Here is a 72,089-nt window from a genome sequence, read left to right as displayed (position 1 = left end):
AATGCTATCAGTGCTCGAACAATACAATTTTGACGCGCATGGGGGAGACGCTCCCTTCCGAATACAATTATTAATAATGAAGGAGACACGTATCCCTGACTTGGTGAGGCCCTCCATATACCATGGCCAGGTGTTGCCATGCCAGTAGGAAGCCAGCCATAGTTTTCCAAGAAGGCCTAGGGGACATTTACATCATGCACATGTGATATAAGTGATTCAAGAGGATATATATACATCTTTATTCTCTAGCAGTATCAAGTCAATTTGTTAGCATAGTTGGCTTATAAAGAAAATCGCCTTCCAAAGCTTCTGAAATAGCTGCTCAAGAAAGCAATTAAAATTACTCTACGAAAGAAGTAATGACAGATGGTAGGCATACTTCACAATATTTGTTATATTAGGCTTGTGGACTGAGCTCTAGGGATTGGAACGTGTTAAACAAGCACCAGCGACTTTAATCAAGGTCAAATTCATTTTTCATAAGTCACTGGTAAATTACGTAATTTTGCCCAGGATAACATGATGTCTAGCCGCTGCCAGGACTCGAACCCGGGTCCCCAGAACCAAAGTGAACATCTATGGCATTAATGCCAACTCCGCTCCTCCTTGAAACATCCAACGTTCCCACTAGTAGTGGGACAAAGGGGAAAGGAGCGACACTTTAAAAAAAGGAAAACAAATAGCTATTCCCTCTTACCTGCCAGAGAATGGAATCTTCACAAAGGATACAACAGTTGTAAATTCCTTGCAGTCAAATGCTGCAGCTGCGAGGGTACAAACCAGGATAACCTTGAGGGGGAAGGGTTTCAACAGAGAGGCGAACGGCAGCAACCAGATGTTAAATTCAGCAACCACGAGGCAAAAGGCAACAGTGAAGAAATGCTGTTTCATCAGCAAAGTTGAAGTATTTTGCAGCTTTATGTATACAAAATTTGCAAAAATTCTATTGAATGCTGTAAACAATTTTGTGATGGCATCATATTCTGTATACTTAGTAACAATCCCTTTGGGCATTTTAAGGTCAAAGTTCCTCTTTGTCCCTAGGAATTATGTTGCTGCCACCATTGATGGGTCCTAAACCCATCTCTGCCCTTTCCTTTTCTTTGGCTAGCATCCCTTCCCCCCGGGCTATTCTGTGGGCAATCTTTCCAGAAGGATCTCCTCCTCCGAGGACCTTCCGTGTACCATGCGCTACCTGAACCGTCCTTGCTAAATGCAGGTACTCTTGGCTCAGTGGGTCGTGTTTGAGGTAGAGGTACGGTGTCCTCTCTTTCGGCTTGTGGCATATTCGGGTCATCTTCCTCACTAACTCCACCCTGGTTCTCGGGGTCAGCGGCATCATCCGTAGTATGGGCCAGCTCATATTCTCCAAACAGCTTTTGAAGCATTATAGTACTAGGGTGTGAGCCAGTTTTTATCTTGCTTCCTTTGCAGAGGAGCCTTGACTTCTTAAAAGTATGCTACAGATATGGTAAGCCATATTATCTGCAAGACACATTATCACTCTAACATTAGGACCTTTTTGGAACTAGAAAAAATCCTAACTCAAGTTTTACAGTTCTAACTATAGTACGTTTTTCAATCGTAAACAGTTTTAAACTTCGGGTGCTTAACCAAGGCCTTAACAGATAGTTTTTGAAATTTTGAAAAAATTGACAATTGGAATAAAAATTCACTTTTAACTAAAGGCAATTTTTTTAGAAAAAATCCTAACTCAAGTTTTACAGTTCTAACTATAGTAAGTTCAATCGTAAAAAGTTTTAAACTTCAGGTGCTTAACCAAGGCCCTAAACGATAGTTTTTAACATTTTGAAAAAAATTGACAATTGGAAAAAATTCACTTTTAACTTAAGGAAATTTTTAGGTAGATCCTAGCGCAGCGCACATGCACTGCATTAGGAGATGACCTTTATGAATTGGTCTGCACTTTTCAAGCACTCGTGCTTGTGGCAGCATCCACCTTACCTTTATGGGCACGTGTTTAATGGTGTAACCAGGTGGCTTTTTTTATTTTGTTTTATGATTTTTCTCTTGTATTATGCTTCCCAGCAGTTTTTATTATGTTTGCATTTAGCACACAAATATTCTCTCTTTAACTCTCTCATGCAAACGGGCGAAGCAGTCTGAAATCTAGGTGTGCTTAGCAGCTGTACTTAAAAAAATTAGAGGCAAGGGGGAGGGGTTCACGAAATGACCAACACAATTTTGTAAAAAAAACAAATACACATTTTTTCACAGAAATTGCATCTTCTTAGAAACTTTTTTTTTCATAAAGCAACTTACCCTGAAGCACCGTGATGCGCCGAGGACCCCTGCCCATCCCATCAGCCGTTCCCATCCACAGATAGAACAGAGACCAGCAGTTGCTCGGGTATTGAGAGGGACACAATTAATGTGTAATTTTGTTTTCTGGTTTGAAAGAACAAAAACTTCTAGACCTTGCACGCTCCACCTGTGTTCTTATCTGTAAATTGTCAGGGGGAGGGGCTCACAAAAAGTGAATTATTTCAGTTCAAGGAGGAAGAAAGAGGGGTCTGGGAGGGAATTAATTGTTTACGGTGACATCACCAAGGCAGGCTCATAAAATGAATAGCTGAGGAGCTCTCTCCAGCAGAAGTCTTAAATCAGCAGGGAGAGAGGAAAAGGCGTGGAGGCCTCGAAGAAGGGAAGGCTTGTGCAAGAGCAGGTTTTTGCTTCATCTTTCGTGCTGCCCAGCTGATTCGCTTTATTTATTTTTGCACATTTTATTCTGGTGTCTGTCTTTTTCTTTTTTATCCACATACAACCTGTGCAAAGTACGCAAACCGTCCTGAGTAAAATACGCAGGTGAACACGTGCACAACAATGCTGAGTAAAGCACAGCACTGGCCACATGTACCCCGCCGAGCAACCGTGACAAATATGTGCAGAGAAGTGAGAATGTGCACATCTGTACATTTATGCGTCATCATGCGGCACTCAATGCTCACTTTAAATGTTGCCTTTCTCTCTAGCTTGTAAACACATCACATGGCGCTTTTAGAACTAGCCAAATAATATTTGCCATACGTTTGTGTAGATTTTTCTATACCATGATGGTATTCCGGAGGCTGCCCGAAATTCCTTTTCATAGGAAAACATAACAAGCATTGGCATAGCCAATAGGACTTGCTTTGGGGACCTTATAAGTATTTAGTTATGCAGTACAATATCCTTGGTGCAACAACATCAACTATTGCATGGCTAAACACATAAGGTCCCAAAGGCGAGACCTATTGGCTATGCCAATGCTTGTTTGATTTACTCATGTGGTCAATTATTGACAAAGTGTGTCAGCAAACGCACAGTCGTAGACCCCACAGCTGATCCATTGATGTAGGAAGCAGGCTATCCATTTAGTGTACTAAAAAGAAGTACACTGTGCAGAGTCCAGTGGGTCTCCAACTGATTTACAGAGGCAAAAGTAGATAACACTAACGCTCTCTTTTGTGGTAGTGTGGGGGCGCAGTTAGGCTTATCAGAGGGAAGTGCTAAGCATTTTTGTATTCACAGAGGCAATAAATAAGACACACTCTCAAAGAAAAAATCTGAGACCAATTTAGAAAAATAACATTTATTTTTATTTATATTTCAAACTCAAATACTTCATTTCAAGGTAAGTACAGTTTTCGATAAAAAATATTCACAGGTAAGTAAACGTTTCAAACCTGTGTGTCTTTACGCACAATGCAATGCTATTGGAGGAAAAGTGAAAGATGCATATAAGGTAGATACAGTCAGTTTCAGGGGTTCACCTTCTGGAATCGGAATAGTGGTTGGCCAAAGTTCAAAGTCTGCCAACATTTCTTCGGGAACTGCCCAGGTTCTACCAGGGGCAGGGTGCTGATGAAGCTGGTAGCTGGTGCTACGGAGAAGGAGGGGCACCTGAAAAGAGGCAGCACAGAGGAACTTGTGGGCAAGTCCAAGGGCTCCAGAAACAGGGCCTCAGGTTGAAAGGGTTCTTGGAGCACGAGTGCACAGCTGGTTTGTCGGGAACCGGGCCAGAGGGCTTGGGAGGAGAGTGGTTTGGTTGGCTGGGCTAGAGCTCAAAGATGCACCTCGCGGTCAGGGACAATCAGCTGGAAGAGAAGACATTAATGCAGCTGGGCCAGTCTCAACGTGGGTCTCAGTGATGCTGATGTCCCGCAACAGCTGTTGGTCCTGGTGCAGTGAGGGTCCAGACTGAAACTCACAGTCAGTGTTAGGTGCAGGGGTCCGGTGCCCCAGGGGTTTGTACTGCACGGCTCAGGTTGGTCCTGGTGTCTTCACACTCGGTGGGGCGACAGATCTTACCTTCCAGAGCACAAGTACCATCTCCTTATCGTCTAAGGCTTCCGTCGGGCCTTGGAACTGCAAGGTGGTGGACTGGACTATGCTTGTCAGTGCCTGCGGGTTGCAGGGGAATAGTTCCTCTAATCCAAGGAGACTTTTGGTGTTTGCTGAAATGCTGGCAGGATATCAAAGTCTTTGGTAGTGCTCCAGCTCGCAGGAAAAGTCACTCTGTCACGATTGTCGAGAGGGGGCTGATGACGGCAGGGTTTTCATCAAAGTTCTGCTGCAGTTCTCGCCAGGCAGTGACTTTTCTTCGTCCTTCTTCTGTTGATTCGTCAAATATGAAGTTCGGGTCCAAGGGGTGCCACATAAATACTCAATTTATGGGTCTTTAGAGGAGTTCTGGGTAGTGGCCAATGGGCTGCCTTCCTGTAGGGCGACTACACCCTCTACGTGACCACTTTCTGTGGGAAGTGGGCATAACCCCGACCCTAATAGGCTAATTCTTTCCAACACAAGCTAGAGTATTCTAAAAATTGGGGGTCCATGTCAGCTGGCCCATCCTAGGGGTGGTGCTGGCTGAATGTGGGCACACCACCTAATCTAAATAATGTTCCTGCCGTTCTTGTCGCCTAAAGTGGAGTCAGGACAGGGGGTGGGCACCTCCACTATCTGGAGAGGCTTGGGGTCACATATCAAAGGTGGCAGGGCCTTTGAAGTTTCCCACCCTGGAATACCCATCCTGCTTGGACGAGGTATGAACACCTCCACCCAGAATAGGCTTTGTTCCTGTCCTCCTAGAGGGAAGGCTCTTACCTCGGGAGGTCAGAAATTTTTCTAGGGTGGCTGGCTGGTTGAGACCAGTCAGTCAACACACTAGTAGTCGGAAGGTTTTCAAGGGCACCTCTAAGGTGCTATTTGGGTGCATCTGTTAATAAATGCAGCACTGGCATCAGTGTGGGTTAATTAAGACAAGGTGTTTGATAGCAAACACCTTGGGATACAGTGAGGCCATCATGTAGCTGGGGAACTCGTAATGACGAGTGTCCAGCCCATGTGCTCATTATCGTTACACTGTGCACTTGCGATATTTAAGGGTGAACTAAGATATCACAGGGACACACCCACTCATGCAGATATACCCACATATGGGTATAGTGCCCCCTGCCTTAGGGCTTTAATGCCTGCCGTAGTGGGGTCTTACCTGCACCACATGTAGTGTTGGCAGATATGGCACGGATGTGTGTCATGTTGACTCTGAGTCGTCTCTGCACCAGGACACGCAGCCTGCAGAGGCAGCTTGCATGAGCTTGCTGATGCGTCCCTTAGGGCGGCACAAGGTGTACTGCAGCCTTTAGGAGCCCTCGTTAGGTCCAGCGCCCCAAGTACCAGGGATGCCCCTTACTAGGACTTAAGAGGGATCCAAAGGGTTAATGGAACAATCCTACAGCGGAGGGACAGAGCAGGGGGCCTGGCAACAAGTGTGTGTGGAGGGGTGACCATGTTAAAAGGGGTTATTTTCTAAAATCCTGTTTTATACCCCGTTAGCCTCGCTTACCCGGTCCAACAGCTCCCTCATAGGTGCAGCCCTTCAACTGACAGTGTGAGGCGGGGGCCGGGGTGGCGTCGTTGGGCTGCAGGGTGTCCTCACCTCGGGTGTCCAGGGGTCTTTGTACACCTCTTACTTTGGACCTCGGCCGTGTTTCCTGCCGGGTGCGGAGGGAGCCGCAGGCGTGTGACGCCCGGTGCCCCGTGTGAGGTGGTGGCGGGTCGGTCGGAGTCTCCTCTTGCCTTTACCAGTGCTTGTTTGTTTTCTTCCATGTCGATTAGAACTGTGAGGGTTGGGTGTTTTTTATTTACGTAGTTTCCGGACGTGACGATGACGTAACCCGGAAGTCGTCCTCTACCTCTCGCGACATAACCGGGCCTCGCGCGAGATCTGTCCTTTCCCAGCGCTGCTGTCAAAATGGTGGGTGCAGCCGCGGCCCGGGGCCCGGCCATCCGCCGCCATCCCGCCCCGAGCCGGGGCTGAGGGGCCCGGCCATCCGCCGCCATCCCGCCCCGAGCCGGGGGGAAGGGGCCCGGGGCCGCCGCCGGCCTCTCCCCGCGGCCCCGCTCTCACGGGGGGGGGGGGGGTCTGGAGGGCTCACGGGGCCGGAGGCTCCCCCCGCCCGGAGCCGAGCCTCGGGAGAGCCGGGCCCTGGGAGGGGGCATGGAGGACCAGGGGGGCTCTGGAGCCGGGCGCTGGGAGGGGGCATGGAGGACCAGGGGGGCTCTGGAGCCGGGCGCTGGGAGGGGGCATGGAGGACCAGGGGGGCTCTGGAGCCGGGCGCTGGGAGGGGGCATGGAGGACCAGGGGGGCTCTGGAGCCGGGCGCTGGAGGACCAGGGGGGCTCTGGAGCCGGGCGCTGGGAGGGGGCATGGAGGACCAGGGGGGCTCTGGAGCCGGGCGCTGGGAGGGGGCATGGAGGACCAGGGGGGCTCTGGAGCCGGGCGCTGGGAGGGGGCATGGAGGACCAGGGGGGCTCTGGAGCCGGGCCCTGGAGGCGGGCGGGGGGGGGGGCTGGCTGGAGCCTTGGGTCTGGGGTGTGAGGGGCCCCCTGGGACCCCCGCTCTCCAGGTGCATGTCCGCGTCGCACCAGGGCCGGGTGGAGGTGCCGGGCGGGCTCTGGGGGTGTCGGGGTCTGGGGGGGTCGGTTGGTGGTCGCCCTTCGGTTGACGGTGTCTCTCTCTTGCAGGCGGAAGTCGAGCAGAAGAAGAAGCGAACCTTCAGGAAGTTCACCTACCGGGGCGTGGACCTGGACCAGCTGCTGGACATGTCCTAGTGAGTCTGACGTGCCTTGTACCCGTGCGGGGCTGACCCAGGGGCGGTGTGTGTTGATGCATTATGTGGCAAGAGCCTGGCCGCCCCTGCAGGGACCGCCGGACGGTGCCAGACATGTTCCCCCCCCTCTAGCCCTGCATGTGGCCTTGCATCGGCATCAAACGCCTGCTTCCCACATGTAGCCTTATCTCTTTGAATCTCGAGTTGGTGTAATGTGTGGCCCTGCCCCAGGCGCCTTCCCCCCCAGCTCCCATCTGCAGTCGCTTCCCCAGCAGTGACTTCTCTTGCAGGTCGCCCACCACAGACCTCCCCTTCACAGTATTGATTGAGATGCTTTCTCCCCCCCACAGTGAGCAGATCATGCAGCTGTACTGCGCCCGCCAGCGCCGGAGGCTGAACCGGGGCCTGCGCCGCAAGCAGCACTCCCTCCTGAAGCGCCTCCGCAAAGCCAAGAAAGAGGCCCCGCCCATGGAGAAACCAGAGGTGGTGAAGACTCACCTGCGCGACATGATCATCCTCCCGGAGATGGTGGGCAGCATGGTGGGCGTCTACAACGGGAAGACCTTCAACCAGGTGGAGATCAAGGTGAGCTGGGCAGCTGTCATTCGTGTGTAGTACAGAGTGGGTGGATTGCTTCAGAGGTACCTCGCCCGATGAGTGTTTGAGGTGGCAGGAGTCTGCCCTCCCAGGGCTTGCTGCAGGATTCTGAAAGTGTGGTTGTCAGTTGCCTTATAGGCTGATTTTGAATGTGAGAACCTGGTGGTGTTTGTGGTCTGCTCGTTATTAAATGGTGGTGTGGCCATGGGATCACCAGTGGTTTGTGCTGGTAATTTGTTCAAGATAAGCCTAAAAGTGGGGGACGTGTATATGCAAGGAACACCCCCCACAGATGTCTTGTTTGGAGAAGTAAGAAAACTAGTGAGGGCTACCACCTTCAGAGGAGTGTGGCAAAATGGCAGGTCTTCGTGCATGTATGTCATAGTCTGAGACCATGAAGATAACTAATGCTGGAGGCAAGCTGTGGTTCATACACTTAAGGAATTATGGAAGATTAATAGAAATCACAACCTAAAAATTCTGCAGGCGATGATAGCTTTTTAGTCTCACAGTAGCAATATGGTAACACTAATTTTATGAATGTCCCACTTGTAAATACCATGCACCCTCCCCTGTAAACTACAAGGCTTACGTTTACATAGAGGTGCCTTTTTTAATAAAAACGAAGGTTTTTACCTGTCAAAAACGATTGCACTGCAGCAGTCCGGCTACTCGAGGTAACCGGAAGCAATGGCAATACATACTTATGCCACAGTAGTGAATGGCACAATGAGTGCAGATGTCTACATGTTGGGTGTCGTAATGGCTTGAGTGTATTCCCGCACCACGTGTTGCCCTTGTGGAAAAGTTAAATCATTCAGTAACTTGGTTTTAAACAATGCTGTATCATGGGCTTCCACTACTCGATGGAATCTGAATGGCCACCTGCATAATATGGGTGATGTGGCATCTCTGGGTGCATCATGGGTGTCCCATTTCTTGTGTATGGATTGGGGTGCCGTTAACAGTGGTTTGAAAAACCAAATTTGTTTCTTTAACTACTTTCATTTATAAAGCTAGGATATCGTTTAGCCTAGTGTATGTTTGTATGTACTGTGATGTGATCATACTTTATATTAGAGTTGTATAGCTTTTCACCACATCAACCATCAAAATCTATGCTGGCATGTTATCTGCTATTAAGAAAATGTATCTGAGCTTTTCAGAACACTATCAAACCTCTTGCTCTCACCTCCTAACTTCTTTGCTTAATCGTTTTACTTAAACCCCCCACCCCCCTAGTACCGACAAATCTTGTTATACGTCTACTGTTTTCCTTTCACCAGAACAAAAAATCGCATAATTCTTACATTTCTACCAACCATTCTTTGCCAAAATACCTTTTTGAAGATGCTGATAGATATAGTTTTCACCTACCTGTTTGTTGTACCCGCCTTTCAGCAAACACAATTGATATGCTCCAACATTGCGTCTCTGTATTTCAAAGGGAAAGACACGCTCACACAACTTCATGTTCTTTAATCCTTCCATTTTTCATTCTATCTTGTGCTGCTTTTGACCTGATAGGTCACCTAAAATGCTAGGTAACTAGGTTTAGTCAACAAATAGCTATCAAAGCATCACAAAAATCACTTGCTTCTCCTGGGACTCGAGGCTCTTGTCCATTTCCGCCTCACTACCAGTTGGTGTATTGCGGCTTACTTCTAGGTTATCTCCATTTTTATGCCCCCACCCCCCCTTTCGTGCTAAGCCATGTTTTTTTAGCTATTTGGGATAGTTCATGCTTAAGCCTCTTAACATTTTGTCCACGGTAGCCATCCACACAAAGTTTGCGTCCCCCCCCCCCAATATCGTAGGTAATCTAATAGGACCCAGGGTTTGTTGAGTCTGCTGGAGAGTGCTTGTTTTCCCCTGCAAATGGCATCAACTGAGGGTTTCGGGGACAGGCGTGCTTGAATCTGAAACATTTTTTTTGTACAGTTTTGATATTTTAATGGGAGATGGCCAATATCTTGTGATTTCAACCTCCTTCAAGTTTGTGGTGGAAACGAGTACCAGTTGCAATAAGAAAATAATTTAAAATGGATTTGGGGGAAAAGAAACCATTTGTGTGTATTTTCATCTGTCGTCTTACAATGGCAGATTTTCTAATGCAATATACCGTTGTGTCCACTGGACCCTTCTCGTTTTGTAGATACAGAGGACATGTATGCTCTCGAAGATCTAGAGGTACCTACAGCCAATGGTCTTTCATTGTCTACTGACTATAGTTATTTATATGGTAAATTATAAAGAATGGAGAAAGTATTTCAAGAAACCATTTCTGAAATGTACACCAGATTCTGAGTTCAGGTGCAGTGGTCGTTTATGCATCTCTGAACTTATGGGCCATCTGAAACAAAAGCCAGTATGAGTGCGTTTTTCAAATCTTGCTTCACTGTTCCTTACATGTGAAAAGGCACAAACGTAGAGATGGTCAGTTGGTAATAACACATGGCCTACTGTTCTGTATACATTCCCTCATTGCTCCTGAATAAGAAATGGTACACCACTTGTGTGACGGGCCATGCAGCTGCAACATGAACCCCTCAAAATGTGCCCTAAGAGACATCCTTTTTCACCCAGCAGAATGATAGTTTTTTTGTTTTATCAGGTTGCAGGCTGTGGATTGTCAGTCCCAGCTCAGCTGCCACCTTGGGAAACCATCAGAAACCCAGGGGAGAGTCCAGGGAGGTGTGACTGGTGTGGATTCTAACCATTTCTTAATTGGAATACCCTTCAAAGCCCAAATTTAGAAAGTCATTTTCTTCACATTTCTATTTGGGGAAGCTGTAGGACGACCGGGACAAAATTCCTTCCATCCTGCGTTCTCCTTTGTGGGAGATACTTTCTCCCAACACGCTGGAGGAAAATAGCTTCCTGCACGTCCCCACGTGCGTCTCATGATTTATCAGACCGTCAAGTGGGGCTTGGGGGTGGCAACGCCATAGCTGCTCTCCCTTTTGGCCTGTAGAGGGGTGGCACACGGGGTGAGTGGCTGCACATCCGCATGCGTGGATATTAGGTCAACGTGGAGCCATATTTTTCACACCTGCCGTGCGTGGTGCGAACCGGGGTAATACACACTACCTTCGTTTCTACATTTTCTCGTTTGCTGCTTTGTCATCCTTCCTGTTATATAGACTCTGCGGTCCCTTGTAGTACTAGTTTCTTTCATGTACAGCTAGTGTGTAATTCAGTCCAGTCCACTTTTCTTCTGAAGCTCTGACTTGTTCCTTCCTGGTGGCATATTTAGTCCCTGCAATTGGTATCCTCTAACTACTGCAGCCAGCCCTCTGTCTAGTATTACAGTTGGAGAACATGCCTGTGGCTTGTCTTCTGATATCTGAATGTTACAATTCCTATAATAATAATAATAATAATAGGGGCATTTGTAGAGCGGTGAGTTGCGCACATCGGCGTGTCCCCGCGCTAAGGTGAGAGAGGCAGAAGATGGAAGTTTAGCTGACGGGCGGGCAGCCTATCTGATATATAGGTATTTTTTTTAATTTAGCGCGGAACTTAGTTTCTGCCGGTTCTAAGCGTAGATCTACCGGAAGTTTGTTCCAATGGTTTGCCGCTAAATACCTAAACGATCTGCCTCCCATACGGGCTTTCTTAACCTTGGGGATTCTCAACAATCCTCCACCCGCAGATCTTAGCGCTCGAGCTGGTTCATAGGATTCAATCAAGCTCTGCAGTGGTCGAGGTGCCCTGCCATTCAGAATCCGATGGCAGGTGCAGAGGGCCTTGTACTCTATTCTGCTCCTCACAGGGAGCCAGTGTAGCTTCTGCAAGGCTTCCCTCGAGGGAGCCCTTTTGGGCAGCCTGAGGATCAAACGTGCTGCCGCATTCTGCAGCACTTGAAGGCGACCAAAACTTTTCCCAGGTGCTCCCAGGTACAGCAGGTTCGCATAATCCAACCTTGCGGTCACCAATGCATGTACCAGGGTTTTACGGGCCTCCATAGGCAATAGTTCCAGAACTTTCCTCAGCCTTTTCAGGACTCCAAAAAACATACCCACCACACGGTTGATTTGGGGCCTAAAAGTGAGACCCGCATCAAACCACACTCCCAGGTTTTTTGCCTCCGGACAGGGGGTGGGGGTCGGCCCTAGGCACGGTGGCCACCAAGCCGATGACCAAGCAGACTGGTCTCTCCCCACCACAAGCACCTCTGTCTTGCTACCGTTAAGTTTTAGACCGTTCATAGCCATCCAATCGGCAAGATCTTTCATGCACGACCGGAAGCCATCTGCAGCAAGACAGGGCGCGTGCGACAGGGAGATGACCAGCTGCGTGTCATCGGCATAGGATACTATTTGGAGGCCATGACTCAGTACAATGGAGGCAAGAGGCGCTACATACAGATTAAAAAGGGTCGGGCTCAGAGACGAGCCCTGAGGCATGCCCTGGCCCAAAGGGACCCCTTTGGAGTAGCAGTCTCACTTGGAAGCTTCTGCCCGTTAGGAAGGCCTGGATCCACCTCAGCGCGGTATTAGCAATGCCACCTCTGCTCAGACACTGTAGCAAGGTGGAATGTGCTACAGTGTTGAACGCCGCGCTGAGGTCCAACAGGATCAAGGCCATCGTATGCCCCTCATCTACACCCTGTCTCAGATGTTCAGTAGCCATCAGTAAGGCAGACTCCGTCGAATGGCGGGGTCTAAAGCCGAACTGCGTAGTATGGAGCAGCCCTGCCTCCTCCACATATTCCATAATTTGGGTGTTTACCACCTTCTCAGCCACTTTGGACATGAAAGGCAAGAGAGAGATGGGCCTCAGATTTTCTAACACCTCAAAACTAATGTGAGGTTTCTTCCGGAGAGGGAGCACAACTGCCTGTTTCCACCCCTTAGGTAACATGCCAGACTTAAAAGAGACATCCAGGACATGCCTAATGTAAGGCTCCAGGACCTCCAGGCTGTCTCTCAACCGTTTAGGGGACACCGGATCCAAAGGGGAGCCAGATTTTACAGAGAGACATATCCTGACTAGCTCTTCAGGAGGGGGGGTGCTGAAGCTTGTGAGAAGCCCCAGGTTCTCCGTGTCCTCGGATGTTACCTCCGGCTCAACCCCTGTGGGGGGAGGGTTAGACCTGCTTACCACAACCTGTTTCTTCCAGGCTGTGCTGTTCTTGATCAGTGAGCGCTCGTTTACCCTCCTCCTGACCTCTACAAAAGAACCCTATACCACCAGGCTTTTGCCCAAACCCCTTTGTGGACAGACCTGGACTTGCTGTAACTGGCATCAAGCTTTTCTCTTGAGACTGGAAGGGTGGGGGCTGTTTGTCACAAAGGATCGGGTTTGCAGGGGTGCTGCTATATCTGCCCTCAGTAACAAATGCAGCAGGGGGACTGGTCTGTCACAATCGCCAGGGCTGCTTTGCGTTCCCAATACCGCCCTATTTGTGAAGAACTGTGACAAGCTTCAAAATGCATCTGTTCCACTAGATCATGAGCAATTTTTTTTTTTGTCACTGCAAATACCATAGCCCCCCCCCCCCCCCTTTAGATTTCTTCGTGCCACTTGCGTTAACATAGTTGCCACATAATTAACACATCGCATCAGTCCATATTGGCTACAGTTGGATGGAACCTTTCCCAGTTGATTGAGTGCAGTTTATCACTCGAGTTGTGTATGGTGCCCAGCGTTTGTGCGCGTCCAAGCCTAGTTGCTGTTGTGGAGATCGATGGACTTTGCAGTAAAACAGTGGCCACCGTTCACTGTTTAATCCTGGAGATTGAATTCTCTCCAGCATTAAAAAAAGAAACGTCTGGTCGGAGTTTCTGATTGCTAAGTAATGTAGCCAAAGTGGCGATCATTTGTTTAGAATTTTTATATAGCTTGCACCCTGCCATTAGTATAACCATAGCAGTTTGGGCAGACTGTACTTGCACTTCAATCAATCATAGCATTTATAAAGCTCACTACTTATCCGTGAGGGTCTCAGGTGTGAGGGACGCTGCTACTTTTCGAAGAGCCATGTCTTGAGTCTCCTGAAGGTTAGGAGGTCTTCGGTCTGCCGCAGGAAGATGGGGAGGGTGTTCTATGTCTTGGTGGTGAGGTGGGAGAGTGATCTGCCGTCGGCGGTCACTCTTTGGATGCGGGGGCTGTGGCGAGGGCGTGGTGATCGGTGCTGGCAGGTGGGGGTGTAGAGGCTGAGTGGGCTCTTAAGTTATGTTGGCCGGGGGCTGTGGAGAGCCTTGTGTGCATGGGTGAGGAGCTTGAAGTTTATCCTCTTGTTGATGGGGAGCCAGTGCCGGTCTCTTAGGTGGGGTGTGATGTGGTAGCGGCGTATGTCGAGGATCAAGCGTGCAGAGGCATTCTGGATGTGTTAGAGCAGTTTCAGGAGTTTGGCCAGGGCCCCTGCTTAGTGCGTTGCCGTAGTCCAGTCTACTGCTGACGAGGGCCTGGGTGACCATCCTTCTGGTTTCAGTGGGGATACACGTGAAGATTCTGAGAAGCATGCGGAGGGTGGTGAAGCAGGAAGAGAAGACAGTGTTGACCTGCTTCGTCATGGAAAGGGTGGAGTTGAGGGTGACCCCTAGGCTGCGTGCGTGGTCAGTCGGTCGGTGTAGGGGGTGCTCCTAGTTCAGTCGGCCACCAGGAGTCGTCCCAGGCCAACTGGGTGGATCTGGGGATGAGGACCTCAGTCTTGTCAGAGTTCAGCTTCAGTTGGCTGTTTCTCATCCAGTTGGCGACTGCTTTCATGGAGGTTGGTTTTGGCGGTGTGAGGATCAGCTGGATGTCAATGTAGGAGATGTTTAGGTCGGGCGATATGGGTGAGCGGTGCCATGTAGATATTGATCAGCGTTGGGATGAGCCCTGGGGTATGTTGCAAATGATCTTGGTGGCTTCGGCGCGGAAGGGGGGGGAGGGTGACACTGTTCTGCCAGACAGGAAGGAGGTGGTCCAGTCCAGGGTCTTCTCTTGGATTCCGGCATTGTGGAGGTGTGTTCATAGTGTGTGGTGGCAGACCGTGTCTAAGACGGCTGACCTGGACAAGAGGATGAGGACAACGGTTTCTCTGTTAAACGGGGTCCTTATGTTGCCGGTGGCGGTGATGAGGGCAGTCTCGGTGCTGTGGTTGCTGCGAAACCGGGACGGGTCCAGGATGCTGTTCTCCTCGAGGAAGCTGGTCAGTTGTTTTTTACTGCTTTTTCGATGACCTTCGCAGGGAGATGGCTTGGAAGTTCTTGGGGTCCGCCATGGGTTTCTTGAGTAAGGTGTTGATCTCTGCGTGCTTCCAGCTCTCTGGGAACTTCGTGGTCTTGAAGGAGATGTTGATGGTTTTCCGGAGATGGGGTGCGATGGTGCTGCTGGCTTTGTTGAAGATGTGGTGTGTGCGGGGGTTTCCGGGGATCTGGAGTGGATGGTGTTCTTGATGGTGTCGTTGTTGTTTATGTTGGTCGGAGCAGGAGGTGGTTGTGGGAGCGGGGGTCTCAGCTGTTGCCGGGGTGTTGAAGCGGTCGTGGATGTCTGCGATATTGTGATGTAAGAAGGTGGCTAGCGAGTTGCACAGGTCTTGTGATGGTGGGATGTCGCTGGGGTTGGAGAGTTCCTTCACGAAGTTTAATAGCGCTTTGTTGTGTGCGTTGTTGTCTAGGCGGTCTTTGAAGGAGGTCCTTTTGGCGGATCTGATTAGTTGGTGGTGTCTGCGGGTGGCGTTCTTGTGGGTTGTGTATCTTTCCGGTGTTCGTTCACACATCCTGTTTTTCTGAGTTTTTGGCAGGTTCGCTTGGAGGCCTTCGGTGAACCAGCTGGCTTTCTTGCTGGTATGGGTGTTGGAGGGCTTCTTGAGCGGGGCGAGGGTGTTGGCACAGTTGTCTATCCACTGTCTGAGCCTACGGGCTGCGGCGTCGGTTGTCGATTAGGGTGGAAGAGTTGGAGTCATTGTTCTCGAGATGGAAGTTCAGGTCCCCGAGGAGGATGTAGTCCATGGAGGCGAAGGCGTGTGTACGGATTAACTCGGCGATTGAGTCGCTAAACTGCGGTCGGGGTCCGGGGGGTCTGTAGATGAGGGTACCTCTGAGGGTGGTGTTGGTCGGTGTGGATCTGGAAGTGCAGGTGTTCGGCAGTGCTGAAGGTGTAGTCTGTGTCTGTCCACAGAAACACCCTAAAAATCTCGACAATGGCAATTCCTCCTCCATTGGTGCGGTCCTTGCGGGTGATCTTGTAGCCTTCCGGGATGGCTGTGGCGATGTCGGGTGCCGAGGAGGGGTTCAGCGAGGTCTCCGCCAAGAAGGTAACGTCTGGGGCGTTGGTGTCAAGTAGGTCCCAGAGTTCGGCGTGTTTGTGGGCAGATCGGGTGTTGAGCAGGATGCATCTGAGGAAGTTGGGTTCTTTCAGAGGAGGGTTGGCAGGCTGGATGCTGGTGAAGCCGGAGTTCGGCAAGAGAAGGGTCATTGGGTGTGATTAAGGTCAGCCAGGCAGCAGGTGCGTGATCGTACGACGTTGAGTGTGTGGAGGGCGCTGCAGTCGTAGCGGAGGCGGTCGTCGTGGCGTTCGTGGGGAGCAGGGTTTCTGGCGTGGGCAGGCGCATACAGGCTTGCTTTAGGTGCGCCAGCAGCAGTCTCCATACAAGGGGAGGTGTGAGGGAGGAGCAGCTGGGACGTGGGGGCGAGCGAGGGGGTGAGCCGCGGGGAGGCAGCGGTGGGACCGAGGGTTAACACTGGATACAGAAGGCAAAATGGGTCAGCGCAATAAAAGTACGGGGGGGGTCTGCATAATACAGGTAAAGGTAAAACAGTAAGGGGCACAAAAGGAAAGTGGAGAGAAGCAGGCAACAATCAGAAGACAATTACCACAATTGCAGGAAACACAATCACTGGTACAGAATGATGCGGAGGAGCGGCAAACGTGCAGGGAAGAGGCAAGGACACAGGAGGTGCTGTGTGGCGTGGGGAGCGGCCTGACTTGCAAGCAGGGTTAAGGGTTCCTCTCACTGCCGCGCAGTGGTCTCCATATAAGGGCTTACTAGTGCAGGCTTAAATCTGATTTGGTTTGTAATGTCTTATTATTTTGTTCTGGCTACTTTCTTGTGTTAATCATTTGATTGTGCGTATATGACGTTCATGTTTGAGGGATAAGGGCTGGGGTATTGCTTATGCACTTTCTAGGTCAGAATGTAAGTGATTGTCTTGTGGGTGGTGGGATTTGATGCTGACTGCTACTGTTTTTTTGTTTTTTTTATTTACTTTTTGTTTAGAATGAACTAGCATTAAAACTAAAACGAGCAGCCAGGCGTGTTTGGTCTTGCTTAGAAGTCCTTTAAGGGTACGGGATGTTGCCTAATTTAATCGCTGCATCTCTGGTCTGTGACTGTTTAAATATGTTGCTTTTGTATTATAACACTTATTTATGCACTTATTTGTTCTTATTTTCTCTTACAGCCTGAGATGATTGGCCATTACCTTGGTGAATTTTCGATCACTTACAAGCCTGTCAAGCACGGCCGACCGGGTATCGGTGCCACTCATTCTTCTCGGTTCATTCCTCTGAAGTAAATGACATCTGTTTGTAAATAAAGTTTTCTCAACTAGACTCTTGTCTTTGTCTGGGCAGTGTGGCACTATTCCGTTGCTTCTGTGCAGGCTGTGTTGTATATCTGTTGGAAATCTCCTTTTCTGCGTCAGCCGAATTTTTTATGCCTTTTGCTCAACCCTAAATTTCTACTACCTTTAGATCCCTGTGCTCTTCCTCCTACTAACCAGCTACAAAGTGCCTGCGCCGCCCCATACACACATTTGAATTGCCATATTTAACTTGCCTACAAGTCCCTCGTATGATACAAAATGTAGTAAGTGTTTGGAAATTGAATGCCACGAGTGGACTGAAGCACCTATTGTGCCACCCTTTACAGTGGCAGTGAAATCTGGGGTGCGTGGGTGAAACTCGTGGAGTTACCAAGTACTATGCCACTTTCTGACTTTTAGCACTGGGAGCTTGTTCCACGCTATCGGGTCAGTGTAGGTATTGCCTGAAGTGGCAACCCACAAGGTAGGACGAGTTGTTTTTAAAAGCTGGACATGTAGACGTTTTGTGTTAACCTGTTTTTAAAGTGGTTAGCACCCAAAGCTTTCCCTGCGTTGCAGGACTGAGGCCAGACAGAAAAATCTCACAGGAGCAAACAGTAGGCTGACCTGAATGGGCAGGGATGACTTCTGACTCCACAGAACAAACATGGTGGGATCTGTTGGCACTGGTTTCAAATCCCACTCCACATGTATTCGGTGATCACATTTATCACTCGGGGCACGCTCCAAAGGGGCGAGCAAAAGATGCCAAGACCATTCTTGTTGATGCATTCTGATTGCTGAAGGATTCTGCCCGAACGCACTGCTGTCTTTTGTGGATACAGTGGTTGAGAGGACCGTAGAATTACCATAATAAACCCCACAGCCCTCCAAGCCCACCTTTAGTATGGCTGAAGACTCGCCATGTTATAAATGCTCTAAGTGGGTAGTGTTTTTCCTGGGATTCTGTCCCCCGCTGGTTAGGAAATGCCCACAGGTTGTTCCCAATCGGTACTGCCAGGCGTAAATGTGGCATCCCCAAACATCCTCTGCAGAACATTTTTTAGACCTAAAGCAGATCAGGCTGGACCTGTTGTGTGTGACCCGAGGAGAGACCTGAAGGGCATGTCCTGCTCTCTTGTGCCCAGGCCAAAAAAGAGAAGTTGTATGGTCAGTTGGCTGACCGGTGTAGCAAGCTGCAAGAAACCTTTTCTCTGAGGTATCCAGCTGACCAGCCAGTGACATCTGCAGCTGCACTGGACTTCGCTTTTGTCCTCTGACACACGTTGAGTCTGAGTGCCTCTCCCAAAGTCCTTTGCTAGGGCTTAGAAGTGAACTACTGTGGTGGGTTGGGACTTAAGACTTTAGCTGGAAGGGAAAATCTTTGACTAGGACACTGGTGTGTCCGTCGTGGGCTCCATTGCTGTCAGCCTCAAATTGTGCCTAAGTCCCGGTGTACTGCGGCTGTTGGCTTAACATTGGCACTAAGTATTTTGGCACTATTCCTCATCAAAACTTTTAAAGCTCCTCTCCCCAGTATTGGATTTTTGTTTTGATTATTTAATTTTACTCCTTTTTTTGTTTTTCATTTTCACTTTGTTATGCAAGCGATCTATAGTGAGCTGACCCCTATAGATTCCATAACCGGCAGGCAGTCCAAGAGTTATTTCGCCGCAACATGCACGGCTGAACAGCACAGTGATTCCTGGAAATAGGGACACTATAGAAGTACTAGCAATGCCGCAGAACCCTGCTCAAAACTTCTTTGGGGCTGTGTGTAAAGACCCTGAATCAATCCAAGCTTCAATCGCGACTTACTTGGGGAAACAATATCAACAACTCAGTCACCAAGATGAGAAACTTACATTTTTAAAGGAGAATCCTCACTAGCCACGTGTTAGTGCAGCGGTGCCTTTCACTGTGTAAGTTTTCGCAGAGTGTCCAATCAAAGAATAGATCTTGAGTAAAGGTTCACCAAAAATACTAGTCAGTGAAAAACAAAAAAGTACTTTTTTAAAAATTCTGATGACTCGAATGCACAGACAATCGAGTGAGTAGAACATGTGTAGAAAGCCATGCCAAAGGGCTCAATTTTGCCAAATCTGGAAAGTTGCTATTATGATTGAATATCTTCAGCTGGAAGTGAGACCTAGTCTCAGACTTTGGACCCTACAGTGGGTGGCATCCATTTATTTGTGCTCACATTAGCAAATAATTTTTTTTCCTTTTTCTGAAATCCTGCAAACATTCCGATCAACAGTTGTTGGAGCGGCCTTTACACAAACTTGCAACTGCAAATATATAATTGTAGTATACTCTGAATCTTTTATTATACAGATAATTAAAACCGTAGCATACAAACCTCCATATAGATACTTCGTAAAATTTACGAATTAAAAATTGTCTACACATTCATAAAATCTGGCAATACGAAATAAATTTCAATTCCAAAAGCAGCATTTCAGGTTGATGGCAATATCGCAATTAGCCAAAAGGGAAGAGTATAGTATAAAGGACAATAACAAAAGTGTCAACGCTTATTTCTGATCCCTTTCATCAACGTTCATTTGTGCAATAAGAATAGAACTTGTCCGTTTCTTAGTGCTGGGCATTGTGCAGTTCAAATAATAACAGACTTCCCAGCCCTTGCTAGAACTTGGGCTGAATTATTACTGAAGCACAAATCGGATGCTTACCTGCAATGTCTCAGTAACTTTTCCTGATCTACTTGGACCAGTAGATGTTGGCTGTCGTTGGCAAGATTAGGGCAACAACATAGCAGATGTAACCTGGGACTCGTGAATAGTTAGAGCCTACGTGTGAAGTGACCATTCCTCCGAGCCCACAGCGGGTTAAAATCATGAATTGGAAGGGCTTTTATAGCCTCATATAACTTCTATTACGAGTCTGATTTGAGAGAGAAATAAAATATGATTGAGGTTTCCTCTTGATATACGAGGCATCCAGAGCTGTAAGGAGTTATTTGGGAATCTGAGCAATATCTCTCGAATGGCGCTAGAGTAATTTGGCTTTTTATCGTTTTTTTCCACGTTGACAGGAATAATTGGATTACTACAAGTTAATTGAAGATGATTCTAACCAGCTTCATCTTTTACTTTCACTAATGAGTTGTCTTGGCTGTCTGATATTGGGAGGTCTGCTGCGCTCCGAAGGATAGGCAGCTACTGAAACCTAGAGCTTACTGAATAGTTTCTTGCTAAAGAACAAATCTGGTCCCGTCTACCCTTGGTGGCTTGAGAACACCTCACTGTCATGCATTTCAAAACTTTAGTGCCGCTGTTGGATAGATTACCAAGGAAAAAACATTCTTTTTCAGCTTTCAGCTCATTCAATTTCAGTTGCCATTGCATCGAACTCCATCCAGCCACACCCACCTTCAGATGGTCCTGTAACAAACGTCTCGACTGATGAGGAATGGACATCAATTTTTTTTGGGTGTTTATTTTTCAAATCCATTTAGTTACAATTATCGCTATTTGGCACGTATTTAAAGTCACTTTGCATGTAAACTATTGATTATTCGTCCTCATAAGAATAGACCGTTTCAGTTAACGCGGAACAATAATGACTCGGCAGCTGCCAAGTTAATGAAGACAGTATTTAATCAGCAGAAAGACCTGGCTCTTCGGCTCATTTCCACTGGGCTGGACACCCAACACATTAGCCTCCGCATGCTCTCATGGGTGATTAGCTACCTCAAATAAATCTACACAAGTCCTGTATGGAAAAATCATACCAATAACTAAGATTTTTAACAATGAAGAACAAATAGTAAAAAAAAAAAGACAGCAGGCCAATGTTTCTGGGAGAATAACAAACACACAGGTAAAATGGTGGTCAGGACTGCACAGGTTTCTTCGAATAAGAAATCTATTGATTACGTCTTTGGTGATTAAAGTATGCACAGACCATAATATTTTTTCAGCCCTTGCTGATCTGATCACATTTAAATTTGCGGGCGATCTGATACAGTATCTTAAGAGCAGAACATAACCATATTGTATATACATTCGAGCAGTTTTCAAATAACTGGAAATAATCGAGACAAAACTGAAGATCTGTCTTAAAGTCCAGGAGCAAAATGAATAGGTTTAATTAACACACATTAGAAACGCCATCAGAAATTGATATACAAAACAGCCACAGAATGATACAAATTTCATTGGTGAAAAACTGGCCAAGAGAGGGTGATGACCAAAATATACAGGACAAATAAAATATATATGTCCTCCTCTTCTTGATCCTCAAGCAACAGCCGACACGTGTTTCGTCACGTCGTGTGACTTCCTCAAGGCTTCTGAATATTTGTAGTGCAAGTTTATTAATGTCTATGTCCGTAATCTTCTTTCGAATAACAGAGATTTGATAAGCCCGTTTGGCGAATAACTTTGTCCATATACTTTGTAGCTCCTCTTTACTTTAATTCATATGTCCAGCCCATATTCCATGTCTTCGTAACCTCCGTTACACTGAACCATAGTGATGTAACCGTTTTGTATCAAAAAGCATCACGGGGCCATCATAGAGTATCCTTAACTCAAGTATAGGTTCTGAGAAGATTATAACTTACTTGAGAACCTATACTTGAGTTAAGGATACTCTATGATGGCCCCGTGATGCTTGAGGATCAAGAAGAGGACATATATATATTTCATTTGTCCTGTATATTTTGGTCATCACCCTCTCTTGGCCAGTTTTTCACCAATGAAATTTGTATCATTCTGTGGCTGTTTTGTATATCAATTTCTGATGGTGTTTCTAATGTGTGTTAATTAAACCTATTCATTTATATGAACCAAAATTGTTATTTGTGGCTGAATGTTCAGGAACTGTGCGCAAATCTAGTCCTTTACGGTAAAAATATAAGCAATTAAATTGTCACATTTGAGTGCCGGGATATTGGATTATTCAACCTTGCGTAAGGGGATGACCACTAGAGTCCTGGACAGCCACGAAACTAGTACAAAATCTAGGTGAGTGCCTTGACATACAAATGCATTTGCTAGTTTTTAACTTTACCAGTAGAAAAGGTCTAAAAGATCATTTTCAAACCTCCCATTCAATGCAATTAGTTCTTAGTCCTCTTGTCCAAGCAGCTTTTAGATCTGATACACTTGTCGCCCTTGTATTTCAAAGGTTTTGAACAGTGATTTGGAGTTCATTTGTGTAATCCACTTCAATTTTTTTTAAAACAACTAGATATCTGCAGTATAACATCTGGTGTCTGGCTAACAGCAATAATTTCCCATTAACCATAACAAATTAATTTCGCACCCTCTGATATAGTTGCTAATGTTTTGTGTTTACAGCAAGTAATCTCCGTTGTGCCCAGAAGGGCACTGCATGGATAAGGTGCAATTTCGCAAGATGTGTCCCTTTAGGTCTAAGAGCTGCGCAGAAACCGCCCCCGTAACCAGTGTCTCAGGCCAGAGCTTACTTCTAAGATGCCTCGCTTGTTAGTTCTGTATCATCCTCTTCCCCTCTGAACTGCACTGTGGTTAACGTCTCATGGAATACCACTCAATTAAATTTTCAATGAGTAGGAGAAAGGGAGACACTTATTGGGGTGGGGGAGGAGTGAAGCTAAGTGATCCGAGAGACCCAGGCAATCCAATCACTTGAGCCTGGTTTTGTTAAAAATTGCCTCATCTGGTTTTATGTTCAAACTTCTCATTTTAACGTTTAATGCTTAATGCTTCTGCATTATTTTTACACAGAATTTAGCCTTTTTCTTGATTTCAAGTCTTCATATGATCAGATTTTCCTTCCCGACAAGAAGTTTTGTTTTGGGAACTCTTTCTACATTTACCAGATGTAACTGGTGACATCTGCCTTTCCAACCATGGGGGAAAACTCCCTACATGGAGGCGTTCATTCTCATCCTTGGCGCGGACTGATTCATAAAATGTTTTGCTTTTCAGGTTTATGAATGTCCAGCTCCTACTATTTTGATCATTTCGGATGCTAAAGCCCCTTGCATTGGCTAGGATTTTTGAGAGTGGACCATTCAGTCCGCGTAAGCCTGAGCGGCAACATTTCCAGTCTTCCCCGCCTGAGCCAAACATCAGAGCTTGGTTGCTACAGTCTACGGTTTGTGGCGGACACCAAATGGCTGTTAATAAACTTTGTAAAGACCCAAGAAGTTCAGCCTCAGCACAGCCCGAGAGGACAACACTGGGCAGCGTTCATTTAAGATCAACCCTAATCCCCGGAGCATGCGTATTAGTGCTGTAGAAACGTTCACGGTCATATCCTGGCCATAGATGATACCAGAAGCTTCTGGAATTCACGGTTTATCTTTTCTTAACCCTAGATAAGTCCTGCCCCCCCTTTGAGATCTTCCCTGGTTTGCCCTTGAGTGTTATTTGCAGCCTCGTGATCTGAGCTTTTAACCTCACCACCTCTTAGAGTTAGTCTCGGCAGCTCTCCCGTCTCACTCTTGGAGAGTTTGGTAGGTAAAGGAGGTTATTTTTTATCCAACTGGACTAATAGTTTTGGTGGCCTTCAGAATTCAGCAATAGACAATGACACCCACACAGATTATTGCCCAGTAATTCGCAACATCCCCAGGAACCCTGGGGCAGACCGGACACTGGTGGGCAAGAGGTGGAACCCCTACATTGCAGAAAGTAAGCTCTTAATAAAAACCGGGTACCATTTCAGTGGGAGCACCCATACAGAGGTATTGATGGCCCGTGGAGGAGTGCCAAGTGATAACTGCTCAGAGGGCACGGCTAGCAGGTAAGATACCACTGTGCACACTCTCTCACCGGATCCCTTCCCCTGCTTTAATCTGGTAGTGCCCCTCAGGTCCCTGATGGCTCCTAGCATCAGTGAATCCACTTCTGCAGACTAAAAATAATTTAAGACTATAGACACATCCTTGGAGCACGAGAATGCGAGTGATTTTGAACTTCAGAAGCCTGGGCTGTAGCACCCGCTTCTCGAGGAGCCGGACTCACCACTGCTCCAACGTACCCACAGGCATAGGCTATAATGACCTCACAACATCACTGCTAGCAACTGAAGCTAACCACACTTCGAAGAGGAACGAGTGATTGAAGTACAAGCGAATACAAGATGTGAGAATGATGGAGCTCAATGCAGCTCGGTATCCTCAGAACTCCGAGAGTCTGGGTTCTCCTTTGCAACCTGGCAAGAATATTTGATGTTGAAAAGAGCATGGGCAGCTGGTTGAAGGGGAGAAAGGCAATCGAGAATACTGCTTTGTACAACGTTTCAGTGACCGTGCCTCCTGGAAAGAGTCTCATAACCTCAAATGGAATGATCTAAAGCCGCTTGCTTTGGCACCTCCCAATTGCGGTCAGATATGCAGGACAGAAAAGGCAAGATTAGCAGTTAATTGAGCCAGAGGCTTGAAACATGCTAACTTCCCAGGCACCCGTATGAGACTGAAGCCCAAGGAACTTTAAAAGGCCACAAACCGTACAAGGAGACAAATGCCCTTAGCAGGCGACAGGTGGGTAGCAAATGTGCTGACTTTGTGAGAGAAGCCTGTCTGGGCCTCTCTGGATGTAGGTATACTGGCCCTGTATTTCGTGCAGGCAGAACTTGCAAATTCCCCTTGAACACCAAAGCCTGTCTGAATATGGTGTATGCTAATGGCCACTGACTGGACTCGGACAGTAGAGCCTGCAGGACGATGGTGCATTCCTCACGGTGTCTCCTGAGAGTTGCTTTTGAGGAGTCCTTACCCTGATAAGACTCTTAGCAGGTAAGACTTTTAGGTACGCCATTGCTAAGGTGCAGTGTGTCAAGATGGTAAGGGTTTTGGTAGAGCATGAAGGATGATCTGGCACTACATTTCTCCACAAGTTACTTTATTGGGTTTGGTTTGCTATAGGTTTACATTGCTTGGTACTACACGGCCTGCCAGGAGCATCTTTTGGAGAAACCCTTGAGAAATGCTCACTAGCTGAACCAATGTGGATGCAGGTTAGATTTGCTGCTGAGGTTGTGCTTGGGAGGGAGCCATTAAGTCTGCCTTGAGGGTTCTTTGCACTACCCTAGGGATCTGTTATGGGCTCCGGGGGAGCTGCAGAGTCTCGGGCCCTTATCAGGTGCACAGATATCCCACCCTGAAGGGTCAATTATGGACACTGAGGAGCAAGCACTGCGGAAGCTGCAGAGCTCTGTCTCTCCTGAAGTGCAAGGACAAGCACCTTCACAGATGAGGGGGAAGACTGCTGTCTACCCTCCTTGAAGTCATTTACCCACAGGCCAGTCTCGTCTCTGGAAAGACATTTTAGAAGGAGGAGGTGTTTGGGAGATTGTTTCTCTGGGCTGTATCATATATATCAAAGCTTTATTCGATATAGAAATATCTTAAAAGCACAGAACAATAGAAATACAATCATGTTATTAGTTAAAACACTTAATAAATAATTAGAAGGACAAGATAAAACAGCAATAAACCATTTACAGCGTTGAGTTAGTTAAAAAAAAATGGGGGATTGCCTGAGGAAAAAATTCATCACATAGCTTTGAATCTAATCACCCACGCCCAGCTAAGAAATTTAGCTACCCCACAGGCCAGTACTGTATTAGGATCGGATTGTAAGATTCTTAACGCTGGGGCATAGCCTCTAGTCTCAAGTAGGCGACAGACTGGCTTTAGCCATTTGGATCTGGGCTTGTTATAGGCACTGCAAAAAAAAAAACACGTGGGATGGTTTCCAGTTCAGGGCTGCAGTGTGGCAGGTGGCAAGCGTCTGATGGGGGGGTTTCCATTTGGAGGTGTGTTCACGGACTGGTAGAGTTCCCATTCTAAACTGGATATATAAGGCCCTATCTGTAGGTTTTCTAATGAAGTCCATATAGGGTTCAAGCAAGGGTACTGTCTTATGCAGACGAAACTAGTCTGTGAGTCTACCCAGATTATCCGCTCTAGATTCTTGGGCATCGACCCACAACCAGTATGCCTGCTTAACCTCCAGTTTAGATATTGAAGCACCAGACTCCCATACAACCCACACACCAATGGCCATTAGGAGCTCCTTCACTTTAGAGAGCCAAGCAATTTTGTGAGACCCCTGCAAGTTCATGACTTCTTTAAGGCCGTCTGCGTAGCTCTCTAGCTCTGGTGTGCGCCACAGGCGGGCCCAATAGAGAAGCGGACGCAGAATTATAAGATCTTTGATAGATCTGCATCCAAGATCGTATTGAATGGGTTTGTTTGGGGTACTCCTAGGGACAGACAAAAGCTCCTTATAAAATATATTCTCGGCCATTACGAGGGAATCAACATTATTAAAACCCCAGAGCTCTGATCCGTACAGTGCACTGCCTACTGCTTTTGCAGAATAAATCTCCAAAGCAGGAGCTATGGGTCTTGATACTGAGGATCTATGCTCCCTGCCTATGACGCCCACAACCCGTTTGTGGTTTAAAGCCATTTTTTCAATGTGAGAGTTCCATTTAAATTGGTCGGATATCCTAATCCCAAGATAGTCAAACATTTTAACCCGCTCCAATGGCTCTTCATTAAGTGTGAGCGGGCAATTTGCTTTCCTACTGGGATTAAAATAGAGGAGCTTGGTTTTAGAGGTGTTAATAACCAAGCCCCTTACAATTTTTGGAGCCCCATGGGCGTTTTGGAGACTAGTAGCGTATCATCAGCAAAAAGCATGGCGGGGACTTTCACACCGGCCAAGCTAGGGGCATCAGCATTAATATCAGATAAAAAAGAAACCACCCCATTAACAAATAAAGAGAAGAGGGTCGGCGCCAAGACACATCCTTGGCGGACACCTCTGTTCACTGGGATTTTTGCAGTTTTCTGCTCCTTCGTGCCCCACCGAATGCATGCATACGTTCCATCATGCATGCGGGCCAACAGGTTCAGAATGGGCAAAGGAAACCCCATCTCATGAAGAACTGCCCACAGGCGCCCTCGAGGGACCAGGTCGAACGCGGTCTTCAAATCGATAAAGGCCAAGTACAAACTGCCCTTACCGATCGAGACTGTCTTCCAATGGAGTAATAACAGCCTGAAAGCCTGATCTACAGTGCTTATACGAGCCCTAAAACCCGCCTGGAAGGGGGAGATAATATTGTTCTCCTCTGCCCAAGAGAGGATCCTTTCCAGAAGGACTCTGCCAACCCCCTTCTGACCAGCGTCGATCAAGCTGATCGGACGGTAGTTGGCAGGGTCACCCCTTGGCCCCTTCTTGTAAATAGGTATCACTTCAGCCCCCCTCCATGAGCTTGGGACTGGAGACCCAAGGAGGAGGGCATTAGTCAAGAGGGAGAAGAACTTGACCCATTGCTTAGAGATGGTGCGGAACCGATCACCAGGAATGCCATCCTGGCCCGGAGCCTTGCCCGGGACAATTTTGCTGATCGCAGACTCAACCTCGGTCTGCCCTATAGGATCAATAAATGAGGGTGTGTCGTACAGGGGTAATATACATTCTGCTGTCAGTTCGCTGTTCTCGGGAGCCCCTACCCCGGCGTACAGTTTCCTAAAGTGATCGAACCATTCCCTGTCCGTGATATGATTAGGTAATAAATCTAAGCCACAGTCATTAGTATTTCTTACTAAAGCCCAGAATCGTTCACCGTTCCTGTTCTGGCTAGCCAGTTTTAGCTCTTCCCAGTGGGAATCATCCCAAGCCCTCTTTGTCACTAATAGTGCGCGCCTATACACAGCTCGGGCTAAACCAACCTCGGTTGGATCTCGGGTTTGGATGGCACAAATCAGTTTGGACTTAGCCCCTCTGCATTCGTGGTTATACCACCTAGCTGTGGGCTTCCTACGCTTCAATTGACTTGCCCCACGTCCGTCAAGGAAGAGAGCGGCCATCCTGTCAATTGTCTCCACATAGACCGTGTTAACCTGGACAGAACCTGGATCATCAGTAGAGAGTCCAAAAAGCTTCTCGGTCTGATCTCTTACGATCTCCCCCAGGGCATTTGTCTTTTGCTCGTTAATGGCAAATTTATGCCATTTAATGAATCTTTTACAATTCGAGGGTACTACTTCTCTAGTCGCCATTGTTAATCTATTGCTGAGCAGGGGATTCCCCACAGTTATCAAGTTGCACAGGCTAAGGGATAGTGGGTTATGGTCACTATGGATAGATGGAATAACTGCCATATCTGACCCATATCTCCACAGTCTCTTATCAACCAAAATGTAGTCCATTCTACTGGGGCAACTAACCCTATTATAGGTACAAGCACTAGAAAAGTCAGAAGGCGTGCGCCCATTCACTGCTACCAAAGCGTGCTCCAACACCAAGGCATTCATTTGGATAATGACAGGTGTCCATTTTTTGATTGGCACAGTCGTCAATTGCGGGATTCCCCATCTCGCATCTTCCTCTGATAAACCTATCGCGCCGTCAGCGGGCAACGGTTCGAAAGTGCAATTGAAGTCGCCAGCAATTAGCGGCAAAGTATCTGGGGAACAATTACAACGTGAATCAGCAAGAAGGGCAATGGTTGGGGATTTACCGCCCCCTGGTATTCCTCTAGCATAGATATTAAAGACTTCCAGAGTCACTGGGGCTTGGGATAACCCAGATCGTTAACCTCATCATGTCGTGGGAGGTATTGTGAGAGTATGTGATCTTAGAGTTTAAAGAGATTTTAACCCAGACGAGCAAGCCGCCAGACGGGCGACCTCGTCCAGAGGAAGTAGCTGGGACGTGAAAAGTAGAATAACCAGGCTTATACACCGGTTCCAAACACCATGTTTCTTGGAAGATACACAGGTCATACCTTTCAATGAGTTCATTCCAATCGGGAAGTGCTGTTTTATTCCCAAGACCTGCGACATTCCAAGAAATGACGCTCAAATGGCTATTCTGGCCGCTGGTATGTAATGTGACAGGTTCATTGCCATGGCCATCAATGGGAGTCGGAGTGCTGGGATTAACAGAAGCTGTAAGCTCCTTATGCCCAAAATTACTAGTATCCAGCGGGGCAGAGTAGGCCACCTCAGTTCTCACACACGTGGTATGGTCAATACCCTGGGCCTTGGGATTATCATCCCCGCTTACCAAAGAAGAGGGCACTGGGAGTGGGTTACCACAGTCTACATTTAACCTATGTGGGCTACTGGCTATGTTTTCTGTAATCTGGGCTGTATCACTCAGGGCCACTCCCAGAGACCACCGGGAAGTCTGATGGTTTGTAAGCGTGTCCTAAGGGAAGTGCCAAGTTGCCGGCCCGGTCCTCTTTTACACACTGGATGTCTGGCTGGAGCCCTGAAGAAGGGCCCGGCCCTTAGCCTCTCAGCTGAGAAGTATGTAAACTGTTGTCCTTGAAAAGAGGTCACCATGCGAGATACAGTAAGATATCTCTGTATAGAGACCGCAGAGCAGCTCAGTTCCACTGGGCCTGTGCCGGACCCTTACCTGAGGTGCATGTTGGAAGGTGGTGGGGCCCTGCGGGCCAACTCCAGGCTGAGTCTCTTTTCAAGGAAAGCCAGTCGGGGTAAGATGAGGACTTGGGCAGTGGGCCTGTTATTTCTAACTCGAGGCACACCCAACCTCCTAGTCACTATAGACTGCTTCCTTTCCACCTGGATCTATGTGGGTGTGACCCTGACTCACAGACGTTTGATCTGGTGGGATTGGTTCCTCATCTCGGAGTAATTCTAAAGGACCGCTCCTAATCTTTGACTGGGTCCTTGAACCATAGGAGCATGTTTTAACCTCCACTCCAAGACGCAGTCTCTGTCCAGCCAGGGCACTGTACAGCAATATTGATATTGATTATATCAAGATATTGATTTTGGCTGTGTATCGTATTGATTTTGGCTGGGTATCGTAGCGCCGCTCTGCTGAAGGATCTCTGCCATAACTGCAATTGTCTTCGCCTGCTGTGTGCTAGCGCTTTGCCTTATTAGCGCTATAGATACTGATTTTGGCTGTGTATTTACTTTGTCTGCGCGCCTGCCAATAGCGCTCCGCTCTGCTCCTCCCCCCGCCTCCATTTTGTTTATTTGTTGTCCTCCTCGTGTGCCCGACCCGCCTCCCAGCTGAGACGCCCTCGCCCCTCCCCCTCCACTATCCATATATGACAGTTCTTCCCGCGCGCAGCGTTCACGCGCAGCGACCGCGCCCCAGCCGCGCCGAAGGTGCGCCAAAGGTAAGCCCGTCTACGCCCGTCCGCGCCTGGACCGCGCCCAGCGCCAGAGCCCCTGGTCCTCGCAATGCCCAGTCCTCCCGCATTACCTACGACGCCGCCACCCTCCTAGCCCTTAACCCCGGTCGCGTCCCCACCTGCGTCCAAGCCGCTCCTGGACACACCCATGGACCTTTCTCCTGCTACTCCTGCAAATTCAGCGGCACCGACAACATCTCCGATACGACCACACCACAGATTCCCGACTCCAACCACCTACAATGCATCCTTCTCAACACCCGATCGGTGCACAGGCACGCCATTGACCTATGGAACCTACTAGACACCTTCTCTCCAGACGTCGCCTTCCTTACGGAAACATGGATGAATGCTTCCTCCGCACCAGACATCACCATTGCCATCCCTGAAGACTATAAGATCACCCGCAAAGACCGTACCAGCCACACAGGAGGAGGAATCGCTATCGTCCATAAGAAATCTATCCGCATCTCAACCAGCTCTGACGCCAACCTCGCCAACTCCGAACACCTTCACTTCCAGATCCACATCGACCCCAAAACAACACTCAGAGGCACTCTCCTCTACAGACCACCAGGACCCCGCGCAAAATTCAGTGAAGACATCACGGACTTCATCTCTCCACACGTGCTCCCCTCCAAAGACTATATTCTTCTGGGAGACCTCAACTTTCACCTTGAAAAGATAAACGACCACAACACCGCCACCCTCGTGGACAACCTCGCCAACCTCGGACTTAAACAACTAGTCACTTCCCCCACCCACATCGCAGGTCACACACTCGACCCCATCTTCACATCCAGCAATCATGTCTCCTTCAGCCACACTACGGATCTCCTATGGACTGACCACAGCTGCGTTCACTTCACCTACAACAAGCCGAAACCCATCAACCACTCCCAACCTACCCTGCAAAGAAACTGGAACAAAATCACCACGGACCAAATCTCCGCATCGCTCCTTCGAAACTCCCCAGCCCTCTCTTCTAACGCCAACGAAGCCGCCGCCAACCTCACCCTATGGTTATCCAACACCGCCGACACCTTAGCTCCACTGAAAAAACGTCAAAGCAAATCTTGCGGCAAGAAAGCCTCACGGTTCAACGATGATCTCAAGAAGTCCAAGAAACTCTGCCGCTCCCTTGAAAAGACCTGGAAAAAAGACCCAACCACCAGCACCAAAGACTCCTTCAAAAGCGCCACCCGCACCCACCACCAACTGATCCGAAAAGCCAAGAAAACAGCATTCAAGGATCGACTCGACAACAACGCCCACAACAGCAAGGAACTTTTCAACATCGTCAAGGAATTTTCCAATCCCTCGGCCAACTCCAAAGACATCACCCCCTCTCAAACCCTCTGCGACTCCCTAGCCTCTTTTTTCCACAACAAGATTGCAGACATCCACAACAGCTTCGACAACCAACCCGGAGACCAACCCACCCTACCATCTGCTGACCATCTTCCCCCCCGTGAACACCCTTAACGCCTGGAACCCAATCTCCACTGAGGACACCATCCGCCTGATGAATTCCATCCACTCAGGATCCCCCACAGACCCATGCCCTCACCACATCTTCAACAAAGCAGACTCCGTCATAGCACCGCACCTCCGAGACGTCATCAACTGCTCCTTCAACTCCGCTACCTTCCCAGAAGACTGGAAACACGCTGAACTCACCGCCCTTCTGAAAAAACCAACAGCGGACCCCACCGAACTCAAAAATTACCGCCCCATCTCGCTTCTTCCATTCCCGGCCAAAGTCATCGAGAAAGCCGTCAACAACCAGCTCGCCGCCTTCCTCGAAGCCAACAAATCCCTCGACCCCTCACAATCTGGCTTCCGAGCAAAGCACAGCACTGAGACCGCCCTCATCGCAGCAACAGACGACATTCGAACTCTACTGGACAATGGAGACACAGTCGCCCTCATCCTCCTCGACCTCTCTGCAGCATTCGACACAGTCTGCCACAGCACCCTTCTACAACGCCTCAATAACATCGGAATTCAAGGAAAAGCACTTGAATGGATCACCTCGTTCCTCACCGGAAGAACCCAGAGAGTCCGCCTTCCTCCATTCAAGTCCGAGGCCTCTGAAGTCATCTGCGGCGTACCTCAAGGATCCTCACTCAGTCCCACCCTCTTCAACGTATACATGAGCCCCCTCGCGGCCATCGCACGCCAACACAACCTCAACATCATCTCTTACGCAGACGACACTCAACTGATCCTTTCTCTCACCAATGACCCCAGCACCGCCAAAACTAACCTACACGAAGGAATGAAAGAAGTTGCCGAATGGATGAAACAAAGCCGTCTGAAACTGAATTCAGACAAAACAGAAGTCCTCATCTTAGGTACATCCCCCTCTGCTTGGGACGACTCCTGGTGGCCGGAAGCCCTCGGAAAAGCACCCATCCCGACAGACCACGCACGGAACCTTGGCGTCATCCTGGATTCCTCACTCTCAATGAACAGACAAGTCAGCGCCGTATCCTCTTCCTGCTTCAACATTCTTCGCATGCTCAGAAAAACATTTCGCTGGATCCCCTCCGAAACAAGGAAAACAGTCACCCACGCCCTGGTCACGAGCCGACTGGACTACGGAAACACCCTCTACGCAGGCACCACCGCTAAACTCCAGAAGAAACTCCAACGAATCCAAAACGCCTCAGCCAGGCTCATATTAGACATCCCACGCAACGAACACATCTCTGGTCACCTTAAAGACCTCCACTGGCTACCCGTCAATAAGAGAATCACTTTCCGACTGCTTACCCATGCACACAAATCACTCTACAACATCGGACCAGATTGCCTCAACTCTCGACTGTCCTTCTACACCCCCTCCCGCCAACTACGTTCTTCCAGCCAAGCCCTCGCCACTGTACCTCGCATCAACAAGACCACCATGGGAGGCAGATCCTTTTCATACCTGGCTGCTAAAACATGGAACTCACTCCCCGCTTACCTTCGCCTCACCCAGAACCACCTAGCGTTCAGAAAGCAGCTTAAAACGTGGATATTCGACAAATAATCCGCCTCCCCTTCCTAAGCGCCTTGAAACCCTCTGGGTATGTAGTGCGCTATACAAATTTTATGACTTGACTTGACTTGACAAGAACCAGAGAAGCATATGCGGGTGAGGAGTTTTAAATAGAAACCTGCAGTCTCTAGATCACTTTTAAAATCAATAAGTGATGTCATTCAGCATAGATATTGTTTCACATACACCAGGGGCCAGAAGAAAAATTCAATACCTGGTGCAGAGGGGGGGTGAGGTTGGGAAACAATGGAGGCAACTTCAGTACTGGTACTATATCTGGGTCTATTATAGCAGTGGAAGTCTGACCCACAGCGAAGAGGTAGAGCATGATGAGCTGGGGTAGGGTCAGTCACATGCTAGCACAGTTCTTTTAAAAGGCCAGTCACAGTAGGTTAAAACCGCTCTCACACCGGGTCTAAACAACACACAACTATAGGTTAAAGCCGCTCTCACACCGGGTCTAAACACACAACTATAGGTTAATACTGCTCTCACACCGGGTCTAAGAGGTCAGCAGTGCCGAGACACAAGTGTAGGTTCAAAAACTCGCTTCGGGTCTAAACAACACACAAGTGTAGGTTAAAACCACTCTCACACCGGGTCTAAGAGGTCAGCAGTGCTGAGACACAAGTGTAGATTAAAACCGCTCTCACACCGGGTCTAAGAGGTCAGCAGTGCTGAGACACAAGTGTAGGTTAAAACTGCTCACACCGGGTCTAAACAACACACAACTATAGGTTAAAACCGCTCACACCGGGTCTAAACAACACACAACTCTAGGTTAAAACCACTCTCACACAGGATCTAAACAACACACAACTATAGGTTAAAACCGCTCTCACACCGGGTCTAAACAACACACAACTATAGGTTAAAACCGCTCTCACACCGGGTCTAAATACACAACTATAGGTTAAAACCGCTCACACCGGGTCTAAGAGGTCAGCAGTGCTGAGACACAAGTGTAGGTTAAAAAGTCTCGCTTCGGGTCTAAACAACCCACAACTCTAGTTTCAAACCGCTCTCACACCGGGTCTAAGAGGTCAGCAGAGCTGAGACACAAGTGTAGGTTAAAACCGCTCTCACACCGGGTCTAAGAGGTCAGCAGTGCTGAGACAAGTGTAGCTAAAAAACGCTCTCGCTTTGGGTCTAAACACACAACTATAGGTTAAAACCGCTCACACTGGGTCTAAACACACAACTACAGGTTAAAACTGCTCTCACACCGGGTCTAAACAACACACAACTATAGGTTTAAACCGCTCTCACACCAGGTATAAGAGGTCAGCAGTGCTGAGACACAAGTGTAGGTTAAAAACTCTTGCTTCGGGTCTAAACAACCCACAACTCTAGTTTAAAACCGCTCTCACACCGGGTCTAAGCGGTCAGCAGTGCTGAGACACAAGTGTAGGTTAAAACCGCTCTCACACCGGGTCTAAGAGGTCAGCAGTGCTGAGACACAAGTGTAGGTTAAAACTGCTCTCACACCGGGTCTTAGAGGTCAGCAGCGCTGAGACAAGTGTAGCTAAAAACTGCTCTCGCTTCGGGTCTAAACAACACACAACTATAGGTTAAAACCGCTCTCACACCGGGTGTAAGAGGTCAGCAGTGCTGAGACACAAGTGTAGATTAAAACCGCTCTCACACCGGGTCTAAACAACACACAACTATAGGTTAAAACTGCTCTCACACCAGGTCTAAACAACACACAACTACAGGTTTAAACCGCTCTCACACCAGGTATAAGAGGTCAGCAGTGCTGAGACACAAGTGTAGGTTAAAACTCTCGCTTCGGGTCTAAACAACCCACAACTCTAATTTAAAATCGCTCTCACACCGGGTCTAAGTGGTCAGCAGTGCTGAGACACAAGTGCAGGTTAAAACCGCTCACACTGGGTCTAAACAACACACAACTATAGGTTAAAACCGCTCTCACACTGGGTCTAAACAACACACAACTATAGCTTAAAACTGCTCTCACACCGGGTCTAAACAACACACAACTATAGGTTTAAACCGCTCTCACACCAGGTCTAAACAACACACAAGTGTAGGTTAAAACCGCTCTCACACCGGGTCAAAGAGATCAGCAGTGCTGAGACGCATTAAGCGGCATATCAGGCCTGTGTCTCCAAGTCTGCATGGCGATGAGAGTGGGTCACATGTCAGGCACCTCTGAATGGTGTTGGGTTGCAGCACAGTTGCTCGTGTTGCTGACTGGGGTGCAGCAGACAGACGTTTTTTCAGGGGTATACCTTTATTCCAGCTGCCTATCTTCAATCTGTCATTAGTAGCTCTGTGGGGACCCCCTCTTCCGGGTTGTCTGGGCTGTTCATATCTTGGTAACGTCCACACTGGTTCTTTTAGATTTTTGTTCCGACATAAAACAATACTCGTTTAGTTTTTAGGAAAATAAAACCTTAACTCACTGTTAAAAGGTTAATGAGCTCATAATTGGGTGTCTGCCTTTTTAAGGTACAGAATTGCCTCCTTCCTTCTGCCAAACAACCCCGTAGGCTCTCCTTAAGAACAGACGTGATATTGTGGCGAGCAGCCAAATCCTCATGTTATGTCCCATTTCCAAGGGTGATAATTATCATTGGAACTGTTAAATTCCGATCCCCGGGCCTCCCGTAACAAGGGCTTTCTAGTTTTCCCCCCTGATAGGTCTGTGTAACCTTTGCATTAGACTTTCTCTAGGCTGTTCTGCTTGGTTTCCATAGCAAAGTGCAATAGAGCTTAACATGTGGACCAAGGGATCATTTATATTTTAAAACAAACCTACTGATTACAAATTAGCTATCTTCTCTGTCATACAGTAACCCTTCAAAAAAATTAAACAATTGGTTAAATTGTATTACAATTGTGGATTCGCTACAATTGCGTATTTCATGATGGCCACATGTTCTTTCATTGGAGCTCTGATATGAACCACTTTGCTTTGAACATCTGCTTCCCTACGCTTGCATCCTCTCTTCCCATCAGGGTGTGACTTTAGAGTCCTTGCAACTGACTTGGGAGTCTGTTTTATATGAAGTATATCCATACTTGCTCAAGGAAACTACGTTTCCACAAATTTAAGTTCCTTTGGATAGTAGAACTTCTATCACTAGCCCTTACATTTGAACAGCCGCTCTGTTAGAGGTGAAGTAGGGTGTTTTACTGGAAGCATGTGAAATCCATGTACTCGTTCATACTCTTTGGGAACGATATGTCCACATTTTGTATCCAAGGGGGTTCTTGTTGCCTCAAACTTTTTGCAGTGCCATCTTTCAAGTCCGGCCTGGTTCAGCCCCTGAGCCGTGGACCTGCGGTTGAACCCAGTTTCAGTCAAGAGTTGTGTCACTGAGGACTCTGCACTCTCCAGCTTCTTATTACATTTGTGCTTTGAGGGTTTGCTTCCGCGTGTGGCCCCCTATGGTTTGGGACCGGAATATCATTGTTAGAACATCACATAATATTGTGTCTTAAAAATCATTTGAAAATGTCGCTCTCTTGGAGTTACAACAACAAGTAAGTAAAACTTTATTGCGTGATTTAAAAAAACAACCTTTGCACAAAACAAAAGATAAAACATTTTGATACTTATTAAATTGATAGAATTAGGAGTAAAAATGTAACACTTGTTAGATAGCAGTAGTAAAAGAATGCCCAGCCCACCGCTCTCTTGGAGTTAATAATAGAAGGTCTACACCGTATGGGACAATATATTTGTAAATGATATTTAGGACACCATATTTATGCCCGCCGATATTTCTGTGTGTGATATTCTGCCTTCAACCCCCCTCTTCCCACCAAGGGACATTTATTTGTCTGTCCCAATTTAAGAGACGCGGGTGGCAGCCATTCTTAATGGATGGAAATGTGTCATCCTCAATGACCGCGTTACTGCACGCCGTGTACACAAGAGCGTTGCCTTTTCTTACATTCTTAAATGTCTGTGTCACTTATTTAAAATTTCTGTAGATCCAGCATGAGTGTTAATATCATCTTTTCTCTCTTGTCCCTCATTAAAAGATTTTGTCCTAAGAGGCTAGTTACCCATAATTGTTAAACAGTTTCTAAAGACTTACTCTGATGTTTCCCTTCCCTGCTACTTGAGGCAAACCTTCTCTCGACTCATTTTTCAGCTACACTTACTCCACTCTCGCCAGCCAGTATCCTCTGCCTACACATCTCTCACACTGACAATCAACTTGCTTCATAAGTGTTGCCTGCCCTGATAGGTCACCTCACATGTACACATTAGCAAATTAGGTTTTCAAACTTCAGGTAAAATTGATTGCCAATATAATGTATTATCTCTGTTAATAGGATTGTTATATACAACATTGATAGAATGTTCACTGTCGGAGGGACTGCAGAGGGGACACACACCACATTTAACTATTTTCCATATCCAAACACATCACCTACCACTGTAAATAATTTCAAATATTCTGGGACACTATATTTTAGGTGCTAGTACAATCGTTCCTCAAAATATTGCTACGCGTGTGATAGGCCGAAACTCGCCACATTGCTGTTACCCTGCTGCTAATAATAAATCCCCTCGGAATAAACAAGCATCGGAAAGCCAATAGGTCTCGCATTTGGGACCTATTGACTTTGCCAGTGGTTTTTAGCGATGATACATAGCATCCGCACATGGATGTACCTGCAAAATAATGGGGCTCTATAATACAAGAGAGCAGCGTGGGTCGTGGGGGCAGAAGAAAAGCACACGAGTGAGCGAAAGAGCAACATGGGGCTGTAGGGTGAATCACAAGGGTGAGAAAAGAACGAATGGGGGTGAAGCTCACTAGGGTGAGCACTTCACAGAGGGAGCAGGGAGAGAAGCACATGGGTGAGAGAGAGCAATACAGAACCAGCGGAGGAATACACGAGGGAGACAGCTGGAAAACACATTCACTCTTGTGGATTGCTTAAACAAAAAGACAAACATTAGAGCCTGAAAAGTAAGCAGTGGAAGGACACAAGTAATGAGGGTGTGCTCCAGGGGAGGAACAAAGACAAGAAGTGGAAGGGAAGTCTGCCCAAGCTAACCAATTGAACGCAAGCAAATGGCAGTCGGCCTTTTTGCCAGCATTGTGTTCTGTCTGGTAGGCAAGACCTAAAAACACTGCTCCCAACACCAGAATTACAATTACAAGCTCCTGTCATGGAGTAACATCAAGTACAACTTGTGATGCCGCCAGACCTCACTATGGCAAAACTGCTTACATCAAAAGTCACCAAAAGTCTCCCTTTTGTAGTTTCCTTAAAAAGTTGTATGTAAGAAAAGTTCTCCCTCCTTGCACCATCTCCTGCTTGGTATAAACATACAGATTCAGTGTCACTGTCACGTTCTCCTCCCACTGCAGACCAGACAGCGTCCCGGAGTGGTACTCAAATTCTTACACCCGTAGTTAACTGGGATCGGAATCACACTGGGCCACCTGCAGAGCAAAGAACCTGACGTCGCTCAATTACATCCATTAACAACCAACTCTGGTAGTTGGAGCCGCAGTGTCCACCAAATCACGTTCCAATAAGGAACCCCTCGCTGAGCACCTGTATGATCACCTGGAAGGTCACCGCAAGCAGGCTACTCATTCAGGGCCAAGTGAGGGTACATTGCACTGAGGCCCACCCCTCACTTGTTGAAGTCACACATTGGCCTTCTGCGCAGTGAGGGACTTCGCCTGAAGCCATGGCACTCGGTGCATTTCCTTCAAGGAGGAACCCATCTCCACCAGGCAGACCAGGACGCACGAGGCCGCAGCCACGAGCATGAAAAGGTTAAACACGTTCTTGGCACTGGCGCCATGAATGAGGCAGGCCACGTGCTCCTCGCACAGGCCCAGCTCGCACGTGACAGCACTTGGCCATAACAGGCTCCCGTACAGCCTGCTGAACGTGATGACGAAGGTGCACTCGAGGACGGCCTTAGCCAGGAGGAACAGGAAGTGCAGCCTGAGCTGGCCCACTCTGTTCCGGAAGGGGCCCCGGCGGGCCTTGGCGGAGCTGTCTTGACGGGTGTAGTGGCTGAGTGCCAGGGCATGCGTGAACAACACGACCAGCTGCAGCAGGAACAGGTTGAACGGGGACACCGGAGAGAAGGCGTCGAGGCAGCCGCTGCGGCAGATCTCGCGAGACGAGTTGCAGATGAAGTCGCGCTCTTCGTCCCTCCACGTGGTCTTTGCCCCGATGGCCAAGGCGCCCAGGCGAAGGCAGAAAAAGACGGCCAGGCTGGCGCGGCCCACGCGGGATGTGAGGGTGCTGGCACCACTTAGGAGGCAGCTCATGGTCTCGGCTTCCATGGCAGTGATTCCAGCCGAGGGCAGCACTCAACTCCTGGAGGAGGAAAAAAGGGCAACTTAGACTGTTAAAAAGTAGCACAAGCTGTCAAGGCTAAGAACAGCACAAAATAACCAGCGCTCTGGTGCATGACTTAAAATGTTAGAGGGAAGCTCAGAACAGCACGGCACACACAGCCCTCGGGTGTATGATTTAGACTGATAAGAGTAGCAACTTAGACTATTAGAGAGCAACGCGTGGTACGGCGCAGAGGACAACATCAGCATACACAGCGCTCTGATGCATAAATTAGTTTGTTAGATTGCAGCGCACGGTGCCATGCAGAGGACAACTAAAACGCATCATCAGCACTTTGATCTGTGATTTAGACTGTTAAGAGAGAGGCTCTAGTGCCTGGGCTTCAGAGAACAGCACCAGATACACAGGGCCTCATTTATGGCATTTTGACGTAGAGCAGCACAGCAAGGCACCTTATTGTGCGGCGCGGCACCAAAGTGAAAGGGCAGGACTTGACCGTATTGAAGTAAGACGATGCATCCTGTCCTTTCTGCGTGCGCCGGCGTGGTTTTGTAAAAGAACATACTTCACAGCTCAGTTGACTCTTTGCACTACCACTCAAAACGAATTCATTTTTGTCATCACAAATGCTTTGAGTGATTCGATCAATCAGTGCCAGCCCCTAACCATCCTTTACATTTCCATATTACCCTTTACATTTGCAGATTAACTCGTCGCGCACATTTGTATTTCTTTTAGGCAAACAGGCACCCGGGCAGGCAGGCTTGTTAAGCTGCCTTCCCAGCTGCAGTTTCACAGCAGAGGAGTCTCACTGAACGACTCTTCAGCTGAAGCATTTAAAGTATTGGAATTAACCGTCCCTGACCGGGTGTCTTTTTTACAAAAAGAAAGGGAATGTTTTTTCATAAATCAAAAAAGTAGGGGCTCCTTATGCCCCTCTGATCCCGCACACTTCGACCTCTGCCTTGCACCATAGTGCAAGGGTGCCTCTGTTGCATGCGGTATTGGTTTTGTGCAGGAAGGAGCACCTTCCTGCACAAAAACAAGCCTACGAGGCGTCTCCCTCTTTCTAAGTGTGCTGCAGAATGCAGCACACACAGAAAGGAAACAACGAGGAGAAATTAACATATTTCTCATTACGCCTCACCTCGGGAGGGGTACAGACTTGACGGTACCCCGGGTATACCTCACTTTGGGCAGCATCAAATTCCATGAGTGTTGCGTGGGAAAATCCACCCCAACGTCCATGGAACACCTCCCGGGCGCAGAGTAAGGCAACACAGCGATGAGCGCTGCATTGTCTTAGTCATGATTTATACGGTAATTCAAAGCCACGCAGGGAGGCTCTGCGCGGCTTCATAAATAAAATGAGAGCCCTGCGTCATGCATGTACCGCCTGACGTGGAGCAAAAGTGACGCAGGGCTCTGATAAATGAGCCCCACTGTACGAAATACTCTGATCAACGACCTGCAATGTTGGTGACTAGTATATTGTGCTAAGGCAGGGGAAACAGCACTCCACACGTATCACACTCAGGAATAGCCCAGAATGGAATTGCACTCTCGAATGAAATGAAGCTCCCTTGCCCGGCAGAGACCGCGTTCACACTGGACCTCATTCTCAGAAAGACAGCACTCTCACATTGACAGTAATCTCACAGCAACGCTCTGAAACAGTTATTTAATGACACATTGGAGGAAACTGGCTCTGTATATACTATACGAAATTAAGGTATAGTGTGCACAAAGTCCAGTGGATCCCCAGAGCTATAGCAGAGGCTAAATTAGATAATCATTAACAGCTCTTTCGAACAGTTAGTCTTATCAGGAGGGTGTTTTAAGCATTTATTGTATTGAATTAAGACTGAAGGCACACACTCCCAGAATCCAGACCAATTGGGCAAGTATAAAAAAGGTATACTTGTGTTTAATTTCTAGAACCAAGCAGGGCTTGGCTCAGGTAAGTAAAATATACTTTCAAATGCAAAACTTTACAAGGAAATAAATGCAGTTGTGAATGGAATTGTAATCGTTACAGGTTTGTATTTGCTTTTAAAACAGTTTAGAATACATAGAAATTACTTTTGGATTGCATCGACTACCCGGGGTGATATTCCTAGATATCGTACCGTAAATCCTACAATATCAAGGTAAGTAAGACATTTTTAGGTTTAAAGAAGGTTACTTTGGTTTTCATACAAAAAGTCAGTTCAACACAGAACATTTTTGGAACAAAAATCATTTCATTGGTTCCTATAGGAGGAAAGAAAGTTATCGGTTTGGAGGTAAGTAGAGCAGCTTTTGGGGGTTAGAACCAAGGTTCTCCAAGATTCAGTTCAGCACTCAAATTGCACCACCCTCTGCACTAGGGCGGCCAGGTGCAGAATGCAGGGGCTCAGTGTTCGCCAATGGGGCTGAGGTGGCCTTTGGTCAGAGGCTGCTTATGAGCAGACCACTCAGGTGTGGGAGCCAAGCTCCTGGTATCAGCACTGTAGGGGACAACAATCAGCACAGCTTTACCACCAGCAGCACGGAGGCGGCCGGATGCAGAGTGCCAAGAAGAAGCTGGGAGACCTGTGGGTTGCAATGGAGATCTCCTGTTTGAAGAGAAGGCTGCAGGTTTGGGAAAGGAGGTTTCCTGAAAGTGACTACCTACAGGAGAGGAAAGTTCGGTTCTTAGGGGATGACTGGACACTGTTGTTTGGGCCACCCATGGCCGTGGGGTGACGGGTGCAGCGTTGCCTTTAGGCATCGGATTTTCTTACCAGCTCAGGTTGCGGTCGGGGGGCGTTCAAGTAGAGGCTGCAGGCATCGGTCAGGACCTCAAGGTAGGTCAGGGATCACCAGATCCCAGGCCAGGACTTCTTGGGAGACCTCCTCGTGGTGTTGGGCCTTTTGAACTCGGGCTAGGTGCGTCGGGTGCAGAACCGTGGAGCTGCCTGGAGCCGGGTTCTGTGTTGGAGTCTTTGTTGAGCAAATCTGGTGCTCACTGGAGACAGAGTCTATCAGAGGAGTGCAGGGCAGGTCCTCTGGGTTCTGGGGGGCTGCTGGACATGGCTTTCGCTGTAGGCAGTTCGGAGTCGGGATAAGCCAGTCAGACTGAGGCCAAAGCAGATGGTGTTCTCTTCTTCTTGGGCCGGCACGGCTCTTCGGTCCTTCTTCTTTCTTGCTTGAATATAAGGAGGCAAGGGTCAGGGTAGCCCCTAAATACTAAATTTAGGGGTGTTACAGGAGTGTGCAGGTCGGGACCAATAGGTCCCTTCCTTGGTGTGAGTACACCCCCTATTATGCCTCCCTCCAGTGGGAGGGGGGCATGAACCTCTCTCTAATTGGCCGGGTGTAGGAGAGTAGGGTCTGCAATCCTATGATCACCCAGATTTTTGCTTTTTGCTGCACTGGTTTACGACTTTCCCTGGCTGTGGGCCTGCTAATCAGACCCCCAGCCTAGCTGTTCTCTCTATCCAAATTGTACCCAGGTACTGAATTGGCACTGGGCCCTCTCCAAGTCCCTGTACCCAGGGCTGAGGTGCACCCAGAAGTCTCCCAGGGGCTGAAGCATGTATTATGCCACCCCTGGATTGACTAACTAAAACTGACACAACTGGCTGCACGACAGCTGGGGCAAGGTGGTGTACTCACCCTTTGCTTTAGATATAGTATACCTATATCTAACCCTAAAAATGGACACACAGATCTCCTATCAGTCACTCCTATAGCAGGCCTTAACAATCCTGAAGGCAGAGTGCTTGGAATCGTGTGAGATGGTGCTCTGGCATGAGCTGAGCCTGTCTGCGGCTTTCGGGATCCATCCCTTAGCCGTTTCCATGATATCGCATACCATATACTCTTAAGTGCATTATAATCCTCGCGGTTATGTGCCAACTCTGGTATCGCTTTATCAAAACATGTCGAGTAAGGTGTCATACGAATTGGAATACTAACCCCTCGCCAATTCTGGCGACGGGGTTAGCATTCCACCCTTCTAGAGGGACACGACATGCCTGTAACCTATAACCCGGTTAAAAGTCAGACAGAGCCTTAGCATCCACAAAATGGATGCTGCCACCGAGACACAAGTCTGCCCTCCTGCTGCTGGGAGTCCTCCCAGAGCAGGAGATAAGGACAAAGGGTTTCCTGCCAGGGGCGGTGCCAGCACCGTCCCAGACACGGTTTTGTGTATTGTAGGTAGGCAGGGCTTTAGAGGAAGGTGACTGCACGTGGCACCCCGGTGCTCACTGTGCATAGGCTGGCTGGAACCAGTTCCAGGGTCACTCCAGACCCTGTGCTGGGGAAAAGCCCGCCAAGGAAGTGGGTGTAACCACCCCCCTCCTAGTCCCACCCATAGGGCAGGACTTAGTCGCGTGCCAGCCCCTTTTTACAGGATAAAGGTAGAGACTGGCCCCCTTCCAAATCAGATCATCTTTGAATCCTGAAACTACTTTCTGCGAAAGGAACTCAAGACTTCTTCCTAAGATTTCTCCCTTGTGACTAAGGAGTAGTCACCCTGCATCCGCAGGCACCATCCAAGAACACTGCGGTCTGCTGTAAGTCCTTCCTCCGGAATCCGACTGCCCAGCTCGACGAGAACCGGCTTCCCTGGCACCTCTGACCTCTACCCACCTCTACAGCCCAGCTGAGAACCGTGGGTGCGACGAGACCTCAAGGGACCGGCCATCTGCAAGACTGCACGACTTCTTTCCAGCAAGCCCGCCGAGTAATCTACTGGTGAGTGCTTTGGGGTCCGAGAAGCCCCGACTCTGAGCAGCTCCAGCTCCGAAGTGCAGCCCCCCAGCATCTCCACGATCTGCGTGGGGCCCTTCTGCTTTCCGCTGCTCACCGCGTTGTTTGGCTACTAGCCCGTTGGCTTGTGGCCTTCCTGACGACGCCCGACGACATTTCTGCTGCTGGTCTGGTTGCTCCAGACTGGCCCTTGCTCCCTTCCAGAAGAGGAGCACCTTGGACCCTCCTGGTCCACTCAAGACGCCATTTTGAGTCCACCGCGTGGGCTTGAATTAGCCAAGGCTTGTTGCCCAATCCTGGGTAACTTCGACGCCAACGACTTCATCCTTCGTGGGACAGCTCGCACCTCCATCCTGGTCGCCGACAACGCCTCCTGGTCCGAGAGACTGCAGAGCCCAGCAGTGCCCACTCACCTGACTGCGGTGACTTCGCCCGGTGCCATCCTGGTGCCCACTTAATCACTGGCTAGTGATTCAAGAACTTGGTCCCCTCTGCTTTCAGGTTTTCTTCTTCCTTGATCCAGGCTTGGATCCATCGAACTTTCCTTCACTGGTCGCCTGCCAGCAACTTCTTCCTTCCAGGCTCCTGGTCCGGCAACGAGATCCCCGACGTCTTTTCAGACCTATGCAGCTGCAGCCCCTGGGCTAGGTAACTTCGGCACTCCGGTGTCCCAGCATAGCCTCACTATCCAAGGGTCAGGATCCACTGTCGTTCTCTCCCTACCAGGTCGGGTTCGCCCGTGAACACTAACTTTGTGAATTCTAGCTTCCATAGACTTTGTCCCGCATCCCGCGTGAGAGTGCACACTCTGCACCCGAGTCCCCTAGGCCTCCTAGTAGTAATCTAACGATTCCCTAGTCCAGTCCTAGCGATTCCAAAGCCTATTAGAACTGTTACTTACCTGCTAGTAATTCGCATTCCACTTTTTAAGTATATGGTTTTTCGTGCCCCTCGGGCATTTGTGTATAACGTGCTAACTTAAGTATTTTCGTAAGAGTTTTGTTGTGTGCTTAGCTCCCTGTCTCATAAAGAGCCAGGGTAGTCTTGTTATAAATAAATACACTGTTTATTTTCATAACAACTTGTGTGGTGTCCTTTCACTGGGTGTTCAAGGGGTAATGTGATGGTAAAACAGCTGACTTAACACGCCCTCTAGAGTCTTAGCCTTAGACTGCTTGTATCCATGCTACTAGGATAGCTGGTCTATAAGGTTGACTTACAACCAATCATCAATAAGGGTTGTTTGGACTGATATATAGTGATCACTAGAATAGTGAACACTGCACATCAGGCCAACTTCTCACATTGGTGAGCAGCGGTTGGGATTTGAGCTTGCTGTTGTTTTACCACACATATCCTAAGAATATCTTGTGAAAGATCACATAAGTACTAAAGGTACATATAACTTAGCTTAGAATACTCTGAGTTCTACTGAACCAGCTGTTGTAGCTCCTAGGGCCTAGCACACCCTAAACTACAACTCTAGCAAGGGATCAGTAGGCAAACATATAGTGTAGGTAAGTGCACCACTTACACCTCACTAGAAAAGCATGTCGACTCAGGAGGACTCTACTGAGACTCCCCTGGTCAGTGTTGACCCTCCACAGGTCACTTCAAGATATGCAGCTCTCAGTTTCCATGAGATGAGACAGATCTGTGTCTCCAGGAAACTGAAGCAGGGGTCTAACCCCACCACTTCCTTTCTGATAGGTCTCTTAGAGACATATGATGCCAGAAAGCTTTCTCAGTTACATGAGAACATGCCAGCCTTAGAGGGAACCTCTGGGGATCCAGATCTCCACAACACTGATTCAGCAGTTGAGGAGGAGGATCAGGAGGTACTCTCTGGGGATGAGGTAGACAAGGGTCTTGAGGTAGTCAGAAGGCTAACTAGGACCAACTTAGACTTACTTGGGCTAGGATCTGGGGGCCCCCCAGTACTAACCCGAAGTGGGCCTAACCTTGGAGTTAGGAGAGATAGATCTCTTTCTAGGGACTCCAATAGATCTCTGCACTCTAATGCCTCTTCTCAGGGGAGAAGGAATCCTCCACAGAGGAGATTTACTTCCCCTCAGAGAAAGGAGCATGAGGCTAGGATGAGACAAGCTGAACTGAGGATTGAAAGGGAAGAAATTGCCCTGGCCAAAGAGAAGCTTGCCCTGGCAAGAGAGCAGCAGATGAGTGGGCTAGCTCCCACTGGTGGCAGCAATCTCCCAAGAGATAGAGAGAAGGGTTTAGATACTAAACACCTGACTAAAATAGTGCCCCCCTTTAAGCAAGGGGATGACATCCAGAAATGGATGGCTGCTCTGGAGAGGGCCTGCACTGTGCAGAACATTCCCCAGAGTCAGTGGGCAGCTATACTGTGGCTCTCCTTTGATGGTAAAGGTAGAGATAAGCTCCTCACTACAAGAGTGGAGGATGCTAACAATTACCAGGTCCTGAAGAATACACTGGTTGATGGGTTTGGTTTAACCACTGAGCAGTACAGGTTGCTGTTCAGAGACACCCAGAAAACTCAGTCTCAGGACTGGTCTGATTTTGTGGATTGTGCCACTAAGGCTTTGGAGGGCTGGTTGCTGGGTAGCAAGGTTACAGATTACACAGGATTGTATAATCTAATGATGAGAGAACAAATTTTGAACAATTGTCAGAACCAGTTGCTGCACCAGCACCTTGTTGATTCAGATCTGACCTCTCCCCAAGAATTGGGAAAGAAGGCAGACAAATGGGTCAGGACAAGGATCAAGCAGAACCAGAACCAGAACCAGGGTGGTCAGAAGAAAGCAGACCAGAAGGGTAATGTTAAGAATGAGCAAAATGACCAGAAGTCTTCACCAGGTCCCCAACAAACCAAAGAGGGTGGGGGTCAGGCTTCCCAGAAGAAGAAGACTCAAGAAGGCCAGTCAAAAAGGTGGTGCCAGTACTGCAAAAGTAAATCTCACTGGTTTAGTGAGTGCACCAAAAGAGGAGGACAAACTCCTGCCACTACAGCTCCTAAAGCAACTGCACCCCCTAGTACAGTCAGTAGTGGTAGTGTCACTCCCAAGGCATTAGTTGGGTTAACCTTGGGTACTGAGGGGTCTGACAACTTAGTTGGCACACTCACTCAGGCTGTCCTTGTCTGTACAGGGGATATGGATATGTCCCCTGAAATAAGTCCCAATACTTTGGGCAAATACAGGCAGACACCTTTGATTAATGGCAAAATGGCTCAGGCCTATAGGGACACTTGTGCCAGTGTCACCATGGTGACACCTAACTTTGTGGACCCTGGACAGATCATGCCAGGTACTGATTTCCTGGTGACCAATGCCAGCAATGTCACTACTAGTCATAGTGTGGCAATTGTATCTTTCTCCTGGGGTGGAGTGAAGGGACAAAAGAAAGTTGTAGTCAGTTCAGACCTCCCAGTTGATTGTTTGTTGGGCAATGATTTGGAGTCATCACAATGGTCAGAAGTGGAGCAGAGGACTCACATGGAGATGTTAGGCTTGCCAGCACATGTGCTTGCTGTGACTAGGTCACAGGCCAGAAGATGCCCCACTGAACAGGTGCTGGATCCTGAAATTATGGACCAGACACCTTCCAAGAAGAAGAGCAGTAAGGGTAAGGCTTTGCCTTCCCCCTTGCCCCAGGTTGAGGATCAAGTCTCTGAGGAGGCTGATCTAGAAGAGCTGAGGGAAACTGAGCCTAAAGAGCTTGAACTTGATCAAGTTGAGTTTCTGGGCTCAGGGGGACCCTCCAGAGCAGACCTGGGGAAGGAACAGTTGAGCTGCCCTTCCCTTGAACCCCTCAGACAGCAGGCTGCTGCTGAGGCTGCAGGGAATGCCACAGGTGCCCACAGGGTATACTGGGAAGATGGACTCCTGTACTCTGAGTCAAGAGACCCCAAGCCTGGTTCAACCAGGAGGCTGGTCATCCCCTTATCTCTGAGAGGTTTCCTTCTCACCTTGGCCCATGAGATTCCCCTTGCAGGTCATTTAGGTCAGACAAAGACTTGGGACAGGCTTGTCTCACACTTTCACTGGCCCCATATGAATGAGAATACCAAGGAGTTTTGTCGCTCATGTGTCACTTGCCAAGCCAGTGGTAAGTCAGGTGGCACAACAAAGGCCCCCCTCATACCACTACCTGTGGTGGGGGTTCCCTTTGAAAGAGTGGGGATTGATATTGTTGGTCCAATGGAACCCCAGACAGCATCAGGACACAAGTTTATACTGGTGGTGGTGGACCATGCCACCAGGTATCCTGAGGCTATTCCCGTTAGGACCACTACAGCCCCTGTAGTGGCAAGAGCCCTAGTTGGAGTGTTCTCCAGAGTGGGTTTCCCTAAGGAGGTCGTTTCTGACAGAGGTACAAACTTCATGTCAGGATATCTGACTGCCATGTGGAAAGAGTGTGGTGTGAACTACAAGTTCACCACACCCTATCATCCACAATGCAATGGGCTTGTTGAGAGATTCAACAGGACCCTGAAAGGGATGATTCATGGACTACCTGAACCTCTTAGGAGAAGATGGGATGTCCTGATCCCCTGCCTCTTGTTTGCTTACAGAGAGGTCCCACAGAAGGGGGTTGGCTACAGCCCTTTTGAGCTTCTGTATGGGCATCCTGTAAGAGGACCCCTGTGTTTGGTGAAGGAAGGATGGGAGAGACCTCTCAAAAAGCCTGCAACCAACATAGTGGACTATGTACTTGGTCTCCGCTCCAGGATGGCTGAGTATATGGAGAAGGCATCTAAAAACCTTGAGGCCAGCCAGGAACTTCAAAAAGCTTGGCATGACCAAAAGGCTGTACTGACTGTGTACCAGCCAGGACAGAAGGTGTGGGTGCTGGAGCCAGTGGCCCCAGCAGCTCTGAAAGACAAATGGTCTGGGCCCCACACCATCATTGAGCAAAAGGGAGAGGTTACCTACTTGGTGGACCTTGGAACTCCCAGGAGCCCTCTCAGAGTGCTCCATGTTAACAGGCTCAAGGCATATGTTGACAGGAAGGACATGAGCTTGCTCATGGCCACAGATGAGGGACAGGAGGAAGAGAGTGACCCTCTCCCAGACCTGCTCACTCAGAATCCTGATGATGGGTCAGTTGATGGTGTTGTCTTTTGTGGCAGCCTCACCGAACATCAGCAACAGGATTGCAGGCAAGTTCTGCAATCCTTTCGACATATGTTCTCTCTGACACCCAGCCAAACTGATTGGTGTACCCATGATGTTAACACTGGAGACAGTCTGCCTGTCAAGAGTAAAATCTACAGACAGCCTGATAATGTTAGAGACTGCATCAAAACTGAAGTGCAGAAAATGTTGGAACTGGGAGTCATTGAGCCCTCAGATAGCCCTTGGGCTAGCCCAGTAGTTCTAGTGCCAAAGCCTCACACCCAGGGTGGTAAGAGAGAGATGAGGTTTTGCGTAGACTACAGAGGCCTCAATGCAGTCACTAAGACTGATGCCCACCCAATACCAAGAGCAGATGAGCTTATAGATAGATTGGCTTCTGCCAACTTCTTAAGCACATTTGATTTGACAGCTGGGTATTGGCAAATCAGGTTAGCTGAGGAAGCCAAACCTAAGAGAGCATTTTCTACCCCTGGAGGGCATTATCAATTTGTGGTAATGCCCTTTGGACTGAAAAATGCACCTGCCACCTTCCAAAGGTTGGTGAATCAAGTCCTCACTGGGCTGGATGACTTCTGTGCAGCTTATCTTGACGATATTGCTGTCTTTAGCTCCACCTGGGAGGATCACCTGGTCCACCTGAGGAAAGTGTTAGAGGCCCTGCAAAAGGCAGGCCTCACTATCAAGGCCACAAAGTGCCAGATAGGGCAGTCACAGGTTGTATACCTGGGCCACCTTGTAGGTGGAGGCCAGGTTCAGCCACTGGAGAGTAAGATACAGGCCATCAAGGACTGGACTCCTCCAATCACCCAGACTCAGGTTCGAGCTTTCTTGGGCCTGACTGGGTACTATAGGAAGTTTGTCAGAAATTATGGGTCCATAGTGACCCCCCTTAATGACCTGACAAGCAAGAAGATGCCAAAGAAAGTCCAGTGGACAGCAAGCTGTCAGAAAGCATTCAATGACCTAAAGCAGGCCATGTGCACAGCACCTATCCTCAAGAGTCCAGATTACTCCAAGCCATTCATTGTCCAAACAGATGCTTCTGAGTTGGGTGTGGGAGCTGTTCTGTCTCAACTGAATTTTGATGGTAATGATCAGCCTATTGCTTTCATTAGTAGGAGGTTGACACCCAGAGAGAAAAATTGGTCAGCTATTGAGAGGGAGGCCTTTGCTGTGGTCTGGGCCCTGAAGAAGCTGAGGGCCTACTTGTTTGGCACTCACTTCACCATTCAGACAGACCATAAGCCCCTCTTGTGGCTAAATCAGATGAAGGGTGAAAACCCCAAACTGCTTAGGTGGTCCATTTCCCTACAGGGGATGGATTTTACAGTGGAGCATAGACCTGGGACTGATCACAGCAATGCTGATGGGCTCTCCAGGTATTTCCACTTAGAGCAAGAAGACTCACCTGGTCAAGGTTAGCTTATTGTCCCAAAGTTTGGGGGAGGGTCATGTAGGAGAGTAGGGTCTGCAATCCTATGATCACCCAGATTTTTGCTTTTTGCTGCACTGGTTTACGACTTTCCCTGGCTGTGGGCCTGCTAATCAGACCCCCAGCCTAGCTGTTCTCTCTATCCAAATTGTACCCAGGTACTGAATTGGCACTGGGCCCTCTCCAAGTCCCTGTACCCAGGGCTGAGGTGCACCCAGAAGTCTCCCAGGGGCTGAAGCATGTATTATGCCACCCCTGGATTGACTAACTAAAACTGACACAACTGGCTGCACGACAGCTGGGGCAAGGTGGTGTACTCACCCTTTGCTTTAGATATAGTATACCTATATCTAACCCTAAAAATGGACACACAGATCTCCTATCAGTCACTCCTATAGCAGGCCTTAACAATCCTGAAGGCAGAGTGCTTGGAATCGTGTGAGATGGTGCTCTGGCATGAGCTGAGCCTGTCTGCGGCTTTCGGGATCCATCCCTTAGCCGTTTCCATGATATCGCATACCATATACTCTTAAGTGCATTATAATCCTCGCGGTTATGTGCCAACTCTGGTATCGCTTTATCAAAACATGTCGAGTAAGGTGTCATACGAATTGGAATACTAACCCCTCGCCAATTCTGGCGACGGGGTTAGCATTCCACCCTTCTAGAGGGACACGACATGCCTGTAACCTATAACCCGGTTAAAAGTCAGACAGAGCCTTAGCATCCACAAAATGGATGCTGCCACCGAGACACAAGTCTGCCCTCCTGCTGCTGGGAGTCCTCCCAGAGCAGGAGATAAGGACAAAGGGTTTCCTGCCAGGGGCGGTGCCAGCACCGTCCCAGACAGGGTTTTGTGTATTGTAGGTAGGCAGGGCTTTAGAGGAAGGTGACTGCACGTGGCACCCCGGTGCTCACTGTGCATAGGCTGGCTGGAACCAGTTCCAGGGTCACTCCAGACCCTGTGCTGGGGAAAAGCCCGCCAAGGAAGTGGGTGTAACCACCCCCCTCCTAGTCCCACCCATAGGGCAGGACTTAGTCGCGTGCCAGCCCCTTTTTACAGGATAAAGGTAGAGACTGGCCCCCTTCCAAATCAGATCATCTTTGAATCCTGAAACTACTTTCTGCGAAAGGAACTCAAGACTTCTTCCTAAGATTTCTCCCTTGTGACTAAGGAGTAGTCACCCTGCATCCGCAGGCACCATCCAAGAACACTGCGGTCTGCTGTAAGTCCTTCCTCCGGAATCCGACTGCCCAGCTCGACGAGAACCGGCTTCCCTGGCACCTCTGACCTCTACCCACCTCTACAGCCCAGCTGAGAACCGTGGGTGCGACGAGACCTCAAGGGACCGGCCATCTGCAAGACTGCACGACTTCTTTCCAGCAAGCCCGCCGAGTAATCTACTGGTGAGTGCTTTGGGGTCCGAGAAGCCCCGACTCTGAGCAGCTCCAGCTCCGAAGTGCAGCCCCCCAGCATCTCCACGATCTGCGTGGGGCCCTTCTGCTTTCCGCTGCTCACCGCGTTGTTTGGCTACTAGCCCGTTGGCTTGTGGCCTTCCTGACGACGCCCGACGACATTTCTGCTGCTGGTCTGGTTGCTCCAGACTGGCCCTTGCTCCCTTCCAGAAGAGGAGCACCTTGGACCCTCCTGGTCCACTCAAGACGCCATTTTGAGTCCACCGCGTGGGCTTGAATTAGCCAAGGCTTGTTGCCCAATCCTGGGTAACTTCGACGCCAACGACTTCATCCTTCGTGGGACAGCTCGCACCTCCATCCTGGTCGCCGACAACGCCTCCTGGTCCGAGAGACTGCAGAGCCCAGCAGTGCCCACTCACCTGACTGCGGTGACTTCGCCCGGTGCCATCCTGGTGCCCACTTAATCACTGGCTAGTGATTCAAGAACTTGGTCCCCTCTGCTTTCAGGTTTTCTTCTTCCTTGATCCAGGCTTGGATCCATCGAACTTTCCTTCACTGGTCGCCTGCCAGCAACTTCTTCCTTCCAGGCTCCTGGTCCGGCAACGAGATCCCCGACGTCTTTTCAGACCTATGCAGCTGCAGCCCCTGGGCTAGGTAACTTCGGCACTCCGGTGTCCCAGCATAGCCTCACTATCCAAGGGTCAGGATCCACTGTCGTTCTCTCCCTACCAGGTCGGGTTCGCCCGTGAACACTAACTTTGTGAATTCTAGCTTCCATAGACTTTGTCCCGCATCCCGCGTGAGAGTGCACACTCTGCACCCGAGTCCCCTAGGCCTCCTAGTAGTAATCTAACGATTCCCTAGTCCAGTCCTAGCGATTCCAAAGCCTATTAGAACTGTTACTTACCTGCTAGTAATTCGCATTCCACTTTTTAAGTATATGGTTTTTCGTGCCCCTCGGGCATTTGTGTATAACGTGCTAACTTAAGTATTTTCGTAAGAGTTTTGTTGTGTGCTTAGCTCCCTGTCTCATAAAGAGCCAGGGTAGTCTTGTTATAAATAAATACACTGTTTATTTTCATAACAACTTGTGTGGTGTCCTTTCACTGGGTGTTCAAGGGGTAATGTGATGGTAAAACAGCTGACTTAACACGCCCTCTAGAGTCTTAGCCTTAGACTGCTCGTATCCATGCTACTAGGATAGCTGGTCTATAAGGTTGACTTACAACCAATCATCAATAAGGGTTGTTTGGACTGATATATAGTGATCACTAGAATAGTGAACACTGCACATCAGGCCAACTTCTCACACCGGGTCACCTTATCTTCAAGATGGAGGGGACTGAAATGTGTGCTTCACCTCGCCTCCCCCACCTGGGGTTGGCAAAGGTGGGCACACCTCTCTTCCTCACTTAGTTTTCCTGCTCGCTGATTCTCCTGCCCAAAGTGGGGGTCTGGATCGGTGGGAGCAGTTGCTGGGGGCAGCAAAAGGAAGGGACCGCTCACAATGGCAGCAGGCCTTTGAAGCTTCCCCTTCGTGGACCCAGCCCACGAAGGACGACGCCTCTGCCCAGAATGGGCTTTGTTTCTGGACTCAGAGCGGTGGCTCTCCATCCAGGGGTCCAGAAACCTGTCTGGTGGTGGCACACGGCGGGCAGCCATTCAGGAACAACACATGGGCTGGTAGTTTTTCAGTGGGCATCTCTGAGATGCCCACTGAGTGCATTTTTCATTAAATCCCACACTGGCATCAGTTTGGGTTTATTATGCTGAGACGTTTGCTACCAAACTTCGCAGAATTCAGAAAAGCCATTATGCAGCTGTGGGGTTTGTAATGACAAACTCCCAGACCATATACTCTTAACGGCAGCACTGCACTTACAATGCCTAAGAATGGACTCTGTAGGGGTACAGGGCTCATGCACCTCTACCCTCACCACTGATATAGTGCACCCAGCTAGAGGGGTGACTGACCTATGCCAGGGCAGTGGATTGCAGGCATGGCACGCAGGGATGTGTGCTGTGTCAACTCTGCACTTTTCTCTGCACCCAAACACGCAGCCTGCAAAGGCAGTGTGTAGGTGTTAAGGCTTCTCTGGGTGGCACAATTGGTGCTGCAGCCCTTAGAGGCCTTCCCTGGTCACGGTGCCCTGGGTACCCATGGTGCCTTTTCCAAGGGGCTGGCCTGTGGCCAGAGTTGTGCCAGTTGTGGGTACAAATGTACAGCTTTGGGAAAAAACCCAGGCCAATGTAACCTGATAGGTAGGTCACATCAATTCAAAGTGTGGAAGTGTCAGGCAAAAAGTGGGGGTAACCATGCAAAAGGGGCCCTTTCCAGAACACATGCCTTACAAACGAGTACTCTCATGGCACAGCACCTGCATAGAAGAGCAAACAGAAAGAGAACGCACTCTCAAAGGTACCACACTCTGAGACTGCCCTCCTCTGCCATGAACTGCACTTTTCACAGTGAGAACACTTCCCAGTCTCTGGATCACAATATTCACACTGCGCTAGAACCAGCCCTCTGACGTGAACAGCACTTTCACAGTCTCTGGCTCGCGGCATTCACACGCGTGTACTCACCTGACTCGGTGCCCACCACAGGTGCGGCTCAGGTCTGTGTCCTTCACTCCACTCAGGAATCCCCTCGCTGAGTGCCTGGGTCCTCTCTTGCTGCTGTGGCCCTCTCTTCTCCTCTCCCCTGGGTCCCCCTCTTCTCCTCTCCCCTGGGGCCCCCTCTTCTCCTCTCCCCTGGGGCCCTCTCTTCTCCTCTCCCCTGGGTCCCCTCTTCTCCTCTGGGGCCCTCTCTTCTCCTCTCCCCTGGGGCCCCCTCTTCTCCTCTCCCCTGGGGCCCTCTCTTCTCCTCTCCCCTGGGGCCCTCTCTTCTCCTCTCCCCTGGGGCCCTCTCTTCTCCTCTCCCCTGGGGCCCCCTCTTCTCCTCTGGGGCCCTCTCTTCTCCTCTCCCCTGGGGCCCTCTCTTCTCCTCTCCCCTGGGTCCCCCTCTTCTCCTCTCCCCTGGGGCCCTCTCTTCTCCTCTCCCCTGGGGCCCCCTCTTCTCCTCTCCCCTGGGTCCCCCTCTTCTCCTCTCCCCTGGGGCCCTCTCTTCTCCTCTCCCCTGGGGCCCCCTCTTCTCCTCTCCCCTGGGGCCCTCTCTTCTCCTCTCCCCTGGGGCCCTCTCTTCTCCTCTCCCCTGGGGCCCTCTCTTCTCCTCTCCCCTGGGTCCCCCTCTTCTCCTCTCCCCTGGGGCCCCCTCTTCTCCTCTCCCCTGGGGCCCTCTCTTCTCCTCTCCCCTGGGTCCCCCTCTTCTCCTCTCCCCTGGGGCCCCCTCTTCTCCTCTCCCCTGGGGCCCTCTCTTCTCCTCTCCCCTGGGGCCCTCTCTTCTCCTCTCCCCTGGGTCCCTCTCTTCTCCTCTCCCCTGGGGCCCCCTCTTCTCCTCTCCCCTGGGGCCCTCTCTTCTCCTCTCCCCTGGGTCCCCCTCTTCTCCTCTCCCCTGGGTCCCCCTCTTCTCCTCTCCCCTGGGGCCCTCTCTTCTCCTCTCCCCTGGGGCCCCCTCTTCTCCTCTGGGGCCCTCTCTTCTCCTCTGGGCCCCTGGCTCCCCTCTCCTCTGCGGTCCTGGTGTCTCCTCTCTGTCCTTCCTCTTGTGAGCCCTCCCTGCCCTCCCTCCTCCCCCCCCCCCCCCTCGGCTCCGGCAGGTGTGTGGCCGCCGCCTTCCTGCTGTTTGATGGTAAATACCAGATGCTGAGCTCAGGTGAGCAGGTGAGGGGGGTGCAGCGGGCCGGGGTGGGGCTGAGGCTGAGGATGCGGATTACACTGGACCGAGCCTCTGCCTCTGCAGGACGGGGGCCCAGGGCTGGCTCTGTCCGGAATACTCCTGGGGGTGGAGGGGGGCGGGGGTGTCTGCCTGGCCCTGGGTCACCGCTTATAACACAGTGTCCTTTTGTTTCCTGCAGTTCATACATTGGACTCCTTGTAGTATAGCACAGTCAGCTGTGAAGGACACGTGACTTCTGCACCTTGAAACCCCGCCTCATGTAACTCATCCTGTACACTGGTTTACACACGTGCATGATTGATTGTCAATGTGTAATGTGTATGTTACGTAAAGAGCTCTGACACCTGCATTGGGTTGCGTAGCGCGATCAAATAAATAAAATAGTGCTATTGAAATGGTTATTTATGTAAATTCTGGGACAGAGCAACACACCTGACATTCTTACAGTGCGTGCACCTATTATATACGGATGTATGACATTACAACGCATGCTTTTACCACGCATGCTGTTACAACGCAGTTTTTACAACGCATACCATTACAACGCATAGCGCTTTGGGGTGCTGGATAGTGAATAGTTTAATTTACTATTCCAATTCCAGTCCCCGTGGACACTAGGGAAGGTGTTGGATAGTAAATTAAATCAATCCCCTATCCTAGAGCGCCCCCCAGCGCAATGCGTTGTAATGGTTTTCGTTGTAAAACCTGCGTTGTAATAGCACTGCGTGGTAAAAGTTGCGTTGTAAAGGATGTTTCCCATTATATACAGGGACTGAACAAAGGCAAAAGCACCCCTATTTTAAGTACCTGTGAAAAGATAACACGCGGTGTGCCTTTGTTTAGGTGTTTAAGTGTGAGGTTCCAGGCCGCCTCCAGTCAGGATATTCAGACAGAAGGAGGCCGGGCGGCCCCTTGACTTCGGGTGAAGAAAAGCTGCCGAGAACAAGGTGCAGGCGCTGATGAAGGTGTCTCAGTGTCTGAAAATGACTCCGGGACAAGTTCAGCACTCTTCTGTGGGACCCGACTTCTAGGCAGGGAGGACGGCGTCCACCCTGTTAAAAGACAGGGTGGACGCTGTGTACCCGCGTGTACCCCCTACTTGTGCCCTGGCCACAACTCCTGAGGCGAGCAGTCTATGGATTTGCGTGTGCCCAGCACCATGGGCGAGAGCCGGGTAAGACGGGTCCCTATGTAGAGCCATGGCACTGTCTCCAGCACGGCGCTCTGTGTCCAGCACGGCGCTCTGTGTCCACCACGGCACTCTGTCTCCAGCACAGCGCTCTGTCTCCAGCACAGCGCTCTGTCTCCAGCACGGCGCTCTGTGTCCACCACGGCGCTCTGTCTCCAGCACAGCGCTCTGTCTCCAGCACGGCACTCTGTCTCCAGCACGGCACTCTGTCTCCACCACGGCGCTCTGTCTCCAGCACGGCGCTCTGTCTCCAGCACGGCACTCTGTCTCAAGCACGGCGCTCTGTGTCCAGCACGGCGCTCTGTGTCCACCACGGCGCTCTGTCTCCAGCACGGCGCTCTGTGTCCACCACGGCACTCTGTCTCCAGCACAGCGCTCTGTCTCCAGCACAGCGCTCTGTCTCCAGCACGGCGCTCTGTGTCCACCACGGCGCTCTGTCTCCAGCACAGCGCTCTGTCTCCAGCACAGCGCTCTGTGTCCACCACGGCGCTCTGTCTCCAGCACAGCGCTCTGTTTCCAGCACAGCGCTCTGTTTCCAGCACGGCACTCTGTCTCAAGCACAGCGCTCTGTCTCCAGCACAGCGCTCTGTCTCCAGCACGGCGCTCTGTGTCCACCACGGCACTCTGTCTCCAGCACAGCGCTCTGTCTCCAGCACAGCGCTCTGTCTCCAGCACGGCGCTCTGTGTCCACCACGGCGCTCTGTCTCCAGCACAGCGCTCTGTCTCCAGCACGGCACTCTGTCTCCAGCACGGCACTCTGTCTCCACCACGGCGCTCTGTCTCCAGCACGGCGCTCTGTCTCCAGCACGGCACTCTGTCTCAAGCACGGCGCTCTGTGTCCAGCACGGCGCTCTGTGTCCACCACGGCGCTCTGTCTCCAGCACGGCGCTCTGTGTCCACCACGGCACTCTGTCTCCAGCACAGCGCTCTGTCTCCAGCACAGCGCTCTGTCTCCAGCACGGCGCTCTGTGTCCACCACGGCGCTCTGTCTCCAGCACAGCGCTCTGTCTCCAGCACAGCGCTCTGTGTCCACCACGGCGCTCTGTCTCCAGCACAGCGCTCTGTTTCCAGCACAGCGCTCTGTTTCCAGCACGGCACTCTGTCTCAAGCACAGCGCTCTGTGTCCACCACGGCGCTCTGTCTCCAGCACAGCGCTCTGTTTCCAGCACAGCGCTCTGTTTCCAGCACAGCACTCTGTTTCTAGCACAGCGCTCTATCTGCATCACAGCGCTCTGTCTCCAGCACAGCACTCTGTCTCCAGCACAGCGCTCTGTCTCCAGCACAGCTCTGGATTCCCAGCACAGTGCTCTGTCTCCAGCACAGCGCTCTGTCTCCAGCACATCGCTCTGTCTCCAGCACAGCGCTCTGTCTCCAGCACAGCGCTCTGTTTCCACCACAGTGCTCTGGATTCCCAGCACAGCGCTCTGTCTCCAGCACATCACTCTGTCTCCAGCACAGCGCTCTGTTTCCACCACAGTGCTCTGTTTCCACCACAGTGCTCTGTTTCCACCTCAGCGCTCTGTCTCCAGCACGGCGCTCTGTGTCCACCACGGCGCTCTGTCTCCAGCACAGCGCTCTGTTTCCAGAACAGCACTCTGTCTCCAGCACAGCGCTCTGTCTCCAGCACAGCGCTCTGTCTCCAGCACGGCGCTCTGTGTCCACCACGGCACTCTGTCTCCAGCACGGCACTCTGTCTCCACCACGGCGCTCTGTCTCCAGCACGGCGCTCTGTCTCCAGCACGGCACTCTGTCTCAAGCACGGCGCTCTGTGTCCAGCACGGCGCTCTGTGTCCACCACGGCGCTCTGTCTCCAGCACGGCGCTCTGTGTCCACCACGGCACTCTGTCTCCAGCACAGCGCTCTGTCTCCAGCACAGCGCTCTGTCTCCAGCACGGCGCTCTGTGTCCACCACGGCGCTCTGTCTCCAGCACAGCGCTCTGTCTCCAGCACAGCGCTCTGTGTCCACCACGGCGCTCTGTCTCCAGCACAGCGCTCTGTTTCCAGAACAGCACTCTGTCTCCAGCACAGCGCTCTGTTTCCAGAACAGCACTCTGTTTCCAGCACGGCGCTCTGTCTCCAGCACAGCGCTCTGTCTCCAGTGTAGGAGAGTAGGGTCTGCTTCCTACGGTCACCCCCACTTTTTGCTGTGATTCTCTGGTTTTTCGACTTTAGTGTGGCTGTGGGCCTGCTAATCAGACCCACAGCCCAGCTGTTCTCTCTCTAAATTCATACCATGTACTTTAGGTACATACCTAATTAGGTATTGGGTCACCTTTGTGAGCCCCTGTATAGTGTACCATAGGTACCCAGGGCATAGGTGCATCCAAGGCCTACCAGGGGCTGCAGCATGTATTATGCCACCCCTGGCTGGCCATCCAAACTGACACCACAGGCTGATCACTCAGCTCGGGCAAGGTTGTGTAATCACCCCTTGCTTAGATATAGTATACCTATATCGAACCCTATATATAGACACATAGGCACCTATAAGTCACTCCTATGGTAGACCTTGACAATCCTGGAGGTAGAGTGCTTGGGTTTAGCATGAGCTGAGCCTGTCTGCAGCTTTCGGAATCATGTCCTTATAGCTGTTCTATGATATTGCCATACCATATATTCTTAAGTGCATTATAATCCTCGCGGTTAATGCTAACTTTGGTTTGGTTTTATCAAAACATGTTGTGTAAGGTGTCAAACACTTTGGAATACTACCCCCCACCCCGCCAGTCCTGGCGGCGGGGGTAGAATTCCACCCTTCTAGAGGGAGAAGACATGTAGTTACTGCTTTACCCGGTTAAAGTTAAACAGAGCCCCAGCATCACAAAATGGATGCTGCTGCCACAGACACTAGTCTGACCTCCTGCTGCTGGACGAAACTCCGGCAGGGGAGGCCTGGACAATAGGTTTCCTGTCGAGGGAGGTGCTAGTACCTCCCCAGACAGCCTGTAGTCATTTTCAAGATTGTTCAGGAGCTGAAGAATACTAAAACTTCAGCCTCCCATGTAAACTCGGCACAGCAATGCGAGGAGCTTGCTCATTTTTTCGTGAACAAAGTGCAGGAAATCTATGCTACTTTCTCTCAGCTCTCCTCTACTCCAGGTTTTATCACGGTCACAGAGGGGATCTCTACTCTGACCGTGATACCTGAGATCTCGTGTGAAGAACTTGTGAGACTTTGTAGTAGGGTCAAATCGGGATCTCCATCTGATTCAATGAGGCCGGCACAGTTTCTGGAATCTATGGATTTTGTTCAGAAACAATTAACTCAGATACTTAATCTATCTTTTACCGCCGCCATAGTGCCTTTGGCCTGGAAACAGGCTCAGGCCTCCCCTATCATTAAAAAGTCCACACTTGATCCCTCTCTGCCTGAGAGTTTTAGGCCGATCTCCTTGTTTCCATGGGTTGCCAAATTGGCAGAGGCTCATGTAAACAAGGTGCTGTCTCGACACATGACCCTTAACAACATTCTGGAGCCGTCGCAAAACGGCTTCAGATCTTGTCATAGCACCGAGTCTGCCCTGTTAGCCTCCACCGTGTACTTAAGAACTACTCTCGACGCCGGTCAGAGTGCAGCGCTTATATGATTAGATCTTAGCGCTGCCTTTGATACGGTGTCTCATGACATCTTCTTGCACCGCCTGGAGGCAATCGGGATCACGGGCCAGGCCCTGGAATGGTTCCGTGCATTTTTGACGGACAGATCCTTCCGGGTATCGGCACCGCCTTTTCTATCCCAAGCCCATTCCATCTGCCAAGGGGTTCCGCAGGGTTCTGCGTTGAGCCCGACGTTGTTCAATCTTTATGTACAACCTCTCTCGGCTGTGGCAAGAGAGTGGGGCCTAACGTTGGTATCGTATGCTGACGATACTCAGCTGATTGTCACCCTGGCTGAAGGCCCCTCTGCTGCTGCCACTAGGGTCAGGGATGGGATGACTGCAGTTGCTCATTGGATGGCTGAAAATTGTCTACAATTGAATGCCACTAAAACTGAAGTGATGCTGGTAGGGAAAAACATCTCCCTTTGGAATGAACATTGGTAGCCGGCTTCCTTAGGCACTATGCCAGCAGCCAAGCCAGTGGTCAAGAACTTGGGAGTTTGGCTGGATGCAGATCTCAACTTTCAGTGCCACACGAAGAAGGTGGCAGCGACGTGCGTCGGCCTGCTGAGAGGCCTTTGCCCTATTCTGAAGTTTTTTAGTGCGCCTGTCCCGCAGCTTATCATCCAGGCTGCAATTTTATCGCGCTTGGAATATGCTAGCGCACTATTGTTAGGCGCTAATAAAGCTGAGATTCTACGACTCCAGCGAGTTCAGAATTCGGCAGCCCGGGCTCTTGTGGGACTTCCACATAGATGTTCTGCTAGAGCCACTATAAGAGCTTTACACTGGCTGCCGATTCAAGCTAGAATCCAGTTTAAGACACTTTGTTTGGCGTTTAAAATCCTGAATGGTACCAGTCCTGAGCTACTCTGTCCTCTTTTAACTCTGTATACTCCCCAGCGTAACTTGTGCTCCTTGGGTCAACATCTGGTGACTATACCTAAGTTCAGACTCTGCCGTGTTGGAGGTCGTTCTTTTCGTCTACTTGCGGCCAAACTGTGGAACTCCTTGCCTGTATCTTTTCGTTGCATTGATGAGCTACTTCCATTTCGGAAGGCCATTAAGACATTTCTTTTTCCTCTGACTTAAGGTTTTATCTTCTCAGTCTATACCGTTTTCTGTACTATTACACGGTCAGCGCCGGGACGCCCCTTAGCTGGGGCAGCTGCGCGCTTTAACAACATTTTAACATAACATAACATAACATAACATAACATTGGGGCAGGGTGGGTTCAATGGAAACTGCTGTTTCAAGACACTGCCTGGGGCACACAAGGTGCTCCATGCATAGCCCAGTTCAAACCGGTGCTGGGGCACTCCAGCCACAGCTCTGGTGCGAAACTGGACAAAGAGAAAGGGGTGTAACCACCCCCTTCTCATGTTCCACCCATAGGAGGGACCTAGCAGGTAATGCAGCCCTTTAGATTAGTATAACGTTAGGAGCTGTGTCTAGAGACATTAGATTATTCTGGAAAGAAAATCTAAAACGAACTCTTGGACCTTCGACGTTTCATTTCGACTGGAAGACTGAAGACATCTCATTTGTGGTCAAGGAGTGACCACCCTGTGCAAACAGGCAACACCAGTAACTTGCCGGTTTGCGTTGTCGACGCTCCCGCCGGAACCCGAAGACTTAGCGACGCAGCCTCTGGACTTCCAGACTTCTCTGACTCCGACCCACATCCACAGCAAAGCTGAGACCCGTGGCGGACACGAGAGACGTGGGACCGGACACCCTGGACTACCTGCTCATTGCTAAACCGTGCAGCTTCTGAGGCACCCTCGAAGTTGTGCATTGGGGTTTGAGAAGCCCCAGCCCTGAGCCGCATTTGCACCGAAGCACAGCCCTCCACACTCCCCGAGTGCCGCGTGGGGCCTGCGCCTGCATTTGAGCTCAACGTGTCTTCGCGGTTGCTAGCCCGTTGGCTAGTGGCCCCTCTGAAGACATCCTTTTGAAACAACACCACTTGCCTGGTTGCTCCCGGCTTGCTCCTGCTTCCCTGCAAAGGAGAAGCGCCCCAGACCTTGCTGGTCTGAACACAAGCCAATCTTCGAATCCTGTGTGGATTGCATTTGCCAAGGTTTGTTGGGTGCAATCCGGATACCGACACCACCAACAGCTAGATCCGTTGTGGGAAAGCTAGGCTCCAGCTCCTGGTCGTCGTCGACTCCTCCTGGACCTCGTGGCTGCGGAGACAAGCTTCACCTCTTCACCTGATTGCATCTCAACATCGCCTGGTTCCTTCCTGGTCACTGGCTAGCGAGCCAAACTCTGTCCCCTCTGCTTTCAGGTTCTTTACTGCTCCGATCCACCCTTGTATCCATCCGGACACTTTCCTCCTGGTCGCTTGCAGCACTTTCTTGCAGCTCTCCATAGGATTCATCGACGAAACCAGACACAAAAAATACCTATGCACCCGGCTTCCATGGGTGAGGTAACTCGAGTACTCCGGTGCTCCCATGGGTAATAACTATCCAAGTGTCCTAGTTTAACTGGGTTTTCCCGTAATCCACCTGGAAGTGTCCGAAATCTACTCCTTTGTAACTTTGAAGTTCCCATTGAAACTCTATGGTAACCTGCCCATGTGTTTAGACACTGCACACGCAGCCTGTGGGACTCCTACTTCCTAACCTGTGGTTGTTCAGTGTAGCCCCAGAGATTCTCTAGGCCCTAGGCCTACTCACCTTTCCTGGAGTGGTTCTTATACCACTTACTTAGTATATGGTTTGTGAGGCCCCTAGGGCAGAATTGTATTTGTGCAACTTATAGTATGCTTATTGAGTAACTTGTGCTGTATCTCGAACTCTGACCTCATAAAGAGTGCAGAGGGGTTGTGTTAGTAATAAATACATATATATTTGATATATACCTGGTGTGGTGTCCTTTCATTTGATATTCAAGGGACTATTATTGGTAAAACAGCTGGCTTCACATGCTCTCTGAAGTTTTAGCCTAAGACTGCTTTGTCCATGCTACCACTAGGATAGCTGGTCTATAAGGTTGACTTTACAACCATCACCATAAGGGTTGTTTGGACTGGTGTAATGTGCTCACTAGAATAGTGAACATCATATACCAGGCCAACTTCTCACATCCAGCACGGCGCTCTGTCTCCAGCATCCAGAGTGATGCATTTCTCGGACACTGAGTAGTAATTGAAGAAGTTGCCAAGTCCATGTGTAGACACAAGCAATGGATGAGCTCAAAGACCAGAACCACACCCAGGAGTTACTCACTGCAGCCGATGTGACTCCACACAGAGGGGCATGAAGAGACACACACAGATACAGAGGGGCAGGGTGGGGAATGAATAAACACAGATACAGAGGGGCAGGGAGGGGAATAAAGAAACACTCACAGATACAGAGGGGCAGGGTGGGGAATGAATAAACACTCACAGATACAGAGGGGCAGGGTGGGGAATGAATAAACACTAACAGATACAGAGGGGCAGGGTGGGGAATGAATAAACACTCACAGATACAGAGGGGCAGGGTGGGGAATGAATAAACACTCACAGATACAGAGGGCCAGGGTGGGGAATGAATAAACACTAACAGATACAGAGGGGCAGGGTGGGGAATGAATAAACACTCACAGATACAGAGGGGCAGGGAGGGGAATAAAGAAACACTCACAGATACAGAGGGGCAGGGTGGGGAATGAATAAACACTAACAGATACAGAGGGGCAGGGTGGGGAATGAATAAACACTCACAGATACAGAGGGGCAGGGTGGGGAATGAATAAACACTAACAGATACAGAGGGGCAGGGTGGGGAATGAATAAACACTCACAGATACAGAGGGGCAGGGTGGGGAATGAATAAACACTCACAGATACAGAGGGCCAGGGTGGGGAATGAATAAACACTCACAGATACAGAGGGGCAGGGTGGAGAATGAATAAACACTCACAGATACAGAGGGGCAGGGTGGGGAATAAAGAAACACTCACAGATACAGAGGGGCAGGGTGGGGAACAAATAAACACTAACAGATACAGAGGGGCAGGGTGAGGAATGAATAAACACTCACAGATACAGAGGGGCAGGGTGGGGAACAAATAAACACTCACAGATACAGAGGAGCAGGGTGGGGAACGAATAAACACTCACAGATACAGAGGGGCAGGGTGGGGAATGAATAAACACTCACAGATACAGAGGGCCAGGGTGGGGAATGAATAAACACTAACAGATACAGAGGGGCAGGGTGGGGAATAAAGAAACACTAACAGATACAGAGGGGCAGGGTGGGGAATAAAGAAACACTAACAGATACAGAGGGGCAGGGTGGGGAATAAAGAAACACTCACAGATACAGAGGGGCAGGGTGGGGAATGAATAAACACAGATACAGAGGGGCAGGGTGGGGAATGAAATAAACAGGAATGAATAAACACAGATACAGAGGGGCAGGGAGGGGAATAAAGAAACACAGATACAGAGGGGCAGGGAGGGGAATGAATAAACACAGATACAGAGGGGCAGGGAGGGGAATGAATAAACACAGATACAAAGGGGCAGGGTGGGGAATAAAGAAACACTCACAGATACAGAGGGCCAGGGTGGGTCACGAAGAAACGCACAGATACAGAGGGGCAGGGAGGGGAATGAATAAACACAGATACAGAGGGGCAGGGAGGGGAATGAATAAACACAGATACAGAGGGGCAGGGTGGAGCATGAATAAACACAGATACAGAGGTGCAGGGTGGGGTATGAATAAACACAGATACAGAGGGGCAGGGAGGGGAATGAATAAACACTCACAGATACAGAGGGCCAGGGTGGGGAATAAAGAAACACTCATAGATACAGAGGGGCAGGGAGGGGAATGAATAAACACAGATACAGAGGGGCAGGGAGGGGAATGAATAAACACAGATACAGAGGGGCAGGGAGGGATCAAGAAACACTCACAGATACAGAGGGGCAGGGCGGGAACAAATAAACACAGATACAGAGGGGCAGGGAGGGGAATGAATAAACACAGATACAGAGGAGCAGGGAGGGGAATGAATAAACACAGATACAGAGGGGCAGGGAGGGGAATGAATAAACACAGATACAGAGGGGCAGGGTGGAGCATGAATAAACACAGATACAGAGGGCCAGGGTGGGGAATGAATAAACACAGATACAGAGGGGCAGGGAGGGGAATGAATAAACACAGATACAGAGGGGCAGGGAGGGGAATGAATAAACACTCAGATACAGAGGGGCAGGGTGAGGAATGAATAAACACTCACAGATACAGAGGGGCAGGGTGGGGAACAAATAAACACTAACAGATACAGAGGGGCAGGGTGGGGAATGAATAAACACTCACAGATACAGAGGGGCAGGGTGGGGGAACAAATAAACACTAACAGATACAGAGGGGCAGGGTGAGGAATGAATAAACACTCACAGATACAGAGGGGCAGGGTGAGGAATGAATAAACACTCACAGATACAGAGGGGCAGGGTGAGGAATGAATAAACACTCACAGATACAGAGGTGCAGGGTGGGGAATGAAAAAAACACTCACAGATACAGAGGGGCAGGGTGGGGAATGAATAAACACAGATACAGAGGTGCAGGGTGGGGAATGAATTAACACCGATACAGAGGGGCGGGGTGGGGAACGAATAAACACAGATACAGAGGGGCAGGGAGGGGAATAAAGAAACACTCACAGATACAGAGGGGCAGGGTGGGGAATAAAGAAACACTCACAGATACAGAGGGGCAGGGTGGGGAACGAATAAACACAGATACAGAGGGGCAGGGTGGGGAATAAAGAAACACAGATACAGGGGGGCAGGGTGGGGAATGAATAAACACTCACAGATACAGAGGGGCAGGGTGGGTCTTGAAGAAATGCACAGATACAGAGGGGCAGGGAGGGGAATGAATAAACACAGATACAGAGGGGCAGGGAGGGGAAGAAATAAACACTCACAGATACAGAGGGCCAGGGTGGGTCTTGAAGAAATGCACAGATACAGAGGGGCAGGGAGGGGAATGAATAAACACAGATACAGAGGGGCAGGGTGGGGAACAAATAAACACTCACAGATACAGAGGGGCAGGGTGGGGAATAAAGAAACACAGATACCGATGGGGCAGGGTGGGGAATGAATAAACACTCACGGATACAGAGGGGCAGGGTGGGGAATGAATAAACACTCACAGATACAGAGGGGCAGGGTGGGGAATGAATAAACACTCACGGATACAGAGGGGCAGGGTGGGGAATGAATAAACACTCACAGATACAAAGGGGCAGGGTGGGGAATGAATAACCACAGATACAAAGGGGCAGGGTGGGGAATGAATAAACACAGATACAGAGGGGCAGGGAGGGGAATGAATAAACACAGATACAGAGGGGCAGGGTGGGGAATGAATAAACACTCACAGATACAGAGGGCCAGGGTGGGGAATAAAGAAACACTCATAGATACAGAGGGGCAGGGAGGGGAATGAATAAACACAGATACAGAGGGGCAGGGAGGGGAATGAATAAACACAGATACAGAGGGGCAGGGAGGGGAATGAATAAACACAGATACAGAGGAGCAGGGAGGGGAATGAATAAACACAGATACAGAGGGGCAGGGAGGGGAATGAATAAACACAGATACAGAGGGCCAGGGTGGGGAATGAATAAACACAGATACAGAGGGGCAGGGAGGGGAATGAATAAACACAGATACAGAGGGGCAGGGAGGGGAATGAATAAACACTCAGATACAGAGGGGCAGGGTGAGGAATGAATAAACACTCACAGATACAGAGGGGCAGGGTGGGGAACAAATAAACACTAACAGATACAGAGGGGCAGGGAGGGATCAAGAAACACTCACAGATACAGAGGGGCAGGGCGGGAACAAATAAACACAGATACAGAGGGGCAGGGAGGGGAATGAATAAACACAGATACAGAGGAGCAGGGAGGGGAATGAATAAACACAGATACAGAGGGCCAGGGTGGGGAATGAATAAACACAGATACAGAGGGGCAGGGAGGGGAATGAATAAACACAGATACAGAGGGGCAGGGAGGGGAATGAATAAACACTCAGATACAGAGGGGCAGGGTGAGGAATGAATAAACACTCACAGATACAGAGGGGCAGGGTGGGGAACAAATAAACACTAACAGATACAGAGGGGCAGGGTGGGGAATGAATAAACACTCACAGATACAGAGGGGCAGGGTGGGGAACAAATAAACACTAACAGATACAGAGGGGCAGGGTGAGGAATGAATAAACACTCACAGATACAGAGGGGCAGGGTGAGGAATGAATAAACACTCACAGATACAGAGGGGCAGGGTGAGGAATGAATAAACACTCACAGATACAGAGGTGCAGGGTGGGGAATGAAAAAAACACCCACAGATACAGAGGGGCAGGGTGGGGAATGAATAAACACAGATACAGAGGTGCAGGGTGGGGAATGAATTAACACCGATACAGAGGGGCGGGGTGGGGAACGAATAAACACAGATACAGAGGGGCAGGGAGGGGAATAAAGAAACACTCACAGATATAGAGGGGCAGGGTGGGGAATAAAGAAACACTCACAGATACAGAGGGGCAGGGTGGGGAACGAATAAACACAGATACAGAGGGGCAGGGTGGGGAATAAAGAAACACAGATACAGGGGGGCAGGGTGGGGAATGAATAAACACTCACAGATACAGAGGGGCAGGGTGGGGAATGAATAAACACTCACAGATACAGAGGGGCAGGGTGGGTCTTGAAGAAATGCACAGATACAGAGGGGCAGGGTGGGGAATGAATAAACACTCACAGATACAGAGGGGCAGGGTGGGGAATGAATAAACACTCACAGATACAGAGGGCCAGGGTGGGTCTTGAAGAAATGCACAGATACAGAGGGGCAGGGAGGGGAATGAATAAACACAGATACAGAGGGGCAGGGTGGGGAACAAATAAACACTCACAGATACAGAGGGGCAGGGTGGGGAATAAAGAAACACAGATACCGATGGGGCAGGGTGGGGAATGAATAAACACTCACGGATACAGAGGGGCAGGGTGGGGAATGAATAAACAATCACAGATACAGAGGGGCAGGGTGGGGAATGAATAAACACTCACAGATACAGAGGGGCAGGGTGGGGAATGAATTAACACCGATACAGAGGGCAGGGTGGGGAATGAATAAACACTCACAGATACAGAGGGGCAGGGAGGGGAATAAAGAAACACTCACAGATACAGAGGGGCAGGGTGGGGAATGAATAAACACTCACAGATACAGAGGGGCAGGGTTGGGAATAAAGAAACACTCACAGATACAGAGGGGCAGGGTGGGGAACAAATAAACACTCACAGATACAGAGGGGCAGGGTGGGGAACAAATAAACACTAACAGATACAGAGGGGCAGGGTGAGGAATGAATAAACACTCACAGATACAGAGGGGCAGGGTGAGGAATGAATAAACACTCACAGATACAGAGGGGCAGGGTGGGGAACAAATAAACACTCACAGATACAGAGGGGCAGGGTGGGGAATGAAAAAAACACTCACAGATACAGAGGGGCAGGGTGGGGAATGAATAAACACAGATACAGAGGTGCAGGGTGGGGAATGAATTAACACCGATACAGAGGGGCGGGGTGGGGAACGAATAAACACAGATACAGAGGGGCAGGGAGGGGAATAAAGAAACACTCACAGATACAGAGGGGCAGGGTGGGGAATAAAGAAACACTCACAGATACAGAGGGGCAGGGTGGGGAACGAATAAACACAGATACAGAGGGGCAGGGTGGGGAATGAATAAACACTCACAGATACAGAGGGGCAGGGTGGGTCTTGAAGAAATGCACAGATACAGAGGGGCAGGGAGGGGAATGAATAAACACAGATACAGAGGGGCAGGGAGGTGAAGAAATAAACACTCACAGATACAGAGGGCCAGGGTGGGTCTTGAAGAAATGCACAGATACAGAGGGGCAGGGAGGGGAATGAATAAACACAGATACAGAGGGGCAGGGTGGGGAACAAATAAACACTCACAGATACAGAGGGGCAGGGTGGGGAATAAAGAAACACAGATACCGATGGGGCAGGGTGGGGAATGAATAAACACTCACGGATACAGAGGGGCAGGGTGGGGAATGAATAAACACTCACAGATACAGAGGGGCAGGGTGGGGAATGAATAAACACTCACGGATACAGAGGGGCAGGGTGGGGAATGAATAAACACTCACAGATACAAAGGGGCAGGGTGGGGAATGAATAACCACAGATACAAAGGGGCAGGGTGGGGAATGAATAAACACAGATACAGAGGGGCAGGGAGGGGAATGAATAAACACAGATACAGAGGGGCAGGGTGGGGAATGAATAAACACTCACAGATACAGAGGGCCAGGGTGGGGAATAAAGAAACACTCATAGATACAGAGGGGCAGGGAGGGGAATGAATAAACACAGATACAGAGGGGCAGGGAGGGGAATGAATAAACACAGATACAGAGGGGCAGGGAGGGGAATGAATAAACACAGATACAGAGGAGCAGGGAGGGGAATGAATAAACACAGATACAGAGGGGCAGGGAGGGGAATGAATAAACACAGATACAGAGGGCCAGGGTGGGGAATGAATAAACACAGATACAGAGGGGCAGGGAGGGGAATGAATAAACACAGATACAGAGGGGCAGGGAGGGGAATGAATAAACACTCAGATACAGAGGGGCAGGGTGAGGAATGAATAAACACTCACAGATACAGAGGGGCAGGGTGGGGAACAAATAAACACTAACAGATACAGAGGGGCAGGGAGGGATCAAGAAACACTCACAGATACAGAGGGGCAGGGCGGGAACAAATAAACACAGATACAGAGGGGCAGGGAGGGGAATGAATAAACACAGATACAGAGGAGCAGGGAGGGGAATGAATAAACACAGATACAGAGGGCCAGGGTGGGGAATGAATAAACACAGATACAGAGGGGCAGGGAGGGGAATGAATAAACACAGATACAGAGGGGCAGGGAGGGGAATGAATAAACACTCACAGATACAGAGGGGCAGGGTGAGGAATGAATAAACACAGATACAGAGGGGCAGGGAGGGGAATGAATAAACACTCACAGATACAGAGGGGCAGGGTGGGGAACAAATAAACACTAACAGATACAGAGGGGCAGGGTGGGGAATGAATAAACACTCACAGATACAGAGGGGCAGGGTGGGGAACAAATAAACACTAACAGATACAGAGGGGCAGGGTGAGGAATGAATAAACACTCACAGATACAGAGGGGCAGGGTGAGGAATGAATAAACACTCACAGATACAGAGGGGCAGGGTGAGGAATGAATAAACACTCACAGATACAGAGGTGCAGGGTGGGGAATGAAAAAAACACTCACAGATACAGAGGGGCAGGGTGGGGAATAAAGAAACACTCACAGATACAGAGGGGCAGGGTGGGGAACGAATAAACACAGATACAGAGGGGCAGGGAGGGGAATAAAGAAACACAGATACAGGGGGGCAGGGTGGGGAATGAATAAACACTCACAGATACAGAGGGGCAGGGTGGGGAACGAATAAACACAGATACAGAGGGGCAGGGTGGGGAATAAAGAAACACAGATACAGGGGGGCAGGGTGGGGAATGAATAAACACTCACAGATACAGAGGGGCAGGGTGGGGAACGAATAAACACAGATACAGAGGGGCAGGGTGGGGAATAAAGAAACACAGATACAGGGGGGCAGGGTGGGGAATGAATAAACACTCACAGATACAGAGGGGCAGGGTGGGTCTTGAAGAAATGCACAGATACAGAGGGGCAGGGAGGGGAATGAATAAACACAGATACAGAGGGGCAGGGAGGGGAAGAAATAAACACTCACAGATACAGAGGGCCAGGGTGGGTCTTGAAGAAATGCACAGATACAGAGGGGCAGGGAGGGGAATGAATAAACACAGATACAGAGGGGCAGGGTGGGGAACAAATAAACACTCACAGATACAGAGGGGCAGGGTGGGGAATAAAGAAACACAG

The 72,089-nt window shown here is 49.6% G+C and overlaps 1 protein-coding gene and 1 long non-coding RNA gene across 2 annotated transcripts; one reads left to right on the top strand and one right to left on the bottom strand.

Annotated features, from left to right (window-relative positions):
• The first annotated feature begins 6,160 nt into the window (after positions 1-6,160).
• Positions 6,161-17,257, top strand: RPS15 (ribosomal protein S15). The gene is made up of 4 exons (XM_078671411.1): positions 6,161-6,259; positions 7,029-7,114; positions 7,465-7,699; positions 17,107-17,257. The coding sequence occupies exons 1-4, from the start codon at positions 6,257-6,259 to the stop codon at positions 17,218-17,220; spliced, it is 438 nt and encodes a 145-aa protein (XP_078527537.1). The 5' UTR covers positions 6,161-6,256; the 3' UTR covers positions 17,221-17,257.
• A 19,668-nt stretch (positions 17,258-36,925) lies between these two features.
• LOC144798663 (uncharacterized) lies at positions 36,926-55,269 on the bottom strand. The gene is made up of 2 exons (XR_013603600.1): positions 55,046-55,269; positions 36,926-39,766 (listed from the first exon to the last, which is right to left on the bottom strand). It is a non-coding gene; the product is annotated as an uncharacterized LOC144798663 (long non-coding RNA).
• Positions 55,270-72,089: the final 16,820 nt, after the last annotated feature.

The sequence above is a fragment of the Lissotriton helveticus genome, chromosome 12, assembly GCF_964261635.1.
Source record: "Lissotriton helveticus chromosome 12, aLisHel1.1, whole genome shotgun sequence".
NCBI lineage: Eukaryota > Metazoa > Chordata > Amphibia > Caudata > Salamandridae > Lissotriton > Lissotriton helveticus.
Note: the sequence above shows the minus strand (reverse complement) of the source record. Positions and strands in the feature narration are given on the sequence as shown.

Excerpts from the sequence above, each read along its gene's own strand:
- RPS15 (XM_078671411.1), top strand. Across the intron at positions 7,115-7,464 it reads CAGCTGCTGGACATGTCCTA|TGAGCAGATCATGCAGCTGT; the intron begins GTGAGTCTGACG and ends TCCCCCCCACAG. Across the intron at positions 7,700-17,106 it reads TCAACCAGGTGGAGATCAAG|CCTGAGATGATTGGCCATTA; the intron begins GTGAGCTGGGCA and ends TTTCTCTTACAG.